This window comes from Pleurodeles waltl, chromosome 5 (assembly GCF_031143425.1).
Source record: "Pleurodeles waltl isolate 20211129_DDA chromosome 5, aPleWal1.hap1.20221129, whole genome shotgun sequence".
NCBI classification, from domain to species: domain Eukaryota; kingdom Metazoa; phylum Chordata; class Amphibia; order Caudata; family Salamandridae; genus Pleurodeles; species Pleurodeles waltl.
In genome coordinates this window covers 457849058-457921146 of record NC_090444.1, presented here as the reverse complement: position 1 = coordinate 457921146, position 72089 = coordinate 457849058, and the positions used below count along the sequence as shown (strand labels likewise).

The 72089-nt window shown below is 45.6% G+C and overlaps 1 long non-coding RNA gene across 1 annotated transcript; it reads right to left on the bottom strand.

The window, feature by feature from the left end:
* Positions 1-25628: 25628 nt before the first annotated feature.
* LOC138297271 (uncharacterized) lies at positions 25629-55257 on the bottom strand. Its single transcript, XR_011203988.1, has 3 exons — positions 55169-55257; positions 45130-45346; positions 25629-29459 (listed from the first exon to the last, which is right to left on the bottom strand). It is a non-coding gene; the product is annotated as an uncharacterized lncRNA (long non-coding RNA).
* Positions 55258-72089: the final 16832 nt, after the last annotated feature.

Below are 72089 nucleotides of genomic sequence, written 5' to 3'. Positions count from 1 at the left end.
AAGTGTCCATTGTCATTATGGGACATATATTTGTGGGGCTGTAGCTAAATATGTATTAGTGGTTATGGATGTATTATCACGATGGCCTGAGATTTTAATTACTCCTGAAATTACTTCTATGACCGTTGTGAATTTTCTGTCAGATGTGTTTGGACGAGAGGGCAATCCGAAGTGTATCTTGACAGATAGTGGTTTTCAATTTATGTCCAAGCTAATGAGTGAGTTTTGATGTATAGAGGCATTACTCATAAAAATTGTGCTTTGTATCATCCAGAAACCAATGGTATGGTTGAACGTTTTAACAGAACTTTAAAAGAAACTATCCAATAAGCAAAACAGATGGGAGTGAATTGGGAGTGCTTGATTAAGTCTAAAGTTGAGGATTACAGATTTACTCCACATTCAAACACTAGTCAATCTCCTTTTGTTATGCTTAAGAAATGAATTCCTCACACCAAAATTAATCCTCCATGGGTTAAAGAATAAGTGAAAGAGCTGATTGATTATGTGAAACAGAAGAATAGTGCACTAGAAAAGGAACTGAATATGCAGAAAAATAGGAAACAGGCTTATGATGTTCATAAGTCTGCAAAAGATATGTATGTGGGAGTGGGTGATACGGTCAAGATTAAATTGCCGGGTAAAACTGGAAGTGGTCAATTACATAATCATAATCATAATCATAAACATTTATAAAGCGCGCTACTCACCCGTGCGGGTCTCAAGGCGCTACGGGGAAGGGATTACTGCTGCTCGAAGAGCCAGGTCTTGAGTTGCCTCCGGAATGTGAGGTGGTCCTGGGTGGTCCTGAGGTTGGTGGGGAGGGAATTCCATGTCTTGGCCGCCTGGTAGGAGAAGGATTTCCCACCTGCCGTGGTGCGGCGGATGTGAGGGACGGCGGCGAGAGCGAGGTTGGCAGAGCGAAGTTGACGGGTGGGTGTGTAGAAACTGAGGCGGCGGTTGAGGTATTGGGGTCCCCTGTTGTGGAGGGCTTTGTGTGCGTGGGTGAGGAGTCGGAAGGTGATCCTTTTGTTGACGGGAAGCCAGTGCAGGTGTCTCAGGTGGGTGGAGATGTGGCTGTTGCGGGGTATGTGGTGGATGAGGCAGGCGGAGGCGTGTTGAATTTGTTACAGACGTTTCTGGAGTTTAGCGGTGGTTCCTGCGTATAGGGTGTTGCCGTAGTCCAGGCGGCTCGTGACGAGGGCGTGGGTCACGGTCTTTCTGGTGTCGCCGGGGATCCAACGGAAGATCTTTCGGAGCATGCGGAGGGTGAGGAAGCAGGAGGATGATACGACGTTGACTTGTTTGGTCATGGTGAGAAGTGGGTCCAGGATGAAACCGAGGTTGCGTGCGTGGTCTGAGGGGGTTGGTGCGGTGCCAAGGGCCGTGGACCACCAGGAGTCGTCCCAGGCGGTCGGTGTGTTTCCGAGGATGAGGACTTCCGTTTTGTCTGAGTTCAGTTTCAGGCGGTTGAGTTTCATCCAGTCTGCAACGTCTTTCATTCCATCTTGCAGGTTCGTCTTGGCGCTGGTGGGGTCTTTGGTGAGGGAAAGTATCAGCTGAGTGTCGTCGGCATAGGAGGTGATGTTGATGTTCTGTTTGCTTACGATGTCGGCGAGGGCGCTCATGTAGATATTGAAGAGAGTCGGGCTGAGCGAGGAGCCCTGTGGGACGCCGCAGATGATCTCGGTGGGGTCTGAGCGGAAAGGTGGGAGGTAGACTCTTTGGGAGCGGTTGGAGAGGAAGGAGGTGATCCAGTCCAGGGCCTGTCCTTCGATCCCGGTGGAGCGGAGGCGGGATATTAGGGTTCGGTGGCAGAAGGTGTCGAAGGCAGCCGAGAGGTCGAGGAGGATGAGGGCGACTGTTTCTCCGTTGTCCATCAGAGTTCTGATGTCGTCTGTGACTGAGATGAGGGCGGTTTCTGTGCTGTGATTGGCTCGGAATCCGGACTGAGAGGGATCGAGTAGGTTGTTGTCTTCAAGGAAGTTGGTAAGTTGCTTGTTGACGGTCTTCTCTATGACTTTGGCAGGGAAGGGGAGGAGCGAGATGGGGCGGAAGTTCTTCAGGTCGCTGGGGTCCGCCGTAGGTTTCTTCAGTAGGGCGTTGAATTCTGCGTGTTTCCAGCTCTCGGGGAAGGTGGCAGAAGCAAACGAGCTGTTGATGATGGTCTGGAGATGCGGGCGATGATGTCATCGGCTTTGTGGAAGATGAAGTGTGGGCAGGTGTCCGAGGGGGCACCGGAGTGGATGGAGTTCATGGTGGCTTTGGTTTCTTCCATGTTGATGTGAGTCCAGGCGTTGAGGGTGATGGCTGGGGTTGTAGGTTCTGTGGTGGTTGGCTGGGTCTGGTGTCCGAAACTGTCGTGTAGGTCGATGATCTTACGATAGAAGAAGGTGGCGAGGAAGTTGCAGAGGTCTTGTGAGGGCGTGATGGCGTTGGCGTTGGCGTTAGGGTTGGAGAGCTCTTTGACAATGTTGAAGAGTTCTTTGCTGTTGTGAGTGTTCTTGTCCAGTCTGTCTCTGAAGGAATTTCTTTTGGTGGCGCGAATCAGTTGGTGGTGTTCGCGGGTAGCGTTCTTGAGGGCAGCCATGTTGTCTGTGGTGTGGTCCTTGCGCCAGGCTTTCTCGAGGGTGTGGCAGGTTTTTTTAGATTCCTTGAGGGTGTCTGTGAACCAGAGAGGTTTTTTGGTGTTGGTCTGTCTTGTGAGGCGTCTGAGGGGAGCGAGGTTGTCTGCGCAGTTGGTGATCCAATGCGTGAGGCTGAGGGCTGCGTCGCCTCTGGTGTCGGTGGAGAAGGTGGGTTGGTTGTCGCTGAGAGTGGAGAGAAGCTGTTCCGCGGGGATTTTGTTCCAATGTCGGCGTGGGATGGGTTGTGTGCAGAGGTGGCGAGTCTCGCATTGGAAGGTGAAGTGGACACATCTGTGGTCGGTCCAGTGTATAGCGGAGGAGTGGCTGAAGGATACATGGTTGCTGGCGGAGAAGATGGGGTCGAGCGTGTGTCCGGAGATGTGGGTGGGGGTGTTCACCAGTTGCTTGAGACCGAGGTTGTCGAGGTTGTCGAGCAGGGCGGTGGTGTTGGGGTCGTTGTTCTGTTCCAGGTGGAAGTTGAGGTCACCAAGGAGGATGCAGTCCGGCGAGGCAAGGGCGTGCGGGGAGATTAAGTCAGTGATAGAGTCTCTGAAGAGGGCGCGTGGTCCAGGGGGTCTGTAGATGAGAGTTCCTCTGAGGGTGTTCCTGGGGTCGGTGTGGATCTGGAAGTGCAGGTGTTCGGCGGCGAGGGGGGTGTCTTCGGTGGAGGTGGTGACGTTGATGGAGTCCTTGAAGACGATGGTGATTCCTCCCCCTACTTGGTTGGTGCGGTCTCTCCTGGAGATCTTGTAGCCGTCGGGGATGGCTATGGCGATATCGGGGGCCGAAGAGGCATTCATCCAGGTCTCAGTGATGAAGGCGACGTCCGGTGCGGTGGAGTCCAGGAGGTCCCATAGTTCAACGGCGTGCTTGTGGACGGATCGAGCGTTGATCAGGATGCATTTGAGGTGGTTGTTGGCGCGTGTGCTGGTGGGCGTGTTGGTTTTGCTACATTATAGTAAAGTTTTCAAAGTCATTAAGGTATTCAAGGGAGCTGTTAATGTTGATGATGGTCGTATTTGGAATTTGAACAGAACTGTCAAAATTTCATTAACTTCTTGAACTTTATCATTTCTGTCTTTTTATTTTGTTTTTGCTTGTTATTTTGAGGGGGAAGATAGTGTTGTATGTATATCTTGTTTCTACTTTTATGTTCCTCTTTCACTGTATAATTACTTGTCGTTACACAAGTGTTGTGGTATATTCTGTTTCCCCTCCTGCACTTGCTCTCTGTGGTGTGATCTGGAATGCTCCAAGATTCTGGAGTAGACAGTTGGAGCAGAGAGCTGTGTGCAGGTGTGAGTGGAGTTTCTCTTCCTTGAGATTCACCCAATAAATTGGATATCATCCATTCCAATAACTCCTGCGTTCATCATTCCTGGAGTGGTGATTTACTACAGTCTGCCAGATAATCGTGGCATGCTGTAGGTTGCAGAACCTTGTCTTGAGACGCCATGTGACTTTTCTGCAGCAGGAGGAGGACGGAGATGGCCATGTGGCAGCAGTGGACACTGTGGATAGTGAGGATGAGGAGGCAGAGTATGAGGACAATAGAACTGCAGTGATTCGGTAATACTTCCAATCACACACAGGTAAGACAGTGTTACTTCACATTTCATTGTCATTATTTAGATTATCTTTGGCACTGGCATGCTGTTATTTACCATTTCTATGCCCACTCACTGTACCATTTGGCAACTCATTTTGCAGATGTTGGTGCCCCAGTATCGCGTCTGGTGTGATCACTGTAGCCCACTACAGGTCTTTCCTATTTGAACATTACTGTACCATTGAATTGCAATGTTTGAACCTGGTTAATGAATACATACTTAAATAAGTTTGGCATCCTCCATACTTGTATTTTTTCAAAGGGTGTTTATTTAAGTGCTAAGAAGTAGAGGGGCAAGTGCATTGGAATGGGGTAATGATGGCAGAAAGTCCAGGGTATTGTTCCAGTCTATTTGGTGCACAGGTGCATTGTCCAAGGGGACATAGGAAGGGGAGCAATGGCAGTTCAAGGTGGACTGGGTGACAGGGTGGGACATAAGGGTGACAATCAGGAGAGTCTCATTTCCTGGCAGGGTCTTGGCAATAGTCTCTGGCTTCTGGATCACAGAGAATGTTTGCGGGGTGGTTCTCCTTCTGCAGGGGGAAGGGTGCTGGTGGCCTGTTGGTCCTGCAGCAGGGCCTCCTGTCCACTAGCGGTAGCGGAGGTGGAAGACAGTTCAGATGTCTGGCTAGTGGCAGGGGCCTGCTGTTGTGAGACTGTCTTCCTCATAATATTGGCCATGTCCGCCAGCACCCCTGCTATGGAGACCAGGGTGTTGTTAATGGCCGGCAAGTCCCCCCTGATCCCCTGGTACTGTCCCTCCTGCAGCCGCCTGTTCTCCTGCACATTGTCCAGGTTCTGGCCCAGCGTATCCTGGGAATGTTAGTAGGCTCCAAGGATCTCTGCAAGTGCCTCGTGGAGAGTCGGTTCCCTGGGCCTGTCCTCCCCCTGGCACACAGCACTACTCCCAGTTTCCCTGTTGTCCTGTGCCTCTGTCCCCTGAACCATGTGTCCACTGCCACTGACTCTAGGTCTCTGATTGTCTTGGTATGAGGTGTGCCCTGGGTTCCCTGTAGTGGTGGACACACTGCTGATTGATGTGTCCGGGGGACAGAGGTATGGGTACACTGGGTGGGTGCTGTGGTGGTGTATCCTGATGGGGGAGGTTCTGTTGTTGTCTGTGACTGTGCCTGGGTGACCGACTGTCCAGAGGTCCATGATGGGCCAGGTTGGTCATCCAGATGCAGGCGACCGCAGTTGCTGTCATCAGTGTGGGCCTCTTCAGCTGGGGGACTGGATATTGCTGGCACCTTTTCACCGCTGACATCGGCTGGGATGCCTGTGCGGATGTAAATGCAGTGTTATTGTTTCTGTGTGTGACATATTGTGCATTGGTGGCTTACCCTCTTTGTTTGTATTTGCTCTGGCAGCTTTCACTTGTGTGACTTGGTACTTGGTGGGTTAGCTGATTCTCCCTAGTGTGCATGCTTTAGTGATGGGTGTCCATCCAGGTCTGTGAGTGGTGTCCATGCATTGGTATGGCATTCAGGGTTTGGCATTGGGATGAGTGAGATGTGATGGTGGGGGGTGTGGGAGGTGGTGGAGTGATGGGAATGAGGGTGAGGGTGGGGGCATGTGATGGCATGCAGGTAGGGGTGTGGTAGTAGTATAGAGTTGACTTACCAGAGTCCAGTCCTCCTGCTACTCCAGCCAGGCCCTCAGGATGCATGATTGCCAAGACTTGCTCCTCCCATGTTGTTAGTTGTGAGGGAGGAGGTAGGGGTACACCGCCAGTCTTCTGTACAGTCAGTTGGTGTCTTGCTGCAATGAAACGAACCTTCCCCCGTAGGTCGTTCCACCTCTTCCTGATGTCGTCCCTTGTTCTCGGGTGCTGTCCCATGCCGTTGACCCTGTCCACGATTCTCCACCATAGCTCCATCTTTCTAGCAATGGATATCTGCTGCACCTGTGCTCCAAATAACTGTGGCTCTTCCCGGATGATTTCCTCCACCATGATCCTTAGCTCCTCCTCTGAGAATCTGAGGTGTCTTTGTGGTTGCATTGGTGTTGTGTGAGTTGTGTAGTTGAGGGTGTGTAGGGTGATGTGTTGGGGTGTGTGATGTGGGGTGTGTGGGTGGTGTATAGGTATAGGTGGTGAGTGGCTCTGGTTTTGTCTGTAGTTGTGGTGTCTGTCTCGTGCCAATGGTTTGTATTCATAAGGGGTTGTGGTTAATGTGGGTGTGTTTTATAGTGGTGTAGGTGTGGTGTGTGTATGGGTGTCAGGTGTATGTATTTGGTATTGTCCAATGTGGTGTTGTACTGTTTGAGTGTGTGTATTTTGAGCGCAGCGGTATGTACCGCCATTGAATGTCCCCCGTGGTGATTCGTGGGTCATAATGCGGTGGGATTAGTTCTATTGGTGTGACAGTGTGGGTTTTGATACCGCCAGTTTATCACTGACCTTTGGTGTGGCAGATTTGTGTCTGTGGCTGAATAGTGAAGGATTGGTGTGTGTGTCTCATAATATATTGAACGGATATCTGCCGCAGCTGTGGTATGTTGGCGGCAGTCAGCATGGCGGTAAATTGGATTTAATGCCAATGTCATAATGAGGGCCATAGTAACTGCTATACATTAATGCAATCCTTTAACTTAGGATAGGTGGACTGGATTCCAAACAAAAGCTCTTCAATACCTAAAACGCCTCTGATAATTCAAGGGCCTTTAGGAGAAATATAAAATCAGGGTTAATCCGCATATCAAAATGACTATTCGAGCATCTAGACTCCATCAAACTTGAAATAAAGCAGATTGGAACTGCCCATACCAGTGGATCACATTTCCCAAGCTCTGTCAAACTGATTGGCTATACGAGGTTGGTGAACTGTGCAGCCTCTGAGGCCCAGTATGCTCAACTAGAGCTGCTGTCAGCCTGCCTGGGTATCCCGGACTGTGCACGGAGAATATGTCCCCTGCTGATAAAGGGCCTAATGAGGGCATTTTTCAATGACCTGGTATCGACCGCCCCTTATAAGCTAGAGGCAAGGCGGACACGGGGTCCTCGTCACAGTTGCCCCTGGCCCTTTTTGTAGGGTCATCCCCAATCTTTTTGCCTCCTTCCTCCTAATTTTTCTGACCAGTTTTTGTTGGCTTTAGGACTGGGCACTTTACCACTGCTAAACAGTGCTAAAGTGCATATGCTTTCTGTGTAAACTGTACTGTTGATTGGATTATCCATGATTGGCATATTTGATTTACTGGTAATTCCCTAGTGAAGTGCACTAGAGGTGCCTAGGGCCTGTAAATCAAATGCATATTTTTTCATTGCAGTATTTGGCCCCTTTCTATTATTTTTATCCCGGGTCTTATCTTCTAGAAGGTGACTCTTCTTCTAGAGCGCTAAGTACGGATTTCTTGTTTTTTTTTAATCTGCATTCTCTGCTTGAAAGTTGTAAGAACGAAACCTCTTTGAGTCCAGACTCCTGCTAGAACTGATTTCAAGGGGTCAAGTGGTTAGTAAGCCTGGGTGGAATTTAATTTAAGCTGGCATAATTTGTACAATTTTGGGAATTGCACATTACAATGAATTACCCCAATTTGCCACTATGCATAATTATGCACCATTTGTGGCAAAAAATTACCACGAATGGTGCAATTCACTATAATTCATTATAAAAATGTATCTCAAAAACACTGGAACAACATCTGTTGTTTTGAATGCGGTTTTTTAAATGTAACTTAAGCCCTCATTACAACCGTGCGGTAAATGCCACCTACCGCCGTACTGACGGCCGCCAACATACCGTGACTGCGGCACCACGCTCAAAATACACACACATTTGCAAAACACCACCACATTGGACAATTAAAAATGCACACACCTGACACACATACACATACCACACCCACACACTCACACTGCTATAAAACACACACCCACATTACCCACAACCCTTTCAATGAAAAAAAAAAAAGATTGCCTACACAGAGAGACACAAGCAAGAGCACCCACCCAATCACAGCTGTAGAACCCCATCACCCATAAACCATCCACGCACATCACAGCATACACCCCAACACATCACCCCACACATCAGCCCACACATCCTCACACATATCACACACACCACATCCATTGCCCCAGGTTTTCTGAGGAGGAGATAAGGGTCATGGTGGAGGAAATCATCCGAGCTACAGCTATTCCGATCACAGGTGCAGCAGACGTCAATTGCAAGGAAGATAAGGAGCTATGGCGGAGAATTGTGGACAGGGTCAATGCCGTGGGACAGCACCCCAGAACAAGGGATGACATCAGGAAGAGGTGGAACGACCTATGAGGGAAGGTGCATTCCGTGTTGTAAGACACCAGGTAGCAGTACAGGGGACTGGCGGTGGGCCCCCACCTCCTCCCCCACAACTAACAACATGGGAGGAACAAGTCTTGGCAATAATGCATCGTGAGGGCCTCGCAGGAGTAGCAGGAGGACTGGACTCTGGTAAGTCACATCTTTACTACTTTATTCCCCCCTACCTGCATGCCATCACAAACTCCTACCCCTACCTTCACCCCCATCACTCCACCACCTCACATATACTGCACTATCACAACCCACCCATCCCAATACCAAGCCCTGCATGCAACACCAAAGCATGGACCCCCAACACAGACCTGCATGGACACGCATCACCACAGCATGCCCAGTAGAGAGACTCACCCAGCCCACAAAATCACCACTCACACAAGGCAAAGCTGACAGGGAAATCACAACCATACAGGGAAACGCACCCATGCACAAGATGGCACACACAGACACAATAACACTGCATTTTCATCCCCACAGGACCCCTACTCAATGTCACCCCCCTGAAGAGGTCAAAAGTGATGACTGCAGCTCTGCATGCCTGGATCAGGATGACCAACCTGGCCCATCATGGACCTTTGGACAGTCGGGTACCCTGCCACAGTCCCAAACCACCACAGAGCCTCCCTCCTCAGGAAACACCAGCACAGCACCCACCTAGCAGGCCCATGCCACTGTCCCCAGGACACATCAATCAGCAGTGTGTACACCACTACAGGGACCCCAGGCACCCCCACAATCACAGGACGATCAGGGACCTGGGGTCAGTGGCAGTGGGCACACGGTTCAGGGGACAGAGGCACAGGACAACAGGGAAGCTGGGAGGACTGCTGTGCGATAGGGGAAGGACAGGCCCAGGGAACCCACTCTCCACAAGGCACTCTCCAACATCCTGGGAGCATACCACTATTCCCAGGAGACAATGGGGCAGATACAGGCCTAGTTGCAGGAGACCCAGCGGCTGCAGGAGGGACAGTACCGGGGGATCAGGGATGACCTAACTAACATCTAGACCATCCTGGTCACCATTGCAGGGGTGCTGGCTGACATGGCCAAGACCATGAGGGAGGCAGTGGCACAACAACGGGCGCCTGACACTAGCCAAACCGATGAACAGCCTTCCACCTCCATCGGCGCTAGTGGACAGGAGGCCCCGCCACAGGACCAACAGGCCACCAGCACCCCACCCCCTGCAGAAGGAGAACCACCCCACAAACAGTCCCTGTGATCCAGGCAGAAGCCAGAGAACATTGCCAAGACCCCCACCAGGAAATAAGACTCCCCTGATTGTCACCCTTCTGTCCCACTCTGTCACCCTGTCCACCTAGGACTGCCAGTACTCCACTTCCTATTCCCAATTGGACAATGCACCTGTGATACCAAGAGACTGGACTCTACCATGGACTATCCTCCACCATCACCCCAGCCCATTGCACATCCCCCTCTACTTATGGGCACTTAAATAAACACCCTTGGAACAATTACTAATCTGGAGACTGTCAAATGATTCACAAATGTATTAGTACAACATTATCAAAGCATTGCAACTCAAATGTACTGTGAAATATACTTTGGAATGACCTTTGATGGGCAGCAATATACATAGCAGGAGCCAGAGTTGGGCACAGAGATCTGAAAATAGAGATGCCAAAGGGGACAGTCAGTGGTCATACAGATAGGGAAATCAGGCTGCCATGTACAATGTCCAATAGAAAATTAAAATGTAAAGTGAGCCTACAGTGTCTTACCTGTGTGTCACTGGAAGTACTGCTGAATAATATTGCTTCTGTTGTCAACATCTTCTTCCTCTGCCTCCTCTTCCTCACTGTTCACAGGCTCCGCCGCTGCCACAAGACCATCTCCAGGCACATCCTCCTGCAGAAAAGGCACCTGGTGTCTCAAGGCATGGAAGAGAACGGTCTATTGCACTAATGATGATTTGTTTACTTTACAGAACCATAATTTTAACCAGACTGTCAGTTGCCGTGCCAATGTCTGCTGTGACGCAGTTAGGTGCCATGCCCTGTGCCCCCCTGAATGGCGGATGCCTGGCCTTTGAGGAGGAATGAGTGGAAATGAGGTAATTGCGCTGGCGTTGTGCCCTATGGGTTCCAGGAGCCAATGGCGATGCATGCTGGCGGTGACGGTATGCACCGCCGCGGACGTCCACTCACTTGCTACCTGAGGAGAGGAACTACACTGCAATCGCTGCTGTGGCCTGCGTCTGGAAGCGACAATGGCTCATGTGTCTGGAGAAATTGCCCCTGCCCTCACTGCAGAGGAGTTGGAGAAACTGGTGGATGGGGTCCTACCCCAGGACACGTTACTCTACGGTCCTCCAGACAAACAGGTGAGTACACTGTGAGCATGAGGCGTGGGCCATGAATGTATGAAGTGCTGTGTATGTAACCCACATGTAGGAGGGGGGCAGAGGCATCCTGGCCAGAGTGCAGCATTTAAGGTGGCCAATGTATGTGCGTCAGGGGATGGGAGGGATCTGGTGGGCCATTAGTCTGACGGTCCGGACGGTTGACTAATTCCTTTATCTGCTGTCTTTTCCCTGCAGGTCAGCATCCACCAGAAGAAGGGTATTTGGCGTGCCATCACCAAGGAGGTGCGGACCCTGGGGGTCTTTGACAGGCGGAGCACCCACTGCCTCAAGAGGTGGGGGACCTGCATCGCTGGGCAAAGAAGACGGCGGAGACCCAGCTGGGGCTGGCCTTCCAACAAGGAAGGGGTGCCTGTCGCACCATGACCCCCCTGAGGTCCGCATCCTGGCGGTGGCCTATCCGGAGTTGGATGGGTGCTTGAAGGCATCACAGCAGCCACAAAGGGGGTGAGTACAGATACTGACTCCTGACTTTACATGCGTTAAGAGGTACCTGGGTGGGGGATGTGAGATATGGGTGCCACTAGGCCAGGGCAAAAATGGCAGGGCAGGTCCCTTGTTGGGCAATCTCTGAAGCACTCCTTCCCCAATAGTGTTAGTGGGCATCTACTACTGGGCAGGGTCCTGTGGCATTCTGGTGTGCAGCTGATGGCGTTAGGCATTGTACCCCATGGGCTGGTGACTGGTTGGGCATGGCCTAGTGCATAGGGCTGCTCCCTGTGTGTTGTGTCCGCCAACGGTAGTGGTGTTGCTGGCATTGACCAAGTGTATCCTCTGTCTCTCCCCCCTTTTTGTTTTGTCACCCTGTCTCTGTGTGCATTAGCATCATCTGACGGAAGAGCAGAGGCACCGGTGACAGAGGGAGCTGCATCCCACATGGGCCTGGAGGGCGAATCCACCTAGGGTGAGGGCTCCAGTGGGATGGAGGGCGAGGGGAGCACCACAAGGGGAACAGGAGGGGAGACCACAGACAGCGACTCCTCCTCCGATGGAAGCTCCCTGATGGTGGCGGACACCTCTGTGCCCACCCCAACAACAGGTACAACCACCACCCCCTACCACCACCGCCCTCCCAGCAGCCCCTCAGCGTGTTTCATGTGCCCGCTCACCCAGGAGGGTGGGCATCTCCTTCACCCCAGGCACCGCAGGCCCTGCCCCAGTCAGCCCTGCTGCCCTCAGTGAGGAGGCTATTGACCTCCTGAGATCCCCCATTGTTGGGCAGTCAACCATTCTGAATACCATCCAGGGTGTCGAGAGGCATTTGCAACAAACAAATGCATACCTGGAGGGCATTCACTCTGATGTGGTGGCCCAACAGAGAGCATTTCAGGCTCTGGCCTCCGCACTGATGGCAGCCCATTTCCCTGTGTCTAGCCTTCCCCCTCCAACTTCCTCTACCCAGTCCCAATCTCCTCAAAACCAGCCTATCCCAAGCACACCTTCAGACCAATATTCACCCAAATCAACACACAGAAGTGGTTCAGGCAAACATAAGCACCACACATCATCCCACAGGCACTCACACAGGCACCATGCTCATGCAGACACATCAACATCCACTGCCTACACTGTCCCCCTCCTTCTCCTCATCCACCTCCCTCCCAGTATCGTCTCCACTCACACCTGCATGCACTACATCCTCATCCACTACCTCCATCACCAGCACGCCAATCACTACTCACTCCTCACTGCAGTCACCACCCCTACATCCATTCACACGTCCCTGTGCCCTCACCCAGTGTGTCTGTGACCCCTCCTCCCAAAGTACACAAACGCACGCACCCACACACACAACAGCCATTCACCTCACAACAGCATCCAGCACATGCACCTTCACCCAAACTCAGCAGACAGACACCTCCTACCACCACTCTCTCATCCTCCTCTCCCACTTCCCGCCCCAGTGTGTCTAAAAAGCTTTTCCTGGCAAACATTGACATGTCCCCTACCCCTCACCCCCTTTCTTCCCCTCGGGCCAGGGAGTCCCGAACCCAGGCCAGCACCTCAGCCACCATGTCAGCATCCGCTGTGGTACCACCAACTCCCAGAGGCTCAAAGGGGACACCTGTCAGGCCAGCCAGTGTGCCACCAACCCCTGCAAAGGACCAAACCATTCCGCCTGCCTGCCAAGGTGAAGAAGGGGACAACATTCAGCAAGGGCAAGGTGCTCGACCCACCCAGCAAGGCCTCCACCAAAACTGCAGCTTCCAAGGTCGCAACAGCATCTGCCAAGGTGAGGAAGGGGCAGAAAACCCAAGGCAAGGCGCTTCAGCCGTCGGAGGCTGCAGGTGAAGGCCTGCTGGCCACCAGCAGAACCGCCAGCCCCACCACATGCACCGCAGGCAGCACCGCCAGCAGCCCCGCCACAAGCACCGGCACCGCCACCTGCACCGCCGATGCCACCAATACTGTCAACAGCATCCCCAGTGGGCAGCCGTCCGCAGCTGCAGGAGAAGGGCTGGTGCCAACCTCCAGCACTGGCCGAACCGGCACCTGCACCATGGCCAGCACCGCCAGTAGCCCCGCCGCAAGCACCGCCACCTGCACTGCTGGCAGTGGGACCACTACCAGCAGCAGCATTCGCTGTGGGCACCTGTCTGAGGCTGCAGGAGACGGGCTGGAGCCTCCCACCACCACTGGCAGCACCCCCACCAGCACCGGCAACACCACCAGTTTGCAGCCTTAGGCGCTGCAGCATGGAGTCTAGCCCGGCCTCAATGGACTATCATGCAACCTGTTCCCTGGAAATCCCGTGCCTCAGACACCTAGGTGAGGGAATGTGAACTGCCACAACCCAAGTGCTGCATCACTCGGCACAAGGCCCCCTCCAGAACCAGTAGAGAAAGGCATCCACTCACCCCCATCTTGGCAGGATGAAGCAGACTGGGCACAAGGCCCCCTCCAGAACCAGTGGAGAAAGGCATCCACTCACTCAATCCTGGCAGGATGAAGCAGACTGGGCACAAGCCCCACTCCAGAACCCATGGAGAAAGGCATCCACTTGAGAGACTGTGGCTTTGCACTCCCCAGGACCAAGCAGTGTGCAAACCACCCACTAGAGAGACTGTGGCTTTGCACTCCCCAGGACCAAGCAGTGGGCAAACCACCCACTTGAGAGACTGTGGCTTTGCACCCCCCAGGATCAAGCAGTGGGCATGGAGCCCCCTCGAGGAGCAGTGGCATTATTCCATCTTCCGGCTGAGGTGCCCCCTCCTTCCCTGTCCCACTGAGGTGCCTGTGTGTTTTCGACATGATGCCCCTGCAGTGTTCTCTCCGTATTGAGGCAGGAGTCAAGTGTGGGCTTGGCCCTTGATTTTTGGCCCAGTGGCCCACGGACATTTGGAAGGGACAATGTACGGCCTTATGTACATATTGCATATTTTTGTAGATACTGTTTTAATTATCGCTACGTATATCTGCCTATTTCTAAAATTACACTGATTTAACTCTATTACTTTTGTCCTTGCGTTCTTCCAGGGGGTAACGGGGTGTAAATGTAGTGTTGCTGCATGTGTTTGTGTGTATGGTGTTGATGGTGAGGGTGGGGGTGTTGTGTGTTGCGTGTTGCGTGTGTGTATCACTCTCGTTTTCCTCCCCCCGTGTACTAGGTGCAGTACTCACTGTGGTTGTCGCCGCCGTCTTTCGTATTCTTGGTAGATGAGGAGGTAGACCATCATGGGCAGGACCTGTAACTTGGGCTCCATGGGGTCCTGGTTTGTCGTTGAGTGTCGAGAGGTGAGTGGTGTCCCTTCCAAACACTGTTTCCGCCGTGCTTTTAATGGCGTTGGTACCACCCAGGAAAAGCTGGCGGATTGGCGGGTTGTGATGGGGTGGGCGGTACATTGTCTTCCGCCTGTCTGTTGGCGGTGACCGCCGTGGTGGTTGTTGCCCCCGCTGTGGCGGTCGGTGTGTTAAAGTGGCTGTCTGTGTTGGGGTTTCTGTCGTGGTAGTGATCCCATTTTTTTACCGCTGGCCTGTTGACAGTATTACCACCGCTTTAACACCGACTGCCAGGGTTGTAATGAGGGCTTTAGTGTCAAAAATTGAAGGGATGGTTCATTTTTTCTAAAGCATAGTGTGAAAGGGCAGATTTGTATTTCCTGTAGTTACATGCAATTACTTGTAATTTTGCAGCAAGTTCGGTAGCTGAGAGCAAATTACACAAATTTCACACACTCTTATTGGTTAGCAGACTGTTGCGGTTTTAAATATACAAACTCAAAAGGACTTCTGATTCGAATGAGTTGCAGCTGACAATGGTCCATTGAGCCCTAAAACAAACCTGTCTAAAAAGAGACTCAGGGTCAGATTTAAGAGGGCCTAGCATCACCTAACTACACATTAGCGGCACATATTTTGATGCTAATGTGGAGTTAGATGGACGAAAAGAGAAACATCCTGAACAACGAGGTCTAAACCACTACTTGACTGAACCACTACTGCTAAACAACTAAAAAGTCTCTACAACTAAGTACTGAACAACTACTGTCTAAACAATTGTGCCTGAATAACAATTGCCTGAACAACTAATTTTAAGGTAAGTTTTTCTTTTTGTTTTTTCATGGTTTATTAGTTGCTTAGAATTTATATATATATTTAAATATATATATGTTGTTTGGAATATATATATATATATATATATATATATATATATATATATATATATATATATATATATATATATACATATATATAAGTTGTTTAAAAACCAAAAAGAAAACCTTACCTTAAAATTAGTTGTTCAGGCAATTGTTATTCAGGCACAATTGTTGTTTAGACAATAGTTGTTCAGTACTTAGTTGTAGATACTTTTTAGTTGTTTAGCAGTAGTGGTTTAGGCTATAGTTGTTTAGGACCTAGTTGTTCTGTCACATTTTCGGACAAAAATGCTGCACCATATTTACAAACTGGCGCAATGCATGCATTGCACCACTTTGTAACCCCTTGCACTACATTATGCCAGCGCCAGCCCAATTGTATGCAAGGGGGCGTTCCCCACTTAGCCGTAAAGATGGCGCAAAGAAATCCAAAAGATTTCTTTCCTTCATTTTTCTGGCAATTTTAATGCCTGCTTAGAGCAATTCTGACGCTATTGCCACCTACCTGCACCATAGTGCACCGTATTTTAAATACAGTGCTCACATTGTGGTGGTAGGAGGGCACAAGGGGCTGCAAAAAAAGTTGTACTACATGTAATGTAGCACCACTTTCCTTAAATCTGGCCGCCAATGTCTAGAATCCTTTTCTGAGGACCTGAGAGCAGCAGACAATGAGAAATGGGAGTTTTTTTTTACAGCACAGAGAACTGATTAGTACTTTTTTACCACCTCTGGAGAATTAGACAAGCAGTTGCGGCATACTTAGATGACCACTCTTTGTCAGACAAGATATCTAGGACTGTCCCACTAGGAATTTTATTTCCATTAAAAAAAAGGTTCAGTGGGCCCTCTCCATAAAGGAGCATTCCATCCTTGTCCCACTTGAGAATTTCAAATACCTGAAAAAATTATTAAGTCTGAGGGTAAAACTTGGAGACAATGAAGCAAGCCCCGATTGAGAGTGGGACTGAACGAGGCCCAAAGGGAATCCGCCAGGAAAGCGGCACTGGAGGCAGTGGCATCATTGCAGAGTACAGATTCATCAGTGGAGGCCAGTGAGAGGGAATTGGAACGAGCCTCAGACGCATCAGGGACAGGTTCTCGCAGCCCCGATGGGGCCCCCACAGTGACCCCTCAAATTGCTGACGATTTGGGTTCATACTTACTAAGCTGCCCCAGACCAGTGATGGGGATTTTGGATTGACTTTGGGGCCCTGTTGGGCGTGGACCCCCCCACCTAGATTCTTAGCCGCGGAGGAGTGAACGGTGAGAACACGGAATGACTTATTGGTTTGATTGTGCTTCTGCACTGTTTACTGGACGGCCTACCATTGTAGAGGTGCCCTGTGGATGGGGAGTTGGGGTTTACAGTTTCATGTTTTGCGTTGTGTGCGGCAGACTGTTCTGAAGCGGATACTGGTGGTGGTGGGGGGTGGCGGGGACCAGAGGGGGCGGCTGCTGGTGCGGGTGGGCAGCCTTCCCTGGTGTAATACAAGTATAATGGCGGACTATAACCTCATAACATGGAACATCAGAGGAATGGGGATGCTGAATAGACGGCACAGAGTTTTGACGTCTTTGAAGAGGAGGGGGCTGCATGTAGCACTATTACAAGAGACCCATCTTACCTCCAGTGAGGTAGACAAATTAAGACATAGATGGAGGGGGAAAGTATTTGCCACCACATACTCAGCTTTTGCACGTGGTGCGCTGGTGTGGATAAGAGCAGGGGTTCCATTCGAAGCTACAACTGTTGACGTAGATCAAGATGGTAAGTTTGTGATAGTGGATGAAAGACTGCACCGAAAACAGGTGGCACTAAGTTGTATATATGCCCCTAATCAGGACCAGGTGCCCTGTCTGCAGCGTCTATTGGGCCGGCTCACTAGGCAGTTGGGGGAACAATTAGTGGTGGGGGATGATTTTAGTAGTGTTATAGACACTGAGTTGGATCGATCAATCCCTCCGTTACCAAAGGCATCATCACATAAGCTAGCTAAAGGACTACGAGATTGGATGGCACAATGAGGACTAGAGGACGTGTGGCAGATCGGAATCCAGGAGCGAGAGATTACTTCTACTACTCAGGTTTACACCAGGTGCACACTAGAATAGATAGGGTGGTATGTACCGGGAACCTAGTACACAAAATAACACATTTTGACTACTTGGGACGTACCCTCTCAGATCACAGCCCATCACCCCTTACTTGTCATTGTGCGGAACCCCGAACACCCATTCCGATGTGGAGACTTAGACTGATGGCGCTAGAAGACCCACTCTACAGGGAAACGCTTAGAGCACACCTATTAGAGCACATCCTCATCAACCAGGGCTCCACTGCCTCCAGACAGGTAGAATGGGAGACGCTTAAGGTAGTGGCCCAGGGAAATTGCATGGGACAAACAGTGGAGATCATAAGGATTTTAGAGCGTGAGCTCATTCGCCTAAAAAAGTTAATACATGAGAGCGAGACTGGGGGGGGTATGGACTCATTAGCACAGAACAGACTCCTTACAGCAAAAGAATCTTACAGTCTGACTGAGGGACAGTTGCGACAACATAGCTACCGCAAGCACCTGGCAGCTGTACATGCAGAGGAGGGCAGGTCGGGCAGGATGCTGACGTGGCTGGTGAGGCCCCAGGGGAAGGGTGTGCCAATAACGAGCGTGTGTGGTGCAGGAGGGGTTCGCGTACACGGACCGGCTGAAATTAATGATGAATTTCTGTATTACTGTAAAGCCCTTTATGGCCGACCGGCGGCGGACCTACCAGAGGCGTTGGGGACCCACTTGCACTCGCTGTCATTGCGCACCTTGGCACTGGAGAACCGGGAACAGCTGGGGGGCCCGGTGACATTAGAGGAAGTTAAGACGACCATCTCACAACTAGCGGCGGGTAAGACACCGGGCACGGATGGACTCCCCATGGAGTTTTATAAGACGTACTCAGATATTTTGGTGCCTATGTTGGTAAAACTCTATACAGAGGCTCTTCAGCAGGGCTCCCTTCCTGAGACAATGACAGAAGCACTGGTGGTCCCATTGCCCAAGACAGAGCCGCATAAGGTGACTGATTTCAGGCCGCTTTCGATGCTGAATTGTGACTTTAAGATACTGAGTAAGAACCTGGCCAACAGACTGGTCCAACATATCCCTTCCTAAATACACGAGGACCAAAATGGTTTTATACCAGCACGTAACACATCCCTCAGTCTTAGGAATTTGTTTGCTCTCATACATACGCCGAGAACTGAAAGGCCGCCAGGGGCAGTGTTTCTCTCTGTGGACCTAGAGAAGGCATTCGATTCGGTGAGATGGGACTACCTGAAAGCAGTGATGACTTACTATACAGTGGACCGATGGAGCGGGTAAGGAGAGGCTGTATGGTATCAGCAGCTTAACCCATTTTCAGAGGCACCAGGCAAGGCTGCCCGTTGTTTCAGCTACTGTTTGCACTTGCCGTTGAGCCCCTGGTGGCTCGGTTCCGGGCAGAGGGCCGAGGCAGGGGGGTGACGTGGGGCTGCACAGAGCATTACATTTCACTTTATGCAGATGATATATTAATCTATTTGAGGGAGGGTGATTCTGGGGTCCCATGGGTGCTTGCATTACTGGAGGAGTTTGGAGACTTTCAGGCTTATGACTCAATAGACGTAAGATGTACATATTCCCATGGGGGGCGGGTAACCACAGCCACCATCTTGTCCTGTAGATATCAGATGGTCACCCAGCACCTTTAAATACCTGGGAGTTCAGGTGTTTCATGACTTAGGGGACCTCCGTGATGGCAACTTAGGCAGGGCACTCCGGTCTTTGAGGTCTTCTGTGATGTTTTGGCACTCTCTTAAACTATCCACAATGGCACGGATATCCCTCTCTAAAATGATTATGTTGCCTCGCCTTCTCTATTATTTCTCCAACCTTCCGGTGACGTCTCAGCGAGTTGGTTAAGGGAATTGAACACACTGCTTAGAGAGCTAATATGTAATGGGGGGGTCGCAGGCGGACTCCCCTGTCTGTCTTGTGTCGCCCCACGGATGAGGGTGGACTGGGAGTCCCGGACTTTGAACTTTACTACTTGTCGAGCCAGTTACAATGGATGGTCAGATGGTTTGCAAGGGGGGGGCGATTGGACCAAGTCACTGCCAGGGGAGAGATTGGGGGAGACTTGATACTGGGGTGAATGATCAACTGGCGGATACCGTTACCAGTGGGGAACACTTTGCTGAATGTGGCCTTCTCCTGTTGGAGGAGATGCCTGAAACGCATAGGAAACAGGACAGCTTACTCACCGGCACTCCCATTGATGCCCTTGCCTCGGGGTGCACCAGGTTGGGTGCTACTGAGATCCCATGTTGAGGCCTGGGTCCAGGTAGGAGTGGGGTCCCTGGGGAATTTCTTCAGTGACGGGGTGATGAGATCCTTCACTAGTATGATGGAGGAGAGCGGAGTTACGAGGGGACAGTTCCTTCTTTACCAAACGCTGACACATTTCATACGGGAGCATTGGTGCACAGTGAATTTAGAACAAGAGGTTCATGCAATACTTCACCTCTTACTAACAATGGGGGGGACACTCATCTCATCACTAGGCTATATAGAGCCCATAATGAAGGCACAATGGAATCCCTTCAAGACCTTAGGGCGAAGTGGGAGGGGATGTTAGGCAGAGACATGACTGAACGAGAGTGGCGGAGAGCACTAGCATACCCCCGTAGGGTTTCACGGAACTCCCGCTCTGATACATCCAGTACAATTATGTGCATAGAATGTACCCTACACCACACAGAATACAGGTGATATATGGGGGTGAACCCCGGTTGTGTCCCAGATGTGGTTCTGAGGATGCAGATTTCGACCACATGCTGTGGCACTGCCCTGAGATACAGCAATGCCGGCGGAAAGTAGTGAATGACATGGAGGGGGCACTAGGTGTGAATGTGAAGATGGACCCCTCTGTTTGCCTGTTAGGTCTGGGCCCCAGATCAGTCTCCTGAAAAGGAGCAACAGGTTTTTGGAGTTGGCGCTGATGCTATTTAAGCGCCGAATTGCCATGAACTGGAAGTCTCCTGGGGGCCCCTCGGTGGTGGCCTGGAGGCGTGATGTATTGACCTGGACGCAGGCTGAACTGCATGCTTTGCGGCTTGAGGAGGCCCTGGCTGAATTACTGACAGCCTGGGAGGAGCGGGTATCGGTGGTAGAAGATAACTCAGGGAAAAGGGAGGAAGAGGCTGACACGATTCATAGAGGCCAGGGCACAGGTGATGAATGGGATTGAACCGGTGTGTATGGAAAGGAACAAGGGACACTATTAGCGATGGTCACAACTGAGGGTACTGCGATATAGAGGTCAGGAGCATCCTGAGCCCAATACATGATGTACTGAGAAGACAGCTGTTTAACATTGTGATTGAACCCTGGCGAAAGGGCTGCGGAAAAGGACAGAGATGGGTGGGCGCCTACCTGACGGGATGGTGGGCCTGTGGCCCTGTTGACTCTGACTGCCACACCAGTATTCGCATTGTCTCACCGGGGCAAAGTTAGATTTATTAGTTATTATGGTTTCTAAGACATGATGATGATTTGATGCAGAAAGTGACACTTTGCAGATTGGGAAGAAGGAGAGGGTTATAAAATCAGAGGACAGGGGCATTAACATGATATGTAGATTATAACTGTTAACATACTAATTGAATGCCTGTTCTACATTTTCAACGTTGCGAATATTGATATGTTTGTATTGTGAATTTGAGGCACTGCAGCATGACTTGTTAATCAAACTAAGAAGTGAGTTACTGGGAAAAATGTCAATAAACACATAAAAAAAAAAAAGTCTGACGGTAAAACTTTAGACCAGGCAAAGGGACAGCTGTACCCTAAAAGGGTCCTTCAAGGGTCCTGTGGGGGCTTCAGCTTCCTGCCTTGCTGGCTAGAGGATCTGTAGCTCCAGAAAATATTGCAAGTCAAAAGGTAATAACGTGATGGCATGGCCCACCTGGTTTACCTAACCTGTGATTTATCTCAGTCAGGCTAAAATCATGCCTCAGGTGGGATCAGACATGAACTCTGACATTCAGTTGCCACATTATGTGTTCTTGACACTTTTTGGATTACAAAAAGGATTAAAACGTCCTATCTCCTATTCCCGTTTTATCAGACTTTTCATGATTTCTGTGTCTTGTTGCTCATTACTTTTTATTTGTATACATTTTTGGATACTTTAATTTTGTTATGTTCTCGATTTTGAACTGTTTTGGGACTTCTTCAATGTAACACTCATTTCTGTGGGATATTGCCTGCTGTTGGGGTTCCAGCAACCAGGGTTGAGGAGAGCTATGAACTGTGAAGTAAACTAACCAAATTGTGTTTGTTAGTAACTCAGTTTCTGAAAGACAATATATGTAAGTATCTACCATCGAGGTTGGTTGACTCCATTAGGCAATATTAAGGCCCAAGCTGAAAATTCTTTGTTGGAAATTACACTCATGGAGAAAATTATGTTACCACTTTTTTGAGTATGCAAAAAAGTGATGGATGGAATGCTTGAACTAATCTCAGCCACTGCTAACTACTCAGGGCTGCACCCCAGTCCATCGTTGTTTTGCACACCATTCCATCTCAATTTGAAAATACCTATTTGCAAATCAGTCTTGACCCTGCTCCAATGGGAACAGTCCAGTCAAACAGCCAGACTAGGTCCTCCCTAAACAGGAACACAATCATTGAGATATCTTGTAATCAATCCGTGCAATTTCCAGAAATGAATGCATTGGTGGTCAGTGCTCTAGAGTCATCTATACTAACTGTAAAATAGACGTAGTAAAGTCTAAAAGCCTTTAAGTGGCACCAAATTCTCAAGTACTCAGAAGAAACATGATAAGGTAAATCATATACAAAGACTCAGCAAAAATAATTGTCTAGAACAGCAGAAGGCCCTGCAGCTGATTGGGGGACCACTCATTTATCTATTGTTAGACCTGACAGTCTTAGGTTTGTCACCCTCAACTTTTTGCCTGCCTCCCTCCACTTTTTGACAATATACACTTTACCACTGCTAACCATATGCTCTCTCCCTTAAAACATTGTGACATTGGCTCATACCCAATTGGCTTATTTATTTACTCATAAGTTCCTAGTAAAAGTGCACTACATGTGCCCAGGGCCTGGAGATTAAATGCTACTAGTGGGCCTGCAGCACTGATTGTGCCACCCACATAAGTAGCCCTCTAACCATGTCTCAGGCCTGCCATTGCAAGGCCTGTGTGTGGAGTTTCACTGGGAATTCGACTTGCCATTTAAAAGTACTTGCCAAGCCTTAAACTCCCCTTTATCTACATATGAGTCACCCCTCAGGTAGGCCCTAGGTGACCCATAGGGCCGGGTGCTATGTAGGGAAAAGGCAGGACATCTACCTGTGTAGTTTATACGTCCTGGTAGTGTAAAACTCCTAAATTCGTTTTACACTGCTGTGAGGCATGCTCCTTTCATAGGCTAACATTAGGGCTACCCTCATGTACTGTTTGAGTGGTAGATTCGGATCTGAAAGGAGTAACAAGGTCATATTTAGTATGGCCAGAATGGTAATACAGAATCCTGCTGACTGGTGAAGTTGGATTTAATACTACTATTTTAGAAATGTCACTTTTAGAAAGTGAGCATTTCTCTGCACTTAAATCCTTCTGTGCCTTACAATTCACGTCTGGCTGGGTTAGTTGACAGCTCCCTTGTGCATTTCACTCAGGCAACCCCAAACACAGGATGCTCATTCACACCTACACACATCTGCATACTGAATGGGTCTTCCTGGGCTGGGAGGGTGGAGTGCCTAACACTTACATGTCAAAGGACAGTGTCCTGCCCTCACGCAATGGACTGCCAAACCCCCTACTGGGACCATGGCAGACAGGATGGAACTGAAAGGGGACCTTGTGCACTTCTAAGCCACTCTTTGAAGTCTCCCCCACTTCAAAGGCACATTTGGGTATTTAAACAGGGCCTTTGACCCTGCCAACTCAGACACTTCTGGACAAGATAACTACTGGGGAAGAAACTCTGAACCAGAATCTGCAAACCTGCCAAGAGAAGCTGCCTGGCTGCCCAAAGGACTCACTTGACTGCTTTGCTGAAAAGGACTGCTGCCTTGTTGTTGCCCTGCTGCCTTGCTGCCCTTTGGCTCTGCTGAGAAGTGCTCTCCAAGGGCTTGGATTGATCTTGCCTCCTGTTTTCTGAAGTCTCAGGGCCAAAAAGACTTTGGGGGTCATTCTGACTTTGGCGGGTGGCGGAGGCAGCCCACCAAAGTCCCGCTGGCAGAATACCGCTGCGCGGTCAAAAGACCGCCGCGGGTATTCTGGGTTTCCCGCTGGGCTGGCGGGCGACCGCCAGAAGGCCGCCCGCCAGCCCAGCGGGAAACACCCTTCCATGAGGATGCCGGCTCCGAATGGAGCCGGCGGAGTGGAAGGGGTGCGACGGGTGTAGTTGCACCTGTCGCGATTTTCAGTGTCTGCATGGCAGACACTGAAAATCTTGGTGGGGCCCTGTTACGGGGGCCCCTGCAGTGCCCATGCCATAGGCATGGGCACTGCAGGGGCCCCCAGGGGCCCCACGACACCCCATACCGCCATCCTGTGCCTGGCGGCCAAAACCGCCAGGAACAGGATGGCGGTATGGGGGTCGGAATCCCCATGGCGGCGCAGCAAGCTGCGCCGCCATGGAGGATTCCCCAGGGCAGCGGAAAACCGGCGGTACACCGCCAGTTTTCCGTTTCTGACCGCGGCTGTAGCGCCGCGGTCAGAATGCCCAAGGGAGCACCGCCAGCCTGTTGGCGGTGCTCCCGCGGTCGTTGGCCCTGGCAGATTTTACCGCCAGGGTCAGAATGACCCCCTTTATCTCTACAAAGAACTCCTTGTGTGGTGAAAAATCGACACACAGCCTGCCGGAATTGAGGCACAGCCTGCATCGCGATGAGAAAATCACCACATGCCGAACCGGAACGATGCAGCCCGGCTCCACGAGTGGAGATCGACGCAGCACTAGCACTGCGACCGGAACTTTGTCGCATGACCCACTGGATCGCCGCATAGCCGAGCTGAAATGACGCAGCCCGACTTCCTGCAAGAAGAATCGACACAGTGCCTGCCGTGCAACAGAAATGTCCCTGCATCGCCCACCGGATAGACGCAGCTCTTGTGACTTCGTTCTGCATGTCCAGGATTTCTCTGCATCGTCCCCGGGGGAATCCAAATACCCCGAAACCTGAAGAGGATCCAAGTCCTCATTCTGGAAATTGACACAAAACTCTTACTGCGTGGAAAATATCGACGCATCGTCTGTGTGCAGCCAGAGAAACCGACGCACACCTCCCAGTTTTCCATGTATCTCCTCCTCTGCGGTCCCTTGAGGATAATTTGGATGCAAACTAGGTACTTTGTGCTTGCAAGAGACACTTATTGCTTTTAAGAACTTAAGACTCTTTTTATCATTACCAAAGTGATACTTCAACTTGTACTTGTCAAATTTTGATCGTTTTGACATGTATTTAATCAAATAAATATTCTATATTTTTCTAAACCTGTGTGGTGTATTTATGTGGTATCTATTCTGTGTTATTGCATGATTTATTGCACACATACTTTACACATTGCCTTCCAAGTTAAGCCTGACTGCTCAATGCGAAGCTACCAGAGGGTGGGCACAGGATAATTTGGATTGTGTGCGACTTATCCTGACTAGAGTGAGGGTCCTTGCTTGGACAGGGGGTAACCTGACTGCCAACCAAAGACCCCATTTCTAACATCTATCATTTGATTAATGTATCACATTTGTTAATATTAATACATTTTTTTCTCTGTGTCATCTCATAATATACATTAGCAGCAAGACATCTGGATTAGGGTAATCATTGGTTTTCTAGAAAACACATCTGGAACAAATGTCCTTTGAGGGTCAATAGTATATTTGTATAGGCCGGCACACATTACATAGTCACTACCGCACTTAAATTAATTTAATTCTAGTTGCTGATAAGGAAAATATAAAGCATGTGACATGGAAATATGAAGTCTGTGAAATGCAGGTAAATTGTATCATAATAATCTTCATCAGTTATGGGTGATTTTATTCAATCCAAGTGACACTATTCTTTCTGAACTTGTCACTTTCCTGAAAGATATGCTCTAATTATAATTATGAACGCCTAATACTGAAACATATATCGGATCTAGACATTCATCTGAACATTATTATTATTAATCTTTAGGCGACCAACATATTACAGATCACTAGGGATACGGTAGACAGCCATGTGTGTTTAGTGAAACAGAAATGCGCCTTGAAGAAAAACACGTTTTGCCCCATTAGAGAAAGCATATTTACAAAACGTTTTCTGAGAGTAGAAGGGTTTTTGTCTTGCCTAAAGTATGGATTTCTCCTGCATTTCCATTTCTATTTCAATAGTCATTTCCTGTGTTAAGATGTGCCTTATTTGGGACCTCTGCGACATTTTGTGTTAAATTACCTGGAGTAGGACATGCTTACAGCAAGCTTGGAGTAAAAAAACAAGTATCACAAAAAATGCCTTCTTAATGTCTTAAAAATGTATGAGTCATTTAACCCGATATAAGACAAGAGTGAGACAGAAACAACTATTCACTGAAAACTGACGGCACAATCCTAATCGTGCTGGCGCACACTGATACTGCTATGATTCCCTATATGTTAATGAATGACGACCTCACAAACCACTAAACTATATTCATAGCTTAAAATGAATATAATTTAGAAAGTACTGCCCTGCAGCCACCTTATGGCCCTATGCTAGCTGGACCTTTCAGGGTTGCATCATTAATCTTGCATAAACAAGGTTTTCATGTAGGAATCATATCTTGTGTCGAGCGCCTGCTCCCACTACCTTATAAGAATTGGAAATTCCAACGAACAGGCTGCTTACATCACTCACTAGAACCTGAATGAGAACTGTGGTGGAGTGTTAACTTATTCACAGTCCAATTTACCAAGCTCAAACCAAGATATAGTGGTTATAGTTTGTAAACAGAAGACCAGATACAACTGCTAAATCCTGAAATGTGAATTGAGGCCCAGGTTTACTCAAATTTTTCATCAGGGTACATCACTTTTGTGTCGCAGCGCCGACACAAAATCTTTTTGGGTGTTTACTAAGCCATGAAAAGCCATTTTGCATGGCTTTGCATGGTTTATTAAATACAAAGTCATCCAATGCAGCGCCTTGCACTGCCTTGGACTACTTTGCATTGGGCAAGAGTTACATTGGTGGAGCATGGGCTTTCCCAAAGACTCATAAACCTGGGTTTACGTCAAATTGGTGTGCATACTCAGCAGAGGTGTAATAATGAGAAATGTATTTATTTCCCTTCTTTGTATTTCTACCTGTGCTGCATTCTGCAGGGCAAAGAAAGAGTAGAAAGCCTCTAATGATCGTTTTTGTTCAGGAAGGTATCCCACTCTTTACTCAACTGCAAGTTTCACCTTTGGCAGCATTCTTATCATCAAAGTTCTTTTTAGTTGTTTCCAGTGCAGATACATGAAAGCCAGGTGCTGGAACCATGTTTAACCCGTTTTTGTCAGCAGCGACAGCTCAAGTTTAAGGAGGATGAGCCAGTATCTAGGAATAGCATGGGTAGTGGTGGTTGGTCGTGATAGATGTACCATGGTGATGGGGAGCAGATTCTGTGGGTAAAGTATTCATAGAGGAAATGAAGGTACTAAAGCACTTTGGCCTTATTTTGCTTGAACACCAATTGGAAATGTATGTAGGATACAAACACACTGGAGAGACATATTTATCTATTCTGTTTCTTATGGACTGTCACCAGCCAAGGCAAGTATCTGAATAGGTTGTACGCCAGAATATTGTTTACAGAAATGTCATTTGACAGATATATTGTGCCCTAAATATTGCTTATAAATATCATCGCATTTGGTGTAAAGTTTCTGGTATCAACTACAGTGGTGTAATATATTTGTAAATAATATTTAACATACAATGTTTAAGTCAGATAATGTTTTGGTTACAATTTTCTGATGCCATACCCGGGCCTCACATGAACATCAGCAACACACAAAAAAGGATTATGGTAAGGCAGAGGATGGACACTAGGCCTCACATGATACCAATGCCTCCAAAAACACTCACTCCAAGCATCAACAGTGGTAATTGTGTAGGCTTTGTGGGTAACTCACAAATGAAGGCATGCATAGCAGTAAAAGGTTAGGTAGTGATTTTAAGCTTACTTTCTAGCAGTACTCTCAGTCTTGTCTTGGGATTTTCTCCTAACAGAAAAGCTGTACATGCTGAATGTGAACTCTTGGTAGAACAGGGCAGTCCTCCTCCTAGTCTTCACTTGTGGAAGTATATACTTGGAATATAGCTTTTAGCACCAAAAGAGAAACAGCCAGCCTCTCTGGGCACAGCAATCCTGTACACAGGTACATTGAGGTCCTTTGTAACACGTGAGCACTGAACATAATGGAAGAAGGTTATGTTCAGTCTGGGGCAGATGTTCCAAGTCCAACTGTCCAGTCAAATTTGAAGTTAATCCCAAACTTTTTAGACACCCATTCAGGACAAACTGCAATTTTTTGTCATTGTGCTACTGCCCAATTTAACTAATTTCAGGCTAGACTGTCACTTCCTGATTGAGCATTAGTTCCATATACATTTTGTCCAGCAACAAAAGGCAAAGGCAGTCCTGGTTTACTGTGCAAGGCATTTATACTTGGCCCTGCTATTTGGCCATTCAATTTTTCCATTGATGCTGTGTTCATGTTGTAGGATCTTCACCTGGTAGTGGCATGCTACGGGCCCAGAGCAACAAAAGGTCCTTCCTACTTTCATCACTATATCTGTATCCAGATGTGTATCAGGTAGATGCATGAAACGTCACAAGAACTCTGGGAGGTAATCAAGGAGCAAAACAGATGAATACAGAGTGGAAGGGGCAACAGCACTGATTACCACTGAACTATATGCTGAATCCTACAAACCTTAAGGCTTCATACACTGTAGCCCTACCCTAATCTCTACAGTGCCTAAGTACTCTCATTCACAACATATACAAGTAAGAGAGCTAGTAGCCAGCATCAATAATGGTACAAAAGTAAAAAGGTGGCTGCTATGATAAGCAGACACCAATCATTATTAGTGACATTGCTTTGCCATTGGAGCTTTAGCCACTTACGACAAAAGGAATATCATTTTGGGTGGGCCAGTATTACCCTCCAAAGTCTTGCACTCTTTTGGTGAGCAACATGATTAAATCACCCAGACAATTGCCTGATATGGGTCTCCTGCCCAAGAAAAGATGTCAGATCAGATCTGCCACAATAATAAACTGAGAAGTAGGTTGTTACATTTAAACATAATTGTTTAATTGTATGGTCTGATGCAAAGGGATAATCATGGATTCCCTTTCCCATCTAGGAGACTCGCCTTACTTAGCTTGAGCATAACAACTGCAAAGGTTATTTGACACACACAAAGAAATACCACACATGAGTCATTTCCCAGAATAGTGGGGCAGACCTCATGATTGCTTTCTCATTATTACATGAGCCTCAAAGGATGTGTCTGGGGAATTTAACATTTTCTTCCCCTAGATTTTCTGTGGTGATCACTGCACTGAATGGAAAACTTTAACATACATGAATTCAGAATGCCATTTCTACACCGCTACATCAGTTGGGCAGTAACAAATGATGAGTCTGCAGTTGACATTACAAAAGAGGATGATAGCTCATAGGGTCATCTTTGTTATTCTGATGGCTGATCATCGAGCACTACATTTGAGGCCCAGGATTATTTATGAAATCATTATGTGTATAAAGGTTTTATTCTGAAGCTAGTGCTGCACTCCTTCAATGACCCCTCCCGATGTTATCTCTTTAGTGCAGATGGAGACTGTAATAAAAAAGAAAAGAAAAAGAGAGGTTTTAGTGTCAGTCACATAAGATCAATATCAAGACATTCTGGGCTTGTTAATTTATTCTGCCCTGATACACTGGTGCTCTCGAATATCATGTTTGTTGAAGTCTTTCCTGAACATCCCACCAATTCTGAATTGAGTACCCCTCACCAAGGAGGAACATGAACACGTTCTATCACACAGAGTATAATCCTCACTGTCTCATATGAATGAAGATGCATCCTGTGAGGTCCACTATCCAGTCTTGGATTGCTTATAATCTCCTTCAGAAGTGACTTTGTCTGGCAGTTTGGGCTGGTTTGTTTCCATTAGAGCAGGAATGTATAAGAGTGGATTATTATTCGAGATGGGCAGTCTCCCACCTGAAGGAATAATGACACTATCCCAACAGGGTGAATTCCAAAAGTCACTAAATTAACCTAAATTCAAACCTATGGTATCTATGGTGCAGAACAGGGAGGCTTAACTTAAGGCACTGCATTAAGTACCAAATCAGTAATAAAGCTGATATTCCAAATATTACAAATCTTTTTCAGAGACCGCCGAAGCCGCTGCAGCCAGCATACCACCAGTGATGGCGGTAGGCTCACTGCCATATTTGGAGTTATTGTCCATTTACAGACGGAGTTGAAGATGCTGATGCATCACCAGCTCCGCCACACCTGCAAGACTCCGCCCGCTGCATTACGAGCCGCCAGAAACCATCCCCTCCCGGATGACCTCCTCGACAGAGAAGGTAAGTGATCGTCCAACGGGGGGAGGTGTCTGTGTGTGCGTGTCTGCGTGTGTGAGTGCGTGTGTGGTAGTTAGAATGTGAAGGGTGGGGGTGTCTGCGTGTGTGAATGCAAGTATGCAGAGTGGAGGAGGGTGTTGTATGAGTGAGAGTATGCTGATGGGGGGGTGTAGTATGAGTGCGAGTATGCAGAAGGGGAGGAACGAGGTGAATGCGTGCATGTATGTGGAGGGGTGGTGTATGCGTGCGTTTATGTGGAGGGGGTTGTGAATGCTTTTCTGTATGCAATTGAATATGAATGTTTGTGTGCATGTGTGCATGTGAATGGGGGTGTTCATGTGCATGTGTGCATTTGCCTGGGTGTGCCTGAGTGCATGTAAGTGCGTGAATGCATGTTTCAGTGTGTGTGTTCAGTTTGTGTCTCTGAGTGAATGGGTGTGTGTGTAGCGAGTGGGTAGTTGAGTGGGGGTGCATGTTTGTAAGAGTGTGGATGCGTGAGTGCATGTGTGTGGATGTATGGGGGTTCAAGTAAACCAGAACAAGATTCATCAGAGTTGAAAACATCTACATTACAGATCAATGTTTCAACAATTACACACAAAGACAATGTTAAAAAATGTACTTTCACTGAACATAGAAATACATACTTCGATCTCTAGGATAAAGCAAATCAGTCCAAATATTTTCACTGTATCTAATTCTCCTCTCTCTTTTTCTGCAAGCATTGTTTATGGTGTTTGATTTATCTATGAAAATATACTGAACCATGTTAAAATCTCCAGCTAAGCTCAACTTCCATTCCACAAGACGATTAAAGATCTGGAGTGTGTGAAAATTATCTGCAATGTTCCATTATCTTTATTGTTGCAACAATACTATCATAAATACACTGGAGGAGGCTGAACAGTTTTACTTCACTGATAGTTATAAAAAAGAAAACAGGTTACACCAGTGGATGGCAAGGATTTCATAACATTGGGTGATAGCTAAACTAAACAACTTCTTCAAAATAGCAATACTTGAACCGTTTTAATAAAGTTGCTTGGAATTATTTGATTGTCTGACTTCCTGTGCATTTGCAGTGTGAAGTGGCATGATGATCAGTTGTTCCTCAACAACTTTCCTATTTGAAACATTCTTGGAGCTATTTATTGTGGAAATAGAGCTCAATAAGAAGGTTTAAGGGGAGGGGATCTACATTTATATGCTGTAACACTTTGCTATTTCCTGATGCCACTTTGCTCCTGATTTCCTAATCTGATGCCTCAGTTCCAGAAATGCAAATTTTGATTATGCATTCTGGATGTACTTCAGATTACAAGAGAATGGGTGGTGCCTGTGATATTGTTACATTAATTGAGGGTAGTTATACATTTTAATTGAACTAAACATTCAATTAAATATCTGGGATTAATGGTTTAAAGAAGCCTAGATGGAGAGGTTAAGATTAATTTGGTGCACAATTTGAAATAAATCAATATAAGTGTTGCAAAGGGAAGTCCTTAAAAGTTGATTAATTGGAAAGTGGTCAGTGATTTTCCTCAATTGTTAATTGTTATCAAACAACTTAGTTTGCAGGTAATTGAATATTTTAGCGTAATTTATTGATTACTGATTAGTTGTTCTGAGAAAAAAGTATAACAAGCTCTGTATGAGAAATATACAGCTTCACATATTTCAGGGTGGTTTTGTCCATCTTCTTTTTCAAAATATGATAGTGGTGGGTTCACAGCAAATGGCAAGGTATTCAGTGCAATCCAAAATCTATACGGGAGTTTCATTCGAGTTCACTTTGATGACGACCTATATGGAACAAATGTGATAGCCTTCTTTCCCAAGATCTCAAACAAAGATGAATCCGAACTGGTGTGGTCAACCTGCATGTAGGCTTCCTTTAGGTAGATTATGTTGGTAATCATCAAGGCAGTTAAAGAGTAGTTGAATGGCTGTGTCAATTTACTGTTTGGCAAATGTGACTATCAAAGCTAGAGTTTTCTAGGTTTGCTCAACTTTCTTGGTCAGAGAGTTGCTTAATTTATTGTACCCTAGTGTTTCAGATTGTGGGTTATTTTTCTGGTTGTCTTTTGTGTGTCGTACACTCCCAAATCTGTGATATATTATGCCATGTTATGATATTCAGAAGTTATATTATGGTCTGCCATCATATGTTATGGTTTGTTATTTTGAATGCTGTACTTGGAAACATGGCAGGAAACGAAGAAAACATATTCTAATCAAACAGCAAAATATACAAGTAATATTTCTTTCAATTTTTCATATTTTGAAGTGACCATGAGGCATAGAGATTATTGGGTGGATGGACCACCCAGCCATGTGCCATGAAAGATGATCTGCCACAGTCAAGTCAGTCCACACTAGAAGTGAAAAATGTACCCCACAGCAGTTTGTGGGGGAGCAGTTTGAACCTTCTTGAATGTAAAGTGCCTATGGCATCGATTCCAGCATTCTTTTCTGAAAGTGTACATTCCTGATCAAATGTGGGTAATGAAAATACATGCAGAAACCAGGGGCATATATCTAGCTCCCACATGGTTATGTTATGCGGATTTGTTTCAAACCTTTATTTTTGCATGTATTGTATGGAAAACAAACACACAGTGCATGTTAACAAGCGCAGGTACCAGTTCACATAACTCAGTTGATTTCCAGCCAGTACCCTCCCAGAGTGAATAAAATCACATATACCAAGCCAGTGATCTGAACATGGATATTCATAACCCAGAACTGTACTTGGTAATGACATCTCTCACATACAATAATGCTCTGCATATCATCCTGTTTCCAGGCCTTCCAGATCTGAATCGATGTCTGAGTCTTTACCCTCCTTAAAAGAGTCCAGTGCGAGAATGTCACAGGTGCGGGTCCTCTGCAACTCCCCACTCAAAAACATCCCTGACCTACAAAGCCCCACTAGGAGCTCGCGACCCCATCCACCCAATAGCCACTCTGCACTTTGTAAGTAGCAGAACCAATTGCAGGAGCTTGTACAGATCATGGGATTCACTACCAAACCCAATAAGCATGGCCCGGGTGTCATGGGGACAGTAATCCCTGTAGCTCCCTCACTTCGGGACACAACCTCCTCCCAGAATTAATTTACTCTTGTGCTCAGTCATGCCAGGTGTGGGGAACGTGGCACCGTCCTCCCCACAACATGCACACTGTGCCACCCTGTTGGGGTCAATCCTATTTGACCAGGATGGTGTTATGTAAGTGTGATGTAGGTAGGTGAAGTGTAACAGTTTAAATCTATTTTTGCAGGATACCTTTTTCCCAGGCTGCATGCATATCCCCAATCGGAGTCCTCAATGGGCTCCTTCATCTCTGTATCACATGCTGTCCATGCCTTGTATGAGCCCTTAGCCTTGTCTCCTTCAAGCGCTTTATAGAATAAAGTGATGAGGTGTTGACCCTCCCCCCATTTAAGGAGCCCCCACACTGTTGGTGAGGGCGATAGGGCTACTGGATGCTTGCTCCATATTTCCTATGTGGTATTTTTTAATTTGGCATATTGCAGGAAATGGTTCCATCCCACAGCAAATGTACCTTGTTCCTCTGAGAATGCAGTGAAGACCTCCCCCTAGGTACAGATCTGTTAATAAGCATCCACCCTCTTTCCATCTCACCATAGACATGATGTGATCAGTAGAGTGAAAGAGTTTGAGATCCCAAATGATTACCTCCCTTTCAAAGTGGGCCCTACACAGCACCTTCTTCACCACCTATTACCAGGGCTGGGCAGTGTGACTCAACAAATAGGATATCGGATTGTCCGTCAGCCCCCATACAAATAGACACGTTGTGTGTCATTCCCTTTCATGCCCTGAAGAAGCCTTTTTTACCAGTTGTCAGTATCTATTAGCCACTGAGCTGTATGCTGCAGGTGTGCAGCAAAGTAATAGAGTTGTGATTCTGTGAGGACCAGGCCACCCTCCTCCATGTCCTGCTTCGGAATAGAGAGAGATACCCTACTGTGTTTCCTGGCCAATATCAGTAAATTGAGTAGGTTGCAGTTTCCGAAAGACTTGCTCAGTAAGGGGAACAATGCATTCTGAACCAAATACAGGCATGCAGGAGGAATACATTTTTGCAGTAGCCTCCCTTCCCATAACTAAGTGCAACATATTCCAAAAGTCCTCTGACCTGGTTAAGTCTCACAACACTCTGTCAACATTAAAACTGTAGTAGTCAGTAGCTGTCCTTGTGACCCTGATGTCAAGGTACTGGAAGATCTCACATTCCCACTTAAGGTCAAAGTCAGGTAACTGATCTCATGGCAACAAGGACAGCCTCCACAGTGGAAATAACAGTGATTTCCTAAAGACACGCAGGCCAGACACTCTACTATACTCCTCTAAATGGTGTAATAATAGTTGTACCGCCTCTGCAGGTAAGTGGATATACATCAGAACATCATCAGCATACAATGAGATGATTTGGGTCACCTCTCCCACCTGTAGTTATGTAGATTTGTATGGTGCAGCTAATTACCCATGAGGGTATCCAGTTCCCAGAGCAGGAGCATAGGTTACGAGGTGCTCCTAGTTGAACATCAGTTCTTCGGCTTCTTGTGGAAGCCAAGGAGTGAAGTGATGGTTCTGATGTGTAGCATGGGGCTGAGGCTATAGATGGGCAGGAAAAGCAACACAAGGTGGCAGCTGGAAAAGCATGCAGGATAAGAAATGAGGGAGAAGCAGGTAAGAACAGGGGGAGGAGGGAGACTGGAGGAGCGTGGGAGGGACAAAAGGGGGAGCACAAAGACCGGGCAGAGAAAAACAGGCAGAGAGGCAGAAACGAGTACAAAAGACAAAAAGGCAAAATGGGCACAGATGCAGAAACAAGTAAAAAAGACAGAAAGGGGATATGGGCACAGAGGCAGAAAAAAGTACAAAAGGCAAAAAGGTGAAATGAACACAGGGGCATAAACGAGTATTAATGACAAAAGAACTAAGCAGAGCAGCAACAGAAGCCACTCCTGACAGAGGGCATGTAAGGCTAAGCACAGAGATATGACAGGCATGAAGGAAAAGTGCAGAGATGTGGGGTCTTATGCGAGACGGCTGGGTCCGGAATAGCCTTAGACTGGTGGAAGGCCAGTCCAAGGTAAGTGGGAGCTGGGACCTAGTCACCTAGGCAATGTTACCAGTGCCCCTAATATCTTGGGAATTTCCTCCCGGAACACCAGAAACATTTGCAGGGCTTTGTATGAAAGAGCAACATAGGCCCTCATTACAACCCTGGCGGTCAAAGACCAATAGGGTTGAAGTGGCGATCATACCGCCAACAGGCTGGCGGTACAAATCGCCATATTTTGACCACGGTGGTAGCGCTGTGGTCACACCGCTGGGACCGGTGGTTTTCCGCCATGGTTGTCCCGGCGGTTTGAATCTGCCAGGGCAACGCTGCTTGCAGAGCTGCCCTGGGGATTTTGACTGCCCTTCCCGCCAGCCTGGCGGAAAGGCTGGCGGGAAGGGGAGTCACGGGGCCCCCAGGCACAGCCCGTCGCGATTTTCACTGTCTGCCTGGCAGACAGTGAAAAGCGTGACGGGTGCTACTGCACCCGCCAAACCGCCACATTGCCGCCGGCTCCATTAGGAGCCAGCTGCAATGTTACGACCGACATCCCCGCTGGGCCGGCGGGCAGAAACTCTGTTGGGGATGTCCAAATACGGGCGGTGGGTTTCCGGCCGCATGGGCGGTCGACTGGTGGTACAACCTTGGCGGTCGGCCTCGTCAGACCGCCAAGGTTGTAATGAGGGCCATAGTTTACATTGAGATATTACACAGAGGGAATGGCATGAAAAATGGTGAGTAACTAGCATGTCTACATTTGGAGCCTGTTCTGTCATAATTTCCTGTTGCTTTAAACTGTGTTGATGGCCTCTGCGATGTCGGAGTCAACCACAAGCACTGCATTTCCTGGCACTCTAAATAAGGTGGGGACTGCAGGGGTGGCTGCATTTTGGATGATTTTCCATTACTGCTCACTTCCTATTTAGGATCTACATGACTCTGATTGTGCTTTCAAATTTTGTATTACTTTCCTTTTATTCCATTTTTTTGAGCTACCAGTTGTTGAGGCTACTTCATGGCACATTTTGGATTAAGATGGAACATATAGGGAATCCACAGGCTGCGTGTCAGCTAAGGAGCATAGGCCAAAGGTGGCTTTCAAGAAAGCTATAAGTAGGAACTTGATGAAAAATGATGCTAGGGGAGGGGCTCCTCCTCAAGTAAGGTGCATGACCGGGCAGCGTCTGCTAATAATGTACAGACTTTTTTTAACAGCTTTTGTTTAGTGCCTTTCTGAAAGTTGGTAGGTAGCAAGATTTCACAGGCGGTCATCAGAATTTCAAAGATGTGTTCCCTGAATGTTCAGGCAGAGTGAAATTACCATATGGTTTTATGCATTAATATTGCTCCATCCAATTAGAGGTGTTTCCACATGCAGATAAAGTCATTAGCGGGGGCCTATAATTCCCAGGGTATGCCTAGATCCCATAAACATGAGTTGAGCCTATGTTTTAAAGACTTTAACAGCTGGACATAGAGAACATCAACCACTTTTTAAGTATTAGTGGGCAGGCTTTGCAACCACATATTGCTATCAGAAAAGCAGTATTCTCTTCAAAAAACACCTGGTTGCCATACATTTCTTTGCACAAGGAGACCCTAGAGCACAGACAGCCATCAAAATGGGAAATCACTTAGAAACCCTTTGAAGGTTCTCAGGCAGCGATGGGAGCCCTGCTCACATTAGTGCCCTAAAACACAATTTTACAGTTTGGTTCCACACAGTGAATGCCACTACAATAAAGTTCTATGCCACTGGGGTAAAGATAACAGAACACTCTATAGACTTCAAAATGTACAGCAGAAATGTATAGTTGCTCAGTGATGCTGATCTAATTTTTAGCCACTGTTGCACATGATTCCCAGGACCAACTCATGAATCTATGATTTTTTTTAACAGAAGGATTCCATACGCAATAGAAATATATCCCCCAAGACGCATGTGGTTAATGTGTGAGCACGTTTGCCTTTAAACCCCATTCTCTCTACACTATTGATAGACAGAACATACACACAACAGAAAAAAATACATGTTAAATGAAAGTAGTGAGGCCAACGATTGTCAGCAACTTCCACACATGTATATGACAAACACAATGGCAAAGCCGCCTGGTACTTTAAATAACATATCAACACTCAGATCAAATGTGCATAAGTTCTTTTTAATTATAAATTAAAAAGGTAATTGTTGGACCTGGCCCTTTTTGCAGGATCATGCCCAAACTTTTTGCCTCCCTCCTCCTATTTTTTTTTACCTCTTGTTGTTGGCTCTAGGACTTTGAGCACTTTATCACTGCTGATTAGTGCTTAAATACAGGTGCTCTCCCTTCTAAAGTTGGTATGACTGGCTTACTTTTAATTGGCACATTTAACTGACCTGTAAGTCCCTTGTACAGTGGTATCTCTATACCCAAGGCCTGTAAATTAAATGCTACTAATGGGCCTGGAGCGCAGTTTGGGCCACCCATAGAAGTAGCCTTTTAAATCTGCCTCAGGCCTGCTAGTGCAAGGCATGCGTGCACAGTTTACTTCCACAGGGACCTGGCATCTACATTTACTTGAAAGGTCTGGAACTCCCCTTTTACTAGATATGTCACCCCTATGGTAGGCCCTAGCTAGCCCTATGGGCAGGGTGCTACGTATGTAAGAGTCAGGACATGTGCCTGGTTGAGTGGTCTGTCCTGGTAGCGACAAGCAGCCTGTTTAGTTTCTCACTGCTGTGACTGCTGCCTTGCTGGTAGGATTGCACTGGAAATGTCCTGCCTTATGTCTAGGGGTTATTGTCTGATCTTTGAGGGGTAGATTAGGCATGTTTGATATGATTATAATGGTAGTGAGAAATGGAGATTACTGATATAGGTGGATTTTTTTTTACCATTATATAAATGCCACTTCTAGAAAGTGAGCATTTCTCTGTGCTTATGAATCTGCGTTTTTTCAGCTTGACTCCAATCCTCTTCTGGAACAGAGGGACAGCGGGGCTTTGTGCATACCTTATAGACAGACTGTACACAGGGAGGGTGGAGGTGTCACAGAGGTGCATCTGCATATTGAATGGTCTTCCTGGGTTGAGAGAAGGAGATGCGGGGGACACCTGCATTTGTAAAGGCTGTGCCCTGGCCTCATACCAAGGGCTTCTTTACCCCCAACTGATGTCTGGATCCTACGCCGGAGGACAGAGGGAATACTCCTAGGATCAGTGTGAACTGGTTGGAACCTCTTCTCCCCATTTTTGTGAAAGCTTTCCAAAACTGAGTATAAGTACAAGGGGTTTTCCCCATGTTAAGAGAAACACTGATGAACTACTGAAATGGACACAGGATGCTGCTGGAGAGACTCACCAGGAACCACCTTGGACTGCTGCTGTTGTGCTGACCTGTGACCTGCTGGGTCGCTAGGAGGAACTACCACCGACTGCAAGCCGTAGTGCTGGCCTGTTTGCCTGGGCCCTGCCACCCTGTGCCCCATTTCTGCTGTCTCCAGGTGCTGGGTGGTGCACCCCCGGCCCCCTCCAACCATATTCCTGCCTTGAAGCCTGGGCAGGAAGATTGCTTCACTTTTGGGTGGTCAGAAGCGTGTCCCCAAAGCTTTATTCTTTGCAAGTTGAGCACATTTGAAGCGCTGTCTGTGGGCTTCATTAGTCATGTTCTAAGCGCTGTATCATTTGGTCAACGGACAGCGTCTTGAAGTGCTCCACTAGTTGCTGCTGAGGAATCACCATCGCGACCCAGGCGAGTTGACTAAATCGTAAGATGTGCAAAGCATGCCTTTCATCTGTGCCCCTGGGGGAGAGGTGCACGCAGGAGCGTTCCCCCAGGGAACAACAGTCACCATCTATTGCCAAATTCCTGCGGCAGCCCAGGACGATCATTTCCAAATCACTCTCACACCAGATAGGCCGCGGGTGAGTGACAGAGGGAAGAAGTGGCAACAGGAGGGAAGGAAATCTCATTGAGGTCCCTCTTGCCTGCTGGGGTGCCCAAGGGCCACCTGTGCTGGGGCAGGGCATTTGGGGGGAGACACGTGGTCCCCCGAGGTGCGAGAGGCTGCGAGAGCCTCTTTCCTCTCACCGGGTGGAGAGGAAGCCTCAATGGAGGCCCGCCTGGCAGAGGGCTTGTACAAGGCACCACCATTCGAGGAGGGGCCCCCCCACAAGAAGGACTCAGGGAGGTGAGGTTAAGTCCCTCTTCCCCAGTTGCTGCATGAGGAGCGTGAGAGCTCTGATGTTCATAGGTACAGTGACCTTTCCTGTCCTTGTGAGAGCCGGTCGTGGCCCCTGGGTGCTTTTAGGCGAGTTGCGCCCTTTTGGGCATTTTCTTTCGCTGAGAGTTCTCCACATTGGAAAGGAGGGAGAGCGTGCTTCCCCTCCCTCGTTCTTTGTGAAACAGCTTGCTGGGCGGGAGGGAAAGCTCAACGGAGACCCCGTCCCCACAAAAAATTATTGTGGGGCCCCATTTAGCGTGAACAGTGCACTGGAGTCCCTCTGTGTGGCCCCAGGGACTTGGCCTATGAACAGGCAAGGAATGCTCATGGTTCTGGCCATTTCTGATGGTTTGATGACATTTGCGCCATATAACTTTTACTCTACATTTCATGATACAGTGTTACCATGTTGGTAACTTGTTTTCCATGATATGTGCATTCCTAATTATATTGTTTTCCTGACTACTGCTTATGTTGCAGAATAATCGGTAACCTTTGTGACTATTGCTGGCTTTTGCAGAGTACCAGTAACTGAGTATTGTTCTGACAATTTCTTGTGTAGCAGGGTATTACTATCAAATTGTGTTTCCTTGGTGGTGCGTTTAGTGCATCACATGTGTTATCTGTGTTGTGCAATCATCTTACACATTGCCTCTGGGTTAGTCCTGATTTCTTGTGCCAAGCTACCAAGGCGGTGAGCAGGGGTTTTCTCCGGCTGGTGTAACTCCCTCGCCCTGACTAGAGTGGCTGGGTTCTGCCTGGCTTAGGTACATACCCCAGCCAACCAGAAATTCCTTTTCTAACAGTCATATAATCATAAAATATACATTGAGCAGTCTATTACCATCATCCCTAATTACATGCTCCAAAGACTTTAGTATACCCTTGCTATACAATCAGCCGCATCTCATAACTCCGCACCATTGACCCTGAACAGCAGGAGAGTGGGTGTATAATCAGGCACACAGCTACAGATGCAATAAAACTGAGCGTGCATTTGGGCTGCTCAACTCATAATTCAGATGCCAACACTGATTGTGTTGTGCACTGGCTTACTGCCTTTGAAAGGCCTCCAGCATCACTCTTCTATACAGCATGCTACATAGCATATGTATTAGGTGACATATGCCTATGTTTGTGGAAGGATACGATTTAGATAAAGATCGAGAAGAAAATGATGAGGAGTCACAGACATGTATCGGAGCAAGGCAACAGGAGAAGGATGTCAATGCACTTAGGCCCATATTTATACATTTTTAACGCTGCATTTGTGACGTCGTTTGACGCAAAAGCGGTGCAAACTTACAAAATACAATTGTATTTTGTAACTTTGCGCCGCTTTTGCGTCAAAAAATGATGCAAATGCGGGGCTAAACAAGTATAAATATGGGCCTTAGTATTAGAGACTATCTCATAAACCGTATTTCTAAAGCAAAAGTCAAAACAATTAGCTTATCGCTAAACAGCATTAACATATTGTCATTATACTGTGAATGTTATTGTAGCAGATGTGTAGCCCGAAGAAAGTAACACCTCATTTCTCAAGCTCATGTAACATCCAACACAACTAACACTTTCACAATATAACAAAACCCGAGGCTATCACACATTCCAAACTATGCCAATGTCCTACAACAACAAACTATCCCCAAATACAATAACCATCCCCAAAAGCATCCATTGTAGGACATATCGAGTGTAGTTGTATCTGACTCTCATCTAGATCCTGTGCTCCTCTAGCGTCAGCTTCTCACTTAATACACATGATACAGGTGAGGTTAATGATGGTAAAGACTGGTTTCTCCTAAGGACTTAACTTTAGGTCTGATGGAAGACCTCTTCTTATTGTAAGACTGTCACATATGTAATTGGAAAGCAAATCCCATTATTGGCGCCTTTGGCTCTGAAGTTGCTTCTTTCAATATTCCACTATTCTGGGGTGAGCTGAGACGGAATTCACCTTTTATGTGATTAATTTTCAAATATTTAGTCAGGAGTTTGTACTTGTGTTTGCTTATAAATGGTCCATTTGGTGAGTGGGCCTCTTTTTAACCATCTCCGTTGCCAGGTAATTTACAATAGCACTTTTTGTTTATCACTAATTATCACTGACACCTGCAGCGAACTACAAGTCAAGAACTCTAATCCTGGCAAGGTCAAGCCAGCCCTGCATTATCCGAGCTAGGTAATTTGAGTACTATTAAATTGAAAAATGAATAATACCCGGTATTTCCAGGATCTGAACAAGTTATTTCGGCCAAAATAATATTGGAAGACACTTATTGAACTGGTGGGATTGTGCTGCACATCAGATTGAAAACTTTCTGGATGTATGTTTTCTTATAATCTTGCATTGTGAAAATATTTTCTCCGTGTTTTCATTCATGGCAACTTTATATTCTGTTTAAGGAAAGTAGTTTTCTCTTGTTCCCCTATGTTAACTTTTTCCTTTTTGCATACCATGTAGCCCATTGATTACTTCACTCTTGACAACATCTTTGTATCATTTGCTTTCCTGTGGTTGTTAATGAAATACTGCTTTCCTATGGCTCTGAACGAAAAACTGTTTTATCCTAACAGCATGGCAGTAGGTGGTTGAGAGACTTCTGTAGTATATGATCTGTGGATCCTCCGATCCAATGCTCTGAACAGATATCTCCTGCTTGTGGATCTACATATGCAACCTACTTATTCAATACAATAAAATGCTCCTGCCTCTGTGTTTTTAAACATATCATTGAGGCGAAGAAGGAACGGGCTCTTCTTGTAAAAGCATGTTCTGTATATTTTGAAAGATCATATAAACCGAGTAATCTATTTTATTAGGTCATAAATGCAAATTCATACGCTGTGGAGCAACACTATATATCAACCCTTACATTAGCTTTACTCTGTCTTTGTGCTATCCACAGAATAATTCATAATAATGTCCGCATTTCATAACCAGACATTTGCTCCTCAAAAAGCAGAACACAATGCCGATATTTTTAGATTCCTTTCGAACTCATAATTCCCTCTGTTCACCTTTCCAAAGTTATTTATCCTGGGTCTTTCGCTGAGAGCATTTAATTGAAACTGGGGTAGCTAGAGCCAAATAACAACATCCACTCATATTTTTAGTACAGCCTCAGTGAATAATCAGGGGGTAAATTGACATAATATGAATGTCAATAGAGATGATTTACATGTGCTTAAATTAAACGGGAAACTCGACTGGATTTTACAATTAGGTCTATAAATTCAGAGATCATCTGAGCAGATTTCTGGTTCAGAATATTTTCATGTTTTTTTTTGGAGAAGGGACTCAATTATTGGTTGAAATGTGCATGACACTTTTGCAGCATTTTAATAACAGTGAGTTTAAAATTCATCGACATCCAAATATGCTAACTTTTCAAAATGAAAGCAAAATTAGGAAGGCACAAAGCCCAGTACAACGTGCAAATGTTGTGTCTTTCACAAGAAGCAAGTGTTACCAGTTCTCAAAAGCAATCGTGTTTATTTTTTGTTTATTTAATTAGGCACTCGTTATGAATGGTTGCGTTTTAGGGGGAGCCTAATGCTGCAAACGGTGTTACTGGGTTTCAGTGTTTCTGGGGATCACACGTGTATTCCTACTGCCTTGCTATGCAATGGGGACAATGGGGAATTATATGTTGTAATCAATGTTTCTGTACTGATTCCTTCACGTGATGCCTTAATTCCGATCATCTAACAGAGGACAAAGTGCTCCAGAAATGAGCTAAAGGATTACCCCTTGGTAAAGAAAAAGCAGGAATGCCACCTCTGATAAACTGGGTGTGGTAATACTGCACCACCTGTAATTCTCTTTAGACTATTTGTGGCCTGAAGAGATTTACCAGGCCGTTCACAAAAGTTTTGTTATTATTAATGCTAATGGATTTCCCTTTTCAAGTCTAATCTAATGTATTTCGGGGGTAGAATAGATGGCTTGTCACAGTGTTCTTCTGAACATCAGAAATTTTTCTGACAGAGTGGAAAAGAGTTTCAGACCAAGGAGCCTTAGAAACATCAGAATAATCGCCGCCACCCTCTGTGCGATGGCTGGTGGTTCGCCACTGCCCTGTGAGAGAGGCCACCCTTCAGGTCAAATTATCTGTCAGATCATGATCATGGCCGGTAACGGGCTCTAGTTGGTTTTCTGGATCATGCATAGTATCTTGAAATAACCACATTCCTTTTTCTGTCGGCTAGTGAGGGCTTTTTTAGGTCTGACTACACCTAACTCTGAAGATGCAGCAAGGGGAGAAGGGGCAGTGTGCACTGTGAGAGATGTAAGGGGCTGCCTGAGAGGTTCTCTCCAGTGGCAAGTTGTAAGCCGACAGTGAATAGGACAAGCACATTATTCTGATCACCAGAAAATGGGTAAACGTGGGCATATTCAAATTACTTAAGCTTTTAACAACAGAGCAATCACCTTTCAAACGGTATTCAGTTTATGTCTTGAGTCATACCAAGCCCACCACCTGGCGGCAGCACCTACACAAGGAAGGATGAGATGTGACATCACTGACAGCCTGACTCTAGCAATTGTTCAACCTAACGAGAGTTTCTTTAAATCTTTAAAGGTAAGTTTTCAAAAATGCCTAGCCCCTACAGAAATGATGGCAGTGCTGTTGCACCTACACCTTACTGTTGTAATCAGGTGCATTCTCTGTTCTGTGCACAACATGCCTTTATTTTAATGAACGTTTTTATAAAGAATGAAAATATCCAAACGGCATCAGAGCCCTAAAACATCCATCATAGTAACCAAACCAAACCAAACCAAATTACAACCAAAGTAAACAAAAAGGGTGATTAATCTGAAAACAGTCAGGTTTTTAGAACTTCCCTAGAAGGAAAATGATTAGATTTAAGACGTAAATAAATAGCAAAACTACAAGTTTGGGGCAAAATCGAGCAGCAAAACAAATCAGAGTGCTAATTGTGTGGAAGCTGATAAAAAGAAATATGTCTCTTAATAAGGTTGGACGTTTTGCTTTAGATGGCTTTAGTGCACATGCAGACACCCATAAAGTACATCTTTTTTAATATGAAGCCAGTGCAGGTATTTAAGGTATTTCAAAACAGAACACCTGTGAGGAAGACAAAAATAGAGTCTGCCAGCCAGATTCTGCATACATTGCAGTTTGTGAAGTTGGAATGTAGGTATGTATAGATAGAACGCATTGTAATAGTCAGGGCGAGAGGCAACAATATATATCGAATGAAGGTGAATTGAAAGTTAAACGGCAAAAGTGGCAGAATTCTACTTAAGATGGTTAAAGCAGAAAAATGGAGGTTTGGTGAACTTGAGTTCCTCACTGAAAACAAAGCCCTAATTGTGGGATAAAAATACAGAGGAGAGATGTGCCAAAAGAACTGGTTCACCAATTCTGAGACCATGTAAGTAGGGTCCCCGATGATCAAGACCCCCATCTTAGCTCCCTAAAAAACTCCTATGCCTAGAGATCACAGCACTTGAAAGTTCCTTCATCTTCAGTTGAACATTTTCATAAAAATAAGAGATTGCTAGTTGCCTTAGGAACAAACAAATCATAGATTACAAATCAGATAGAAATCCGAGACTATGAGATCTACTGGAATCTCACCTGATGAATCCTGAGGCAGTAGGTGGAATTGTCTTTTCCAATTTTCCAGTGGTCTTCAGGTCTGGTGCCTTCGACCACCTGTCCTGATGGATTTGGCAACATCAGTCTCCAGCAGTGGGCTGAGTAGTACAGTAACACATCTGTAATGCATGTCTTTTCTGGGTGAGACATCACAAGGGAAAGATCGTGTGGCAGACATCCAGATCCTCTGAAGAGTCTGAGGGGTACAGAGGTTATAGGCATACATCTTTTTCCTCTGCTTAGGGGAGCACAGTGGTTGAAAGAAACTGCTGGCAAGTCGTAATAATTGTAATTAATCCACAGAAGGTCATATTGAGTTTATAAATCACACCACACTGATCACTACTATATGGAGGTAGCCATATTTGTTCATGAAAAGAAATGAACCTCTAGACTGCCTACAGGATGCAACATAGACAAATGGAAACTGATAAGAACTACCAACAAAATTCTTATTGTTACTCTTATCCAGAAGACAGGACCCTTCCATGGAACTTGCCCTGGCTAGCTTTACAGAAACTGAAAAAAGTACTATAGGTGATAAATGCTAATAGAATCATAACTGGCTGTTTATCTATTATTAATGAACATCTACCCTTCCTCTCCATGCCAATTTGAATGACTATGTAAATTCGAGCAACAATGAGTACTTATCTCTAATTCTTTAGAATTTGTAAACAGTTACTGTACCATTCAAGTAATAACAGCAAATGGCGTATTGAACCTTGTTTATTCCTGTTGTCCTCTTTTATGTTTAAAAAGTCGTCTTAGGTTTGTTTATTCACCTTTGCTTCCTGAGAACCTTTAAACACTTAGCCTCCCATTAATTCCACTATTTACCAGAGAGATAGAAAGCTTGTTGCTCCTGCTATTCAGCCTTATAGTGATAAGGCTGTGACACAGTACCTTTGTTGTGATCTTTATGAGCTCTACATGGTTAATATTTGATTATATATTTTTTAAGTATTGCAATCCAAATAACCGATGACATCTTTCCACTGTTTCTCACCACTTTTCTAACTGTGAGGGACAGACACATGGGTGACTAAAACCTTTAGAGTAGTTATCCCTTCATGAACACACGCTTCCTCTCTGCACTGCTGAAATGTTTCCCAGCAAATCCTTTCCCTCCTACAACAACCTAAAGTAAGCAGGTCCCAATTCTTTCAAAATCTCATACACTTCCAAGAACCCAAAACATAGGAATTTGATTGAGTACCTTGGGACCATCATTGTGAATCAACTTCATAGTATTTGCAATGGCTGCCTTGAAAGTGACCTTGTGACACCTCAACATAGATAGAAGTATTATTAAAATACTAGAAAGTGTCTCACAATGTAGAAATCCCATACAACAATAAGTGTTCCTCTCTTCCTACATGCTTGTAAAAACTAAGATATAAATTATATATCTTCAAGAATGGATTGGCTTTGATAGAGTCCACAGATGAGCATGTTAAAGGGTGTAATCTACCATAACTGATCATTCTCTCCTCAGAAAATGGTATCTCCTCTCTGCCCTGGATGTCTCATTACCAGTAAGGCTGCATGCCTCCAATTCAGCTCAAGACATTCCCTTTTCCTCTTCTCCCACTCAGTCTTTTGTCTTGTCTTGTACCTGGTTCCCTGTGGGTTCTGGAGCTTATCCTCTCTCCAGTTCTTTTCTATTTTATTTACAATGTGCTTTATGTTGGTTAGAATGTTGTGGTTTGAAGGATGATGGTTGGAGTTACCTAGTGGCTGGGTAAGTGCAAGGTGGCCAGCTGTCTGGATACAAGTTGCATTATAATAAATTCTGCAAGAGAAATATCTTCTGTCTGATCACATCTGGTGATGAGGACTAACAGTGGTATATACAAGAAAACATCCCTTTCTTGCTATTCACATTTATGCAATACACATCATTCTACCTCATTTAATGTCACCATCAACATCAAATATATATATTTTTTTATACAGCATATCTAAATACACAGCCCGTAGCAGATATATTTTCAACACAATAAATCGTAAAAATACAACCATAAATAACACTCTATGAGTGCTTCATATATGACCTGGTGGCCATCACTGCTGAAGGTGTGGTGTGTGGAGAGTTGCACATTAAAATATAGTGCTTGCACTTTTTTTTTTTAAAGGGGCAGTGATTGGACAGCTTATATTATTAGCAGGATTACTACACATGGTAAGTATCTTTAAAAGTGGAGTTATCAACTACTTTTAAATAATCCAGTCAATCCATCTCTTCTGCTTACTTGGACTGGGGTTTCATTTTATTCTACTGAATTTTAAAAGAGTGATAATCCTAAAAAGCAAACACTTAGCAAATTCTGTCTCATAATATAAATTGAATCACTGTGTTTTTAAGACTGATTGTTTCCAACTGTGATATTTAGACTTTTTCTATTTCAACCTTGTCTGTGCCACAGGACTGACTTCCTGCCTCTTCAACATTTGTACTTACCTTGCTACTTTTGTGTCACACAGTTCTGTGTGACAATAAAGATGTTTTAATACTCTTTTAGACACACTCCTTTTTAGGTCAAAGCCTACCAGACAGCTCAGCTGTCTGGTTTGCTAACAACATCTTGGGGCATTCAGTAAGCTTCCTTGGGAAATCATTTTCCACATTGCTTATATTTGGCTTTCTCTTTTGCAACTCACATTCACTTGCTTTCTATTTGCAGGCTTTATTTGTTTTACGATGTCCAGCTTGAGCTTGTCCCTTCATTGCCCATACCCTATTTACTGTATCATTCCACTAGTGTTTGATTTCAGTAAACAAGCCTTTAAATCGTGTTCTTATCTTGTCACTTTTGCTGGGCATTCAAAGACAGATGTCAAATGTCAGGATTTGTCTTTCATGGAGTTTTATGTTTAGCTTTCTTTCTCTGGCTTTGAAGTGAGAGGATCTATGTAACAATCATTCTGGCTACTTGGGGGGGTGCTTTAGGGAGGTTGTATGAGGTCAATTTGTTTCAAGCACACAGCAAAATTCTAAATGTCTGTAAATGAACTGTGCAAATATTTCAGAATATATCATAATTTGGAAAGCACAAATGAAGCATGTTTGTGGTAGTTCTGTAGTGTGGTGGAAACTAATATATTAATATGATCAAACAAATCAATACACTAGGTGACAACATTTCATATATTACCACTTTGTGTACTGTCTATTTTTATCAGTGAAACTGCATGTCTGTGCAAATGTAATGGTCATTGCAACTGAAGATGTGTTTTCTGTAATGACAGTGAACAACTACACCATGCCGACTTCACTTTACTCCACACCATTCTACTCTGCACCATTCATTGCCACTTCACACTACTCTACACCACTCCACCCTATGTCACATTATGCCATACTGTGCCACTTCACTGGATGCCACTGCATGTTTGCACTCTACTCTGCACCACTCCACTTTAAGCCACTTCACTGTACACCTCTACTCTGCACCACACTGCCAATGCACTCTACCGCTCTCCACTCTAAGGTGTACCACTCCACACCACTGCACTCTTCCCTGTACCCCTCCACTCTATGCCACTTCACTCTATGCCTCTCTGTTCTACTCTTTACCATTGCACTTTATGCTGCTGCACTCTACCCTGCACCACTGCACTGTCCCCTGCACCACTCCACTCTGCACCATCTGACTCTACTCTGAAATATTATACTACACCATGGCACTCACTGCCAATCCACTGTGCATCACTCCACTTTACTTGATGCCACCGCATTCTATGGTATTGCACCAATAAACCCTGTGTCACTACATTCTACTCTAACAACTGCACTCTATGCCAATGCATTTTACACCACTTTACTCAAAACCAATGCACTCTATGCCACTATACACTACTCTGTAACACTCTATGCCACTGCACTCTACATCATTATACTCTACAAAACTGCAATCTACACCACCCTATACTACTCTGCACAACTGTACTCTATGCCACTGCATCACTCTTCTCTATGCCACTCTATACCAATGCACTTTGTGCCACTACACTCTACACCATTCTTCTATGCATCACTACACTCTACAGCACTGCACTCTACCCTTTACCACTGCACTCAACTTTGCACCACTCCACTCTATGCCACTTGACTTTGCAACACTGCATTCTCCACCACTGAACTCTACACCTATCTACTCTGCCACTGCACTCTATTCTGCACCGCTCTACTTTAGGCCACTCTGCTGCACTCTATGTTGATGCACTGTACACCACTACACTCTATGCCACTCTACTCTGCATTTCTCCAATCTAAATCCCTCTGGTTTGCTCTGCACCACTGCAATCTATAACACTGCACTCTATGATGTGCTACTCTATGCCACTGCATTCTACACTACTTCACGATACTCTGAAACAATCTACACTACACTACTGCATTCTACACAACTATATTCCACTCTGTGCCATTCAGATCTAGACCGCTCCAATCTATGCCACTGCAATCTACCCTGCACCACTTCACTCCACTCTACTTTGTGCTACTCTTCTCTGTGCCATTGCAAAATATTCCACTTTATACAAGGCTGCTCTCTATACCACTGCACTATAGGCCAATACATTCTACACCACTTTACTTGAAACCAGTACACTCTATGCCACTGCACTTTGTGGAAATCTAATCTGCACCACCGCACTGTTTGCCACTATACTCCACCCTGTAACAGTCTACTCTGCAACACACCACTGCACTCTATGTCATTGAACTCTATGCCACTCTATTCTACTCTGCACCACTGTATGCTAAGCCACTGCTCTTTATGCCACTTTACTCAGCACTGCTCTACCCTAGGCCACTTCAGTCTACACCAGTACTCTCTAAACAATTGTACTCTACACTCACTGCCACTGAACTCTATGCCGCTCTAATCTGCATCACACTGTGTCACGGCACTCTATGGCACTGCGCTCTACTCTATGCCACTGTACTGGACTCTACGCCACTCTGTTCTGTTGTGCACCACTGCATTCTGACACTGTACTCACTTCACTTTACTCTATGCCTCTCCACTCTGAATGAATCTACTCTATGCCAATGCACTCTACCCACTCTACTATACACCATTGCACTCTTCACCACTGCACTCTACACCACTCCAGTTCAGGCCAATCAACTCTACTCTGCAGCACTCCACTTTACACCACTCCAATGTATTCCACTCTACTTTGTAACACTGCACTTTATACCACTGCACTCTACCCTAATGCACTCTACGCTAATGCACTCTACTCTGTACCAGTCCACTCTACACCAGTACACTCTATGCCACATCTCTATGCCACTTTGTTCTACTCTGAAACAATCTACTCTACATCACTGCACTCTTTCCCACTGCACTCTACTCCACCCTACTCCTCTATGCACGCACCAGTCCACTCTATTCCACTGCACACTGCTCCACTCTATGCCACTATACTCTACTCTGCACCATTCTACTCTATTCTACACTTCTGTGCTCTATGCCACTCTACTCTAAACTCTCAGCATGCTCCACCAGTGTACTCCACACCACTTTACTCAAAGCCAATGAACTCTATGCCACTGCACTCTATGCCAACTGCTCTCCACCACTGTACTCAGCATCACTATGATCTACTCTGCAACAATCTACAAAACCGCACTCTACACCACTGCATGCGACACCACTCTACACCATTGTATTCTATGTCTCTGCACTCTATGTCACTCCATTCTGCTCTGCACCATTGTAATCTATGTCACAGCATGCTATACTGCTGCACTCTACTCAGGTGCACTTTATGCCAATGCACTCCACACCACTCTACTCTACACCAATGCACTGTACAGCACTGTACTCTGCAAAACTGCACACTCTGCCACTGAACCCTATGCCACTCTACTCTGTACACTGCTCTCAGTTCCATCCCACTCTACCCTGCACTACTCAACTCCATGCCACTCAACTACACTGTATGCCAATGCACTTTACACCATTTTACTCTGCACCACTCCACTCTATACCACTGCAGTCTATGCCACTCTAATCTACCTGGCACCACTGCACTCCACACCACTGCAATGTAAGCCACTCATCTCTGTGCCACTCTGCTCTACACCTCTGCACTTTACTCTGCACCACTCCACTCTACCCTGCACCACTCAACTCTATGGCACTTCACTCTACTTTGAAACAATCCAGACTATGCCTCTGCGCCTTCCTACCCTGTGCCACTCTACTCTATGTCATTACACTTTACACCACTGTAATGTACTCTGCACAACTCTGCTCTACTCTGCACCACTCGACTCTATGCCAGTGCACTCTATGCCACTTTACTTTAGGTCACTGCACTCTACACCAATTCACTTTACACCACTTTACTCAAAACCATGTACTCTATTCCACTGCACTATATGTCAGTCTTCTCTGCACCAGTGTACTTTATGCTGTTTCACTCTAGGCCACTCTATTACATTCAACAACACTTCACTGTATGGCAGTACATGATACTCCACTCTATATCATGCTCTCTTCCATTAAACTCTACTTCATTCTGACACTCTACTCTATGCCATGCCACTCTACAAAACTTTACTCCACTCTATGCGCCTCAACAACACTACTCCACTATATGATGCCCTATGCAACTCCCTCTACTCCACTCCATGCCACTTTACTCCTCTCTGTTCTACGGCACACTACTCTACTCTACACCACTCGACTTCATACCACTCTATTCCTCCCCATTCTACAACTCTAGTCAACTCCATGCTACTCCTCTCTACAACATTCAGAGTCACTCTACTCCACTCTATGCCATTTAACTGTACTACACTACTCCACTCTATCCCACTCCACTGTACGACAATCTACTCAGCTCTATGGTACTCTACTTTACAACACTCTACTCCACTCTATGCAACACCCTCTACACCACTCCATTCCACTCTACATCACTTCACAACACTCTGTGCTGCTCCTCTATTCAGCACTGTAATCTGCTCTAGACCAGTCTATGACACTCCAATCTCTGACACTCCACTCCATGACACTCTACTTCACACCATGACACTCTGCTCCACTCTACTCCACCCCACTGTATGACACTCTATGCCAATCCACTCTATGACACTCAAATCTACAGTACCCTGCTCCAGTCTATGCACTTCCACTCTACGACACTCTACTCCCCCATGACACTCCACCACACACTGACACTCCACTTCCTTCTACACCACTCCACTCTACTCTTCATCACTTCATGCCACTCTACACCTACTCCATGCCACTTCACTAAACTCCACTCCATGACATTCCACTTTACAACACTCCACTCCACTCTCCTTCAAACCACTAACTTTTAGCAAGCTGAAAAGCAGCCATTTTGGTGTTCAACATGGATAAACATATTGGCAAAGCCAATAGCTCTTGTTTAGGATACACTTATTGGTTTTGCTAGTGCTTGTTATTTTTGCTGTGGGAAAGAGGAAACTTATGTCACTGTTAGATTTTCTCCAGTTTTTTTTAAACTTAGTTTCTGTTTTCTCTGGAATGCCAATATGCAATTAGGGAAACCACCCACCCACCCATTTTTAATGTCACCTGGAGCTCCACTGATTGGTAGGAGGCATTGGTTAGATGCCTTTGAGACTTACTTGGGGCAATATAAGATCTGAGATTCAGACCAGAATGAAAACGTGTTTACATGTGCATTTATTGGGGTTCAAAGAAGGGCAATTTATAAGGACTTACTTGAACTGACCCTGAATACTGATGAGGTACTGGATGAGGACCAGGAGCGTGTGAAAAAACTGGAGGGTCATTTTAATGTGTTGCTCACTTTCGTGGTTTTGAGACACAAGTGCTTCAAAAGGACTCAAGGATGAAATTGCAGACTCATACATCGACACAGCACTTCATTAACTCATTGCTTAGTGCCAGTTACAGGAGTAAGTGACCAGTTATTCAGAAAGTGTGTTTGTGTGTCACTGCTCAGGGGATTCAGTAGAAACTTTCCAGCATCGAAATCTGTTTTTATGGGACACTATCTGCACTACAAAAACTATAAAAACTTCACAAACTTCTGCAAGGGTGCTAGATGAGAGACATACTGAAGCAGTATGTGTGATTTGCACCTACAATAAAAGATCTCTGAAGGATCAGACCAATTTAAAAAGGCAATTTTTCAGATCAAAGGACATTTGTTTCTGCACATTATCAATCTTTCTTCCTTTGCTGGCATGCTTCTTGATAATGGGTTACAGTGGTAGAACCTGCTCAGGCTCTACCATCAGAACCGCAGTGATATATTGTCCTCTAAATGGGGCTGAGGAACCCTGAGTTCACTGGGGTGGGAGCACTGTCAATTTATGATGATGTTCCCTTTCTGGCAAACTCGAAATCATGCCCAAACTCTTAGACCATTTACTTGAAAGTCTGACAAGAGTAGAATGCCTCTGTCCATAAGAATAGATTGGTCAGACCATTTTGGAGTTCTGGTTAGCATACAACAGTATCAAATTCTAATGACAACTTTTCTTACACCAAAGCAACATATAAAAGAGCTATTAGAGCCTGACTTAGATTTCGGTGGATGGGTTACTCCATTACAACAGTGTCAGATAGCTTGTCTGGTAAAATATAAATCTCATAGGAAACAATGGGCTTTATATTTTGTCAGATAGGATATCCGTCACCATTGTGATAGAGTAACCCGTTCGCCGAAATCTAAATCAGGCCCTTGATCATGTTACAGTCTTTATTAGTTTAGGAGCATCATTTTGTATGAAATCCAAACGCATATTATGTTCAACAAATACAGTGAATTAATCATGATTCTGAAAAAATTGCAGGCCTCTAACCAAAAAGATTTATGCTGATAAGTAATAGATCGGGGCAGAACTCACAGAGTTTAACACCGCAGAATTCCAAGGAGTTACAAAAAACACTTTGCAAGATTCTGCCAAATTGTACAAACGGGTGGAAATTGCTCTGCTCATGCTGTGATTTAGCACTGGGAGTTCATTCCACACTGAAAAATCAGCGCAAATGGCACCATGTAATACGCCAGAGGGCGCAGCTTCTCTAATTGATTTTGTTGCCGTTAGGATAGATTTTCTACTCAAGCGGCAACTTTGCGACCACATGGGAGAAATCTCACCAGATGCCTGCCTAGTGACAACAAATCATGCTAGGGGATGTCAAATCTCACTCATGCTCACTAACTTACCGTTGGCAAGGTGCACGTGAGCACAAACTCCACCACGCAGCAGTTGGTGAAATTTGGCTGGAACTACACATTACAAGGAGTGGCCAAAGCTCTGCCAACCCTGCCGGCAGAGACCCTCCCTAATGACTAAGAACCCCTAGTTTTCAAATTGACTATTCTACAAAAGAAAAAAAAATCACTCCTAATATCCAAAGAATGTGATATCAAATTCTCTAGCCAATATGTTGAATATTGCTGAGTTAAAATGGAGAATGAAGAATGCCTAAATCAAAAAGAGAATATTTATGATATCAGGTGATGGTTTGTACTTCAAATAAAGATGGAAATATGTACACGTTCAGTTTGGTAATAATCACTTCATTAATTTGGAACTAAATGTGAAAAACACTCGCGCAAATGTATTTTTTAAGACTGACGGCTACAAATAACTCACTCTGAAATCCAATCGTCATCAAAAGTAGCTCGAACAGTATTACAGTCAATGGCAGTTAAGCGCTGTCATTATTTGTCATAAACTGTTTAACAGTGATGAGGCTACTTTCTTGTACGAAACTTTCTTTGCGTATCCATTTTCGCTGAATATTAATTTTAATGCTAAAAAATAAACCCAAGGTTAACGCAGGCGTAATTCATGCGTATCTAATTTCAGTTCTGCCCATACAGCCGCATCACTGATTTCATATTCTCTCATTTTTGTGCAAAATAACACGATATCAAGTCTAACATCGCAGGCTATTAAAAACTGTGAATAAAAATCTCCACTGTTACAAGCAACAAAATGCAGGGAATGTTCCCAATTTACCTGAAACGTTAAATTGCCATGCTGCGCGCAGCCCTCTGTAGCACAGAAGCTTGGCTATCTCCTTTTGATTACACTTTTTTCCCTTTTAATCATGCTCAGCTTGCTCTGCTTGTAAACCGCATTCAGACGTCAAGAATCGTCTATTTATGGCGTCTTACTCTTTAAATATCACCTCTGACAAACAAAAGAAAAGCAAATGTTCTTAAATTTCCTGAAGGGCTGAAACATCAAGCCTGGATTATTATTGTTTATGTCTCAGCTTTAGCAGCTCCAATGTCTCCATGGTCTGCTGTGCGCTGGCTCTGGCAGTGATGGATGACCACCACGGCAGCTTATTGGAAACGGCGTGATTTATAACCTGTTCTACTGCCTCAGTCTAATGGCTTCATTTCTTTTCCTGCAGCGCGTGATGCCACAGCCAAGGTCATTCTGCCAATGGCCTTTTGTTGTTAGTTTGCTGATGACCACTGGGCCCGAGAGCCCACGCGGAAAAAAGCCAACCTTTTACATTTTAATTTTTTCCAACCCCTGATAACTGCAGCCGAACAGTAGATTAAACGCGGCCTTCTGTGTGCTTGCCAGACGAGGACCTGCTTTATGATCCTCCCTGGGAAAGTCTATTACTCACATCTACTTTAAATGACCAACATCAAATATATACAGCCGCCATTAAAGGAAGGATCAATAAAAATGCCATTAGGATAGTAAAAGTTGCTGATATTAGTGAAGGCCCCAAACAAAATATTTGATTTTCTTTCAGGTTGTTAGTGAGATGGAATACGAACATATACGAGGAAGGAGAGCGGGCCAGGCCTGTGGTCAATAATTTATCTCTGAGATTCATTCAGCCTCTCACCCAATATTTCCCTCCTGTCTATTGATTCCTCATCATTATTTGTCATAAGCTGTCCTAACTCAAGGAGAAAATATGCCCTGTATGTCGGAGGGGAGCGTACCTGGAGGATCTGAAAGGAATTTCATTAATGTCAAGATAGTACTGCCCAGCTCTGTTAAACTCCAGGTTCTGCGGGCACCAATATCATTGTTACACCTCTAGCGCACATATTTAGAAGTATTACCACTATATTATGTAATATATTTCTGTATAGCGCTGGCTCGCCTCTAAGCACTCTAGGAACACGATGGTGGGAATTACGGAGGTGAAAGATTTGTGATAAGAAATGTATAATGAGTTGATTGTGCATTTCCTGACAAAGAAGGTGACCTTTGAACATTTGAAAAATTTCAGAAGTCCTCCTCTAAGCAGCAAAGGTATGAAATTCTAGAATGATGAGGAATTTGAAACCTAGGCATTCTCTCAAAAATACTAGTATCCCATCAGGCAATATGGTTTGCAGTTGCTGATCTCAAGTATTTGGTCAGGTTCTAGTGGTGAAAGAGCTGGTTTAATATTTCGGTGGATTGCTTTATAGGTCCTTATATACAAGGCAAGGGGTGTTGAATTCAACCTAGTGCTTAGATGTCAGCAAGTGTAGTGATATTGATGTGAAAGAATTGCCATACGCTAGTTGAAAACACATGATCTGATGGATAGTGTAGTTCATGTTCTCTGCCCATAGTTTTGAAGAGGAGACGCTCTATTTGAAAAATCTATGGCCCACATTTAAGAAAAGTGGCACTGCATATGATGCAGCGCCACTTTTATTGCGCCCCTCAGCGCCCCCACTAACACCACCATATGTGCGCTGTATTAAACATACGGTGTACCATGGCACAGGTTAGGGACAATAGTGTCAACATTTTTTACGCTATTGTACTTTGCAGGATTAGCGAAAAAACTTTGGGCTAATCCTGCCAAGTACATAGGGGCCCATTGAAAACAATGGTGTGCCCCCTTTAAATGCCTGCTCTGTGCAGGGGTTAAAAATAGTCTGCAAAAATGGCACATTGGAATCTATGAGATTCCACTGTGCAATTTTTGTGGACCCCCTAATGGGGGAACACCCCCTTGTATACATTGAAGGTAAAATTGAAGCAGGCATAATGTGGTGCAAGGGGTTACAAAGTGGCTCACTGTATGCATTGCGTCACTTTGTAAATCTGGTGCAGAAATTTTGCACAAATGTGACGCAGAGAGTCGCAGGGCCGTCTTAAATCTGGGCCTATATGTGCTTTCTGAGAAGGTCTACATATCGTCTCTTGGTGAATGGAAGTATTGAAGGCATAAACATGTTATAATACAGCAATAAATGGGTAGGAACAAACGAACAGTATGTAGACTAATATGGACATATGCTGTATTCAGTTCTGTGTGGGATGGATGACTTTTGGGTAGAGGTGAGATGCAGGCAGAGAATCTCCACAGTAGCTTATAACCAAATCTCCAAGTGGATGATGGTGAACCAAATAAGAGGAATATTTGAAGTAATCATATCTTGTTTAAAATGCAGACAGGTTGTCTTGTAAATTACTTCCCCTTTGTTACAAAGATTTAGACAATGGGAGAAAGCAAGTTGATCTCCTCTGGGGTCCCAGAGAATGTCTGAAAGAGAAGGTGGATAGGAAAGTCAATTTCCAGGTGTAGAAAATAGTAGGCCAATTTTGGTGATGTCAGGCTTGGATCTGAAATAGATATCTACTGTGCCTTGAGGTTAGAACACAACATTGAGAGCCTGATTTAGAGTTTGGCAGAGGAGTTACTCCATCACAACAGTGACGGATATCCCAACTTCTGAAATATGAATCTCATAGGATATGATGGGTTTTATATTTCGTAGGATGAGATATCCATAACCGTTGTGACAGAATAACCCCTCTGTCAAACTCTAAATCAGGCCCAGGGTATTTGGATTTCTTTCTACAACTTTTAGTGCAAGTTGTGGATGGTAAGTGATCATATAAGACAAACAGCATATTTTTTAAATGAGGGCATTATTTAGCACCAATATTGGATGCCAAAGAATAGTAGACAAGCAATGAATGTACGTCTGAAGATGATTTTCTGGGCAAGGCAATGATAAAGGAACCTATTATGCATTAGGGTCTGGTAAGGACTCAGGCAAACCTCAAAGCGGCAGGCTAACGTAAATTGGTTGAATTACTGAGAACCTCGGCTTAGGGTGACATTTGCTAACTCAAGACTGATGGATGTTGGAGGGGTGAAAATCACCATATCTGTCAATGTAATTGCACTGAAACGTGGACACATATATGGATGGCTGCCATAATAGGTTGGTGGCATACCAAAGGTGGGAGTGAGGTACCAGCGCTGAGTAGGGCTGCAGGAATGATGAGGCTAATCACCAGTATGATAATTGCTGCAAAGGTTTGCAGAAGGAAAGACAGATTCTGGTGAGTACCATCTTGTTGGAGGACATTTCAAAGGACAGAGACAACTGATTAGGGGAAGTGGATGGGGAGGAGATATCAAGGAAGGTTTGCATAGTGTGGACAGGAGGTGAATGGCTTACTCCTCACTGGTATATTTAATTAACAGATATGTCCCTAGTAAAGTGGTATTCCACATACCCATGGTCTGCAAATTAGTTGAAATTTAAATGCTAGTAGTAGACCTGCAGTATTTATTGTAATATTCAGTTAAATATTCCCGTAAAACATATCCCAGACTGGCCATTGCTGCCTGAATGCAGTTGAAATTGCCAATTCCATTTGGCTGAGTAACCCACTTGCCAAACCTTAAACTCCTCTTTTATTGCATATAAATCACCCCTAAGATAGGCCCCAGGTAACCTTTAGGGCAGGGTGCATTGTAATTCAAAGGCTGAACATGTAAGGCCTCATTTGCAATGCATTTGCCCCATCGTTGCATCATTTTGTGTTGCAGAAGTGGCACAAGCAGTGCTTTACAGTGCTCCGGATTTGCAAACTGACACATTGGCCCAAATCATGAGTTTGTAAACCCTTGCGTCACATTATACCTGCGCCAGGTATAATGTATGTAGAGTAGGATTTCCCACTGGAAAAGCCACACAGAACTGACACAGTGACATTTACAACATTTCACTGTGTCATTCTGCAACTTCACTGCGTCAGAACTTTACCCCCGGCTCCGAGTAGGCATAAAATTGATGTAGAGCTTTTCTCCATGGGAGCTTCCTTGCATTTCTGGAGTAGTGTAATTTTTTTTTATGGGAGTCCAGCAATGTGTGAGTTTAGCACCAGCAGATGCATCAGAACTTCTGACGCATCTGTGAAAACATGTGCCATGGAGCTCTGTATTGGAAATGCACCACATCCATGGTGTTGCTAGGGGATCGTAGGGCAGCTTTGAAGAAATCTGAAGCCTTGGGCCTATGAGTCAAATTTTTGTAAATGAGACCTGTTTGTTTCCATCCACAGATGTACTAAACTCGATTTATACCTACCTAAATGGAGTATGGAATACATGTCACACACCACTACCTAAAACCAATGGTATGCTGGGAAGCATCTGTCATTGTCATTGCTAGGAATCATGTCAAGCCACTGTGTGTATATGATAAAGAGTGATCCAAATACATCTTCAATATGTAATTCCAACTCTCTCTCCATCAACATGTACCCCTGCTACTGCTCCCATGGAGATATACCAGAGACTGCCAGCCCACCACAGGATGAAGGCCCCAGTGATGACATCATGCATGGATGTCTTGACACTGACGGCTTACCTGGCCCATCTGGGAACCCTGCCATCATGGCCTTGATTGCAGGGGTGCTGAGGGATAGTAACACCACCCTGCATGCTTCCTCCACCTATGAGCAGGCCCCTTCCACTAACAGCATAACAACAGACCCATCAAAATCAGTGGAATAGAGGCCCTGCCAGGGGAACCACAGGCCTCAGACACCCCTCCCTCCCTCTGTAGCTGATAAACACCCCCACAAACATGGATGTCCATCTAGTCAGCCAGCTGGAGCAGATGGCAAGACCCCACCCACTGCCAGGAAGTGACCCTCACCTCATTTGTCTCCCTTGTAGTCTATAATCCAGAGCCCCACAAGAGTATAGTCAGCACACAAACCTGCAAAAAGACAATTACAGAGAGTACCATCAGGATGGAAGGCATGAGCCACATAAAGCACATATGCACCATATAGAGGTCGCCCCCAGTGTAGATTACCACTTAACGAGGGTCCCCCAGAGATTACCTATACAACACCAGTCACAGATTATTCATCATGTAGCACTGTAGCTTGCATCTGTCATTTACAACTCTCAATTCTCTAATCATTGAGCTATGGCTAGTGACTATAAAAGCCCAAGCCATAGGCAGCAGAGGCACATGTATTCTTAACACCGTCAGTAGGTAGAATGACATGACTACTGGAGAATGCAGCACACATTGCTCATTACTGGTCTGTGCATTGGAGATGAAAATCAAGGATACTTCAGTGCGTACACTTGGTATGAGAAATTTTAACTGTGCACATGACATGCAAACAGTCTGCTCTCCCAACACAAACATAGGGATAGGACCAAATCACACCACCATTGATAACTTAACTCTGGAGGGCTATTGTCAGCACTTCATGTGGGCATTCAAGACTAGCCAAACCAAAATCACCATACCTGTAATTCACTGGAAGTACTGAGAGATGAGCTCAGTCCTAGAGTCAGCTGCACCTTCCTCCTCTTCCTCCTCATCACTTGCCATGTTAGCATTACCAGCCACTGGTCCAGCTGCCTCACCCTCATCAGCTAGCAATGGTATCTGTTATCTCAGGGCTAGATTGTGGAGCATGCAGTAGGCTACTACTATCAGGCATACCTTTTGGGGTGAGTAAAGGAGGGCTCATCCCCCCGTGGGCCTTACTGAAATGGACTTCCTTATCTGTGGCAGGGTACCTCACTGGTGTCAGCAACCAGGGATGGTTAGGATAGCCAGAGTCACCTGTGTGAAAAAATTGTAGGACCAGTGACATAACAGGTACAGCCACAGGGAAGTATATGAAGACAGATGCAACTACAGTGAACCATATACAAATGGATACATAACAAGGAGCCAGGCCCTCTCTGTGTGTAGCCGTGCCATCATTTGTGGGACATTGCTGTTCCTGAAAATCAAGGAGTCATGGACAGATTCAGGATACTTGGTTGTGACCTGTGCGATGTACTGGTCTGCCAGACACACCACCGTACATTAAGGTGGTAGTTCTTCCTGTACCTATACACCTGTTCATTGGAACTGGGAGGAGCCAGGGCTATATGGGTGCCATCAATGGCCCCTATGACATGAGGGATGTGACCCATATCATAAAAGTCTGTGTTCACATAGTCCAAATCTATATGTTGGGGGAACCTTGTGTAGCTGTTCAGGTGTTTCAACAATACACATAGTACATCCTTCAACACTAGACTGAACATTAGCTGTGACATCCCTGCTGCCAAACCCACTGTATTCTGAAAGGATCCTGTGGCAAGAAAGTGTAGCACTGACAGGACTTGTACTGTGAGAGGGATGGAATAGGGATTGCATATGGCTGGTAACATATTAGGTTCCAAATGTGTACATAGACCCATGATGGTGTGACGATTCAGATGATAGGTTTGTATGACATGCCTGTCCTCCAGGATTGCAGTCAACTAGTAGACGGTACACTGCTTGTTGTCTCAATCTCCTCATGGCATCAAATCTAGGTAGAGAGGAGAGGATGTACTTTGAGAGAGGGACTGTACACCCGTAAGCTACACATTTCAAAATTAGCACACACTGTCGGACATGCGTAGCACTACAGACATGGACATAAATGGGCATGCAGATGTGCTTTGGACACCAGCTTTGCAGCACAATGCTGAACGTGTAAGTCGTTTAGGACACGTTACATGTGTCAGCAATACCATGATGGGACAACATGGGGTTACTCTCCATGTTGTCCTCATATGTATTTGGCATACATAAATTGGCACATCTATGCATGAGATGTGCACAAAATGGTAGCTGCCTCACCTGCAGCACTGGACAGATGGAAGTGACCTAATGCTGCCGGCATATGTCGTCATGGCAGTGGGTGGTCACTACCGCTGTGTAACTTGTCACTGGTTAACATTGCTGCCTTTGGGGGATTGGGTCCAATGGCGATGGCCGCTGGAGGTAATGGTCCTGACCATGGCGGCCACGACCGCCATCTTCTGCAGCCTTGCTTACTTGACTCCTGACATTGTTGCCAGCAAGACCTCCATGACCTGAGCTGCTGTGTACTGTCTCTGGGAGCCATCATGCCAAATCCTGCAGGTGATAGGGCCCTAGCCTTCACATCAGAAAAGTTGGAGAAGCTTGTGGACGAGGTCCTACCCCTGTAAGAATAGCTATATGGGGCGCAAGAGGAACAGATGAGCCCAATGCCATAGTCATGTGTGATAGAGGTGCGTGTGATGGTGAATGAGGTAAGTGTGCTGGTGAGGGGGTATAGATGCCTGCAGAGGGCATGAAGTGAAGGCGTGTGGGCTGTGAGGATGGGTATGAATGGGCACTTGGTGAGTCTGAAGTGCATAGGCCTCTCCTGTTAGTATGGTACCAGTGTACATGACTTTCTCCTTTTCTTTGTGTCATCTAGGCAGATGAATGCCCAGCAGAAGAAAGGGATCTGGCATGCCATCACCAAGGAAATGCGACCCTGGGACCCATTGTCGCAACTGGTGGGAGGACCTGAGACGCTGGGTACGGAAGACTCCAGAGGCCCAGCTGGGGATGTCCTCCCAACGAAGGAGGGGTTCCCGTCGGACAATGACCCACCTAATGGACTGTATAATGGCGGTGGCCTACTCCGAGGTGGATGGGCATTTAAAAACAGCTACAAGGGGGTAAGTAATAACTGTAACCTGGGACTTGCATTGAGTTTATGGGATTAGCTGTCTCACTGTAGCTATAGTGTAAATGTAGTCAATGCTACATAAATATAGACTTAGGGGTAATGGGTAGTAACCACCCGGTCTGAGCATTAGTTGTAGATGTTTCTTGATGGTTTGCTGTCAGTGGATGAACGTCTCCTATATCCAGCATTCTCCATGTCTACATTGTGGAGATGGTCTCATCAGATTGGCACATGTGTGACTCCATCCTACAGTGTCGGAACGGACGTAGATGTGTGACGGAGATGGAACCTGGAAACAGAACGCATTGTGGCAGAGGAGGTCGGAGGAGGCATTGCTGCATTGCCGCGCTGCGAGCTGCGAACCGTGACGAGTGAAGCCTCTGCATCCTCACCCCCCGCTCGGCTCGTAGTGACAGTGACTTGTGCGCAGACCTCAGTGTCTGCTACAACCGAGCGCTGGGTTGGATGCCGCTGCTGTCCGCCGCGGAAAGGCGCACACCCCCACCTCCTCAAGAGACCCTGTCCTGGCTGGCAAGGGAGGTCTGCTTTTCCAGTGAGTGAGGCTACGGCAGAGTCAGTTCTTGGTCTCTCTGCCTCTTAGTCTCTTGCCTCTTGCTTTGGCCCTGTCTGGCCCTGACCCTGGTCTTCTGGCCTGCCGGCCCTCCCTGGTGGGGCGTTCCGCCCAGGATTTCGGCGGGCTCTGCGGTCGTGGGCGCCAAGCCTGACCTGCGTGGGCGGTGGCCCTCGGCTCTTCTTTTTTTGGATGGGCGCCCCTGCCTAAGGTAACTGGCGGGGTAGTGAGGCCCCTAAAAGTGCCCGGAGCTGAGTGGCACAGTATTGAAGGCAGCTGGTGTTCTCATCTGACTAGGTGACACAGGAAGGAAAGAAGGAGCACTCAGTCACAGGTTTGTGGAGCAACACTGGTGGTTGGTGGTGGACAACAATATATATCTGACTGGTGGAGGTGTGAGTCTGGTGAGTGCAAGCTATAGCCGACCTGGGGTTGGAAGGGAGTGGGGACCCGGCATAAAGAATCCCCCCCCCCAAGGCCACACTCTGTCTACAGCCACAAATCTTTTCTGGGAATCTTCTGCCCACTTTCCAGAAACCTTGGGGACCGCCTGCAGCTAGGAGCTAAAAGAGTTTGAGTATCCCAGTCTTAAGGGCTGGGAGGAAAATCTTTGTTCCAGTTTGCTAAGTTAATTCCCTTCTTGGGCCCTGACAGCCAAACGCCTAAGGATAGGCAGAGATTTTCTCCACCGGGCCTGTAAAAAGACTAAATCAAATCCATTAAGAAACAAGTCTATGTCTCATTTGAATACAAAAAACTCCTGCACTATTCTTCCCTTTTTGCAAAAGGAAACTTTTGGTGATTCCCCTCCTATTGAGGAAGTTCCTGCAAATCCAGTGGGTTATTATCATCTCGATAACTCCGGGAAGATTTTGGTTACATCTGCTTCTTTTAGTCAGTTGCCTATTGCCGGGGGTGATCCAGTGAACACAATTCTCTCTTCTTTTAACACAGGTCCTCACCCGGATGTGGAAGACTTTACCCTGCCGGACATTGAGGTAAAAGGGCTGTTTCTTACAAAAAGCTCGGCTCCTCATCAGGCGTCTTCACCCTTGCAGGGAAAAGAGGATTCCCCCTGCTTAAGACTAATTAGTTACACACCTTCGGATCTTTCCTTATCTCCAGGATTTCCCTCACTGACCCCAGAGTTTTTGTCCTCCAGAAATTTGCCAAGTGCCCCCATGGATCAACAAATTGTAATATCAGAGTCCTTTAAATGTCTAGAGAGAATACTTTAGTCTATTTTAGTGTTTTTGGAAAAATCGATAAATAGCTTTGATCAATCACAAGATACTCTGTTGGCTATATTGAAAGCCCTAACTGGTCAAAGAAAGGAGGGTTTTTCCCCAATTGAGGAAAAGCCGTCTACTGTAAAAAAGAACTCCAAGGAATTGGGGGACAGTTGTCCTAGTATACCTCATGTCTCCTTGCCTGCAAACTCCTACTCAAATTCAATTAAACCACCTATTCTGTTTACTAGAGGAACCCAGGCTGGGAAACCTCAAGTGCTTTCCTCTCCGGGGAAGTGTGAGGAAGGTTCTGATTTGGAAAGTTCTGATTATTCCCTGGAAAAGCTATTCTCCCCCTTTCCTCCACAGTCGAATATCCCCATGTTAGCAAACTCAGATTTAAAACCATCCTCGTCCATGGATATATTTCCTATCTTTCTTCCCCAGTCAAAGCCTTTCTCCATCTGTCAAAGTGTGGAGTCCAAGAGGATGGAAATGATTACACAATTAGCCAATGAAGGGAACATGGGAAAATCCCAAAAAGGAGAAAAAAAAACAGGGAAGAAAAACTAAAAGGAGGATTCCCAAAAGAAAACCTAGAAAGGAAAAATTTGACAGCCAGACTCTTTCAGGAATCTCTCCCCCCATGGTTATCTCCAAGAAAGACCCAATTTAGGAGAGGATGAATGTTTTTGCAGTCCAGGAAGCCATAGTACCAACCCATATTACGGAAGAACTTGCCTTAACTCCCTTTTTGGGATCCCCCTGTGGACAAACCGGATGAATTATTACGTATAAAAAATGTGACCTCTTACCTTAATCAGCATGCTGATGTGTTTTGTAATACCTTGCAATTGTTTCCTGATAACATGGGTGGTGGAGTTTCTAATGGGGAGGGGGAGAATCCTCGTAATTTTTCTGGGTCAATGTTGTGTCTTGAGTTTTGCATTTTGTTCGACACAAATGTATCTCTAAATCATTCTCTCTTAATATCATGTTTTGCAGACACCCTGGAGTTAAGTTTAATTGAAAGTGGTGATATTGCTCACTTATCTTTAATACAGGAACACGATTTTGCAAAATCAAGGTTTGGTTTTACTCTAAAACTATTGCAAATGTGATCGTAGTTCATAGTAAACAATTGCAACGCAGAGGTATGGTTGTAGTCCCAGTTATGAAGATGGACCCCCATTTCCAGTTCCATAGATTCCAGTCACCCCCGGCCCCAGGCGTGAATAAAAGCAACATCATCCTTGGGTGTGGGTCTCTGGTCCCTCCCTCAGAAAGTATGAAGGTTTTGCTTTCCCAGGGAGGAAGAGTGGTGAAGCTCGTTAAAGAGAAGCATTCTCCCTCCAGGAGCTCCACCCAAGATAATTGGAGCTGGTTGGCAGGGGCTTTAAATAATAGTAAGGGGAAGGGGAACAACCTACAACAGGGTCTTTAACCATAACCTTCATGTGGTCTCCAGGAATGCTGCAGGATTGGAGAATTATATAGGTACATTAGACCATATTTGTTCACTTCAAGCGGATTTAATCTGCATCTGGGAGACTTGGAGCGTAACTGATATTGCTTGCCCGGGGTATATGGTTTTGAGTCATAAAGCACAACCTTCCAACTTAGGGCATGCAAAAGGGGGTACTGCAATATTTTAAGTGACAATCACAAATGGGAGTTTGAAATCTTTCCAACTCCACATAATTCATACCAGATAATTGGAATTGTGCCCATACTGAAGGATAGTAGAAAAATGCCAATTTTAGTGGTAAATGCTTATATTCCTCCTGATAAGGAGTATGACATGATGTTATTGCATATGTTGAATTACATCTCTTCTTTTTTAAGTACACATGCAACAGTATTTGAAGTATTAATAGCGGGGGACTTCAATTGTAAAATTTTGAATGCATCCCTCTACATCTTTAGTGATATAGAAATCACTCCTTAACCCCTTCGCTGCCAGGCCTTTTTCCCCTCCTGTGCCGAGCCTTTTTTTGGTTATTTGGGGCAGTTCGCACTTAGGCCCTCATAACTTGTTGTTCACATAAGCTACCCACGCCAAATTTGCGTCCTTTTTTTCCAACATCCTAGGGATTCTAGAGGTACCCAGACTTTGTGGGTTCCCCAGAAGGAGGCCAAGAAATTAGCCAAAATACAGTGAAAATTTAATTTATTTCCAAAAAATGGGAAAAAGGGGATGCAGAAGAAGGCTTGTGGTTTTTTCCCTGAAAATGGCATCAACAAAGGGTTTGCGGTGCTAAAATCACCAGCTTCCCAGCTTTCAGGAACAGGCAGACTTGAATCAGAAAACCCAATTTTTCAACACAATTTTGGCAATTTACTGGGACTTACCCCATTTTTACGTTTTTTTGTGCTTTCAGCCTCCTTCCAGTCAGTGACAGAAATGGACATGAAACCAATGCTGGATCCCAGAAACTGCAACATTTCTGAAAAGTAGACAAAATTCTCAATTCAGCAAGGGGTAATTTGTGTAGATCCTACAAGGGGTTCCTACAGAAAATAACAACTGAAAAAATATATATTGAAATTGAGGTGAACAAATCTGCAATTTTTCTCTACATTTTACTCTGTAACTTTTTCCTGCAATGTCAGATTTTTTAAAGCAATATACCGTTACGTCTGCTGGACTCTTCTGGTTGCGGGGATATATAGGGCTTGTAGGTTCATCAAGAACTCTAGGTACCCAGAGCCAATAAATGACCTGCACCCTGAAGTGGGTTTTCATTCTATACCGGGTAGACAGCAATTCATTTGCTGAAATATAAAGAGTAAAAGAAAACCTTTGTATTTCCAAAATGGGCACAAGATAAGGTGTTGAGGAGCAGTGGTTATTTGCACATCTCTGAATTCCAGGGTGCCCATACTAGCATGTGAATTACAGGGCATTTCTCAAATAGACGTCTTTTTTTCAAACTCTTTTATATTTGGAAGGAAAAAATGTAGAAAAAGACAAGGAGCAATAACACTTGTTTTGCTATTCTATGTTCCCCCAAGTCTCCCAATAAAAATGATACCTCACTTGTGTGCGTAGGCCTAGCGCCCGCGACAGGAAATGCCCCAAAACACAACGTGGACACATCCCATTTTTTGACAGAAAACAGCGGTGTTTTTTGCCAAGTGCCTACCTGTAGATTTTGGCCCCTAGCTCAGCTGGCACCTAGGGAAACCTACCAAACCTGTACATTTTTGAAAACTAGAGACCTAGGGGAATCTAAGATGGGGTGACTTGTGGGGCTCTGACCAGGTTCTGTTACCCAGAATCCTTTGCAAACCTCAAAATTTGGCTAAAAAAACAAATTTTCCTCACATTTTGGTGACAGAAAGTTCTGGAATCTGAGAAGAGTCACAAATTTCCTTCCACCCAGTGTTCCCCCAAGTCTCCCGATAAAAATGATACCTCACTTGTGTGGGTAGGCCTAGCGCCCGCGACAGGAAATGCCCCAAAATGCAACGTGGACACATAACAATTTTTTTAAAGAAAACAGAGGTGTTTTTTGCAAAGTGCCTACCTGTAGATTTTGGCCTCTAGCTCAGCCGGCACCTAGGGAAACGTACCAAACCTGTGCATTTTTGAAAACTAGAGACCTGGGGGAATCCAAGATGGGGTGACTTGTGGGGCTCTGACCAGGTTCTGTTACCCAGAATCCTTTGCAAACCTCAAAATGTGGCTAAAAAAACACTTTTTCCTCTCATTTTGGTGACAGAAAATTCTGGAATCTGAGAGGAGCCACAAATGTCCTTCCACCTAGCGTTCCTCCAAATCTCCCGATAAAAAAGGTACCTCACTTGTGTGGGGGGGCCTAGCGCCCACAAAAGGAAAGGGCCCAAAACACAACGTGGACACATCACATTTTTTCACAGAAAACAGAGGTGTTTTTTGCAAAGTGCCTACCTTTGGATTTTGGCCTCTAGCTCAGCCGGCCCCCGGGGGGGCAGAAATGGCCTAAAATAAATTTGCCCCACCCCCCGGGGAGCGACCCTTGCCTACGGGGTCGCTCCCCTTGCGTGACGGCGCAAAAAAAAAGATCCCTGGTGCCTAGTGGTTTCTGCCCCCCTTGGGGGCAGATTGACCTAAAATCTGCCAATCTGCCCCCAAAGCGGGCAGAAATGGCCTAAATACAATTTGCCCCTCCAGGGGAGCGACCCTTGCCTAAGTGGTCGCTCCCTTATGACAATTTCCACAAAAAAAAGATATCCCTGGTGTCTAATGGGCCTTTCAAAAACTGGATTGCAAGCAATCTGGCTTTTGAAACGCTTGGAGAGACTTCAAAGGGAAGGAAATACATTTCCTTCCCTTTGAAGCCTCTCCGGGCCTCCCCCACGTGATCGAAAGAGAAATGCAAAGCATTTCTCTTTCGATGCGATGGGGGAGGCTCTGTGACAAACAGCGCGCGCTGATGTCACAGGGGGGGTGGGGGTTGGTCGGGGGTGGAAGGGGAAGGGCTTCCCCTTCCATCACTGCCTTTGGGGGGGTGGGGGGAAGCACACAGAGGGAGCGAGAGCGCTCCCTCTTGGCTGCGTGCCGAGGACGTAATGGTTACGTCCTCGGCACAGCAGCACTGTGCCGAAGGACGTAACCACTACGTCCTCGGCACAGAACTGGTTAATATTCCACCTATTTATTTGCCACCTGGAATTAGGACAGACAAAAGGGGGTATGCATTGCTAAAAGGCGTGAGGCAACTCAGCTGTATAATTTTGAATGCCCGATTTCAGTCAGACTCCCCTGCGGCTTTTACTCAGAAATCCCGTTTGAGTAACTCCATCATTGATTATTTTTTGGCCTCCTATTCCTTAGCACGAATAGTGGAGGATATGTTGATCATGGATACTTCACTTAGTGACCATATGATTTTGAGCCTCTCGCTAAAACTCCAAAGGTCTCCTATTGAAACTTGGAACCTTAAGAATCAAAATTTTAATTTTAATGCGAAAACAGGCTGTACCCATTGGACACCTCTGAAAATCTTGTCCTTAAAGGGATTACTTGAATTAGCGTTGAGTAATACAGTTGCCTGGCAAAAAGATCCACTAAAATCTTTCTACGAATTTATGGGAAATATTATTCAGAAAAGCCAGTCTAAATGTATTAAACCTTCAAAACTGAAATTAAGGCTCCCTCTTCTCCTTCTGAACAGGGAAATTAATAGATTGGTTAGGGTACAGTATGGGCGGGAAGTGGAAGAGAGGGGTAGAAGAACTTCCCTTCTCAAGAGGAGAAGAGTACGGACGAAGGTGAGAATAAGGAAGGAGGAAGTAGATCACTGCTGGATTGCTCTACGGTAAGCAGCCAGGGTGAAAGATAGTCATAAATTCTGGTCACTCATCTCTGAAGGGTGTGGGTCTCGTAAAACTTCCTCAGCACCACCAATTGCTGAGTTAGAATGGAGGGAGTATATCTTCTCCGTGTATGCGGAAAATGAGGTCGTTGAATTAGATGAATTGGACCTAAGGACTGGTTGTTGTTTGGAACCTGGTGCTTTGAGATAGAGGGGAACATAAGGTCAATGAGGGCATCAGGAGCAATGGGGCCAGATCAAGTCCCTATGGCACTAATTAAAAAAGAGCCTTTGCTAACACTTGCTGTTTGTATGGTATTATCCCGGCGTCTTGGACATGGAGTATCATCGTCCCTTTGTACAAAAAGGGTGATAAATCTTTAACGATAAATTATCGGCAAATAGCACTGTTGGACGCTGTTGGTAAGATCTTCACTAAAAGTATACTTATTCAGCTATCCTCCTGGGTAGAAGAAAACTCGATCCTCCCTATTGAGCAGGCCGGTTTCAGGAAGGAACATAACACCTTAGATAATATCCTTTTAATGCAGGTCATAAACAAAAAATATATTCTGCTCGGGGGGGGGGTTGTATATGCAGCTTTTATTGACTTTTCTACAGCTTTTGACAAGGTAGACCGTAAGGTATTTTGGAAGAAAATATCAAAACTGGGCGTTCCTTTACATTTTCTACACCTAATTATAGCCTTACATACTTTAACATGGTGTAAAATGATGCTAGGCGGAGAGCAGGGTCTTTCTTCTAAATTTGTGACATAACAGGGTTGCCTGTTGGCTCCTCTTCTCTTTTCCTTATATATTTATGATTTGCCATCTGTATTAGGGGACTCCCAAGGGTTTGTGCCCATAGTTGGAGGCACTCCAATTTCCTGCCTTCTGTATGCCGACGATACAGTTGTGCTTGATCTCACCTTGAAAGATCTCAACAGGCGACTCGCGGCCTTACATGATTTTCGAATCAGCACTATTTAAAAATAAATGTATCAAAATCCCAAGTAGTATGCTTTCAGGGAAATAAATCCCCCCCAAAAATTAAATTTATATGGCTGGTGGGGCAGCAGAGTCTGGAGAGGGTGAAATCCTATTGTTTTTTGGGAAAAATCCTGACCTGTTCCCTGACCGAGACCACATTTGTAAGAATAGTAGTAAAGCTTTGTCTCAATCTCAGGGGATATTAGCCTTTTATAAAGCAGTGGGCCAGCGGCATTTTTCATACCTACTCTCGGTCTATCAGGCAAAAATCCCGTCCTCTATCCTGTATGCCATCGAGGGAATCAATATCTCGAAATGTGAGTTTCTGAATAAAACTGAAGGCTGGATTCTAAGAAGCCTGGCTGCCTGTTATAATTCAGTTTCTGTGGCAGCTTTCAGGTTAGAATTCGGTTTTGAGAGTATCTACATACAGGGCCTAGCTGCAGTAATTCGGAGATCTTATTGTTTAGCCCAGAGTACAGCACACTCTCTGAGATCCTTAGCCTATAAAGAAATATTTGGCTCACTCAGAGATAATTCTCACTTTCATAGAAATACTAGCCATGCAATGCAAATTCTTCAGTTAGATGTTAATTCACTGTTATCTCAACAACCACTGCTATTTAAAAAGAGCCTAAAAAAAGCTACAAGGGAAAAAAAGTTTCTTATTAGATATGGAGTTTTGCATTAATAAATGGAGGTTAAGGGCACTAACAAACTTGGTGATTTTTAATTATCCACAACCCTACTTACAGTAGAACTTAACCCACGGAGTAAGATGTTTCCTCATCTTGTTGAGATTTAACCAATTACCTTTAAGAGATGTAACTGCTAAGTGGGATGGTTCCTCGAACATTTGTGATCTTTGTCAGCCAGGGATTCATAATGTTATGCATGTGCTATTTGTTTGCCCATCCTTAGATGAGTTATGAAAAAAAAAAATTAAACCGTTATGTGTGAAATTCAACATATGTTCTTATGATGGAGTATTGAAATTTATGTATAATCCTCCGAAGGAAATATTCTGTTTTAGGATGTTTACATTTTTTAAGGCTT